Below are 72,089 nucleotides of genomic sequence, written 5' to 3'. Positions count from 1 at the left end.
CCTCTCCTGGGGTTGAGTGAGAAGTGCAAAGAAGGGAGGAAAGTGCTGTGGTTGTTTTCTCATCAATGCCATACATAGTGCATGAGTTCTCTAAGACCTGGGGATGGAAGATGTTCTCTTTCTCGCAGACAGTTAAAGCAAAGACAGAGACGATCAGATGTACCTCATAAAGAAAAAAAAAAGGTGAATTATTCACTTTGTGACTACAGTTTCCCTAAAATTGTTCGACGCCTGCAGCATATAATGTTTTTTTAAGATAAATCTACAAAGTAGCCGCTGTCTACAATAAATAAATCAAAGCACAAATTAACACAGCTGATATAAATCCATCCATCCATTTTCTGTTCACCCTTTGTCCATAATGGGGTCGGGAGGGTTGCCTGCTATCTCCAGCTACGTTCCAGGCGAGAGGCGGGGTTCACCCTGGACAGGTCGCCAGTCTGTCGCAGGGCAACACAGAGACATACAGGACAAACAACCATGCACACACACACCTAGGGAGAATTTAGAGAAACCAATTGACCTGACAGTCATGTTTTTGGACTGTGGGAGGAAGCCGGAGTACCCGGAGAGAACCCACGCATGCACAGGGAGAACATGCAAACTCCATGCAGAAAGACCCCAGCCGGGGGTTGCTGCAAGGCAACAGTGCTACCAACTGCGCCACTGTGCATATATGTACAGTATATACTATAAATGTTAGTCTTTATAAAATTTCACACAAAAAATAACTTTTAATGACAACAGTCATTACACCTTTTTATGACGAGCATCTTTAGCAAAACAATTTCAAACGTGATTCAGAGCTGGTATTGGGTGTATAGTGAGGTTTGTCGTCTACAGTGGCCTTAATAAAGTTTTTAATCAGGTATTACAACTATTATGATCCCTCTATTATGTTACAACCTGGAGTAGCTGCTTAGCGTCTCAAAAACTTGAATAATACCTGAACTACGACCCAGACGAGTTTAAAAGGAGGCTTCACAGTAGGGGTGGCCATTTATTGTATTGTTTGTTATATATCTTAAAATAATGTCTTATAGGAATTTAAATTTACCATTGTCATGATGAATTTCAGTTACTGATGAATAAAAAACAAAACTGACAGAATGATCAGAAATGTTACTTTTACTATTTTTTCCACTCTGTTCCACGAGAGCATCAATAAGTATCAGAAAATTTGGAAATATGATTAAATGCAGTTACTGTGTGGCTTAATAACAAAAATCCAACTTCTTTCATTAAGCAGCGTCCTGATAAAGAGAAAGACCCAAGACAAGGCATTAAATTACAAAGTCTAATTTATTTTGTATAATTTGATGTATACCAAAATGTTTGTAAGAACTGAAGGTAACATAGTTACTTTATTGTGCTATAAAATAATTCTTTGTGACTTTAAAACATAATACCGCTCCTTTAAATTTGCAGGCGACGCTTCCAGCTGCATTTCTTGGAACATTCACAACCTTTGCTGTATCATCTTGTGTTTTCTTCTCTGAAGCTTTTTGACAATTGTCTGACTGAAATGTTTAACAGACAATAAAATGTCACCGTCGACAGTTCGAGGTGTTTCAGTCACAGTTCAGACATATGAATGTAATTTTTCTGAAGAGCGCACGTTTATAAATCAGCTATAAACAGTCATTGAAGTAAAATTTAGTGTTGAATTTGGAGGACATTTTTGTAATTTGACTTTCATTCAACTAGTCGAACTGTTCTCGTGTAATTTATTCATCAGAACCATCTGAGAAATTAAGAACTTTTGCCAGTAAAATTAATTTGCAATTGCAAAAGGTCTGGGTTGGGGGGGTTGAAAGCCTTAAGTGCAAACCTGAAATGGAAGGAGTTGAAGTTTCAGATCTTGGAGAACAAAATCCGATCAATCGGCAGATTAAGGCGAGTGAAAAACCCCCCACGACCTCGTTTACGGAGAAGCGAACCTCGACGCGTCGGGATTATATAGCCGCATCTCTCCTCGGGGGCTCGATTCTCTCCAATAAACAGCCATAAACCCCGGCTACTGCCGAGCACTCAGAGAAAATTAAAAAAAAAAAAAAAGCTAAATTGCCTTCATAAATATTAATCTGTGGGAGGCAGAGGTTGTGCCCTTCACAATGATTCAGGCTCTCAGGAGCACATTTGTCAAGAGTAAACAGTATCCTCCTGTTTATCTAATGCTCAACATTTGCCAGGTGAGTGGGTATAATTGATGCCCTCATATTCCATTCTCCAGGATGTAATTAAACATGGCCTGCTATAGAAAACATTCATCTCTCCCCCACTCTGCCTTCTCCTGCCACACACACACACACACACCCCACGGGCTGAACGTAGTGGCGCGCACGCTTCTGCTCCGTTGCCCCTCTCATCCATTCCTGGATTTCGCTCGGCGTTGAAGGTGGAGAGCGAGTTAATTTCACAGCTTTTTGGCACGTTATCAACAACCCTGCACCTGTAGGCTCGCCGGAGATGACCTCTGCTTTGTTTCTTTGGGGGTGTAATGCACGGTTAACCCTTCGCTTAGCTGCACCGGAGTCATTAGCAGGCAGAAAATAAGATTTTTGTATTTTATTTTCCCTTTTTATGCCTTTTGTTGTCCATGCTGTTATCAATGAACTATAAATCATTATTCCATCATTTGTTGTTCATATCCAGATAGTTCTTTCTACCTGCAGTACAAGTGACGTTCTTGCTTCTAGAAGAGCAGTTTTCAAATGACAATTTGATTTATCAAGGAAAAAGAATCTATCCTGACCCTTTCATGAAAGGCAACATAACTGATTGTGCTAACCTTGACAAGAAGAACGGCTACAAATAAAGTTTTTCTGTGAAGGAATTTTTTCAGAATCGCTTTAACTCGACCGCATTTAGTTCTTACGAAGCATGTCTGGTGACGTGAGGAAAAAACGATACTTGTGGCCATGACTTCATTTATTTCAAGGGAACGACTTAATTAGAACAAGTTCTAGCCACAAATTATACAAGTCGTCCTGAGATAGTATGTCATTCCTATGAAATAAGTCATAGCCATGAAATATTAAGTCGTGGACACAAGGTTTTTCTTTTCTTCTCCCATGTCACTGGTCGAGCTCTGCAGGTTTTGGAGTATGAATATTCTGTTCAAAATGATTCCACATCATCTCAATTTGATAGATTAAATTCAAATCCACAAAAAAAAAAGACTTGGTAAACTCTTCTACCAAAAAGTCTGAATCCTGATATCGAATCAAAAGGAGCTTAAGCAAAATAGAATGTGTACTTTTATTGAACCAAGGTATTGCAGCATATTTACTGATGTATTTATTTGTTTTTCCAGTTTAATTGTTCAGGATAAGTTTATTTGCATATCACATGTCAGCAGTAACACAGTTCAAAATGCTTTACAACACAAAAACATAAGCGACTCATTATGAAACAAGCTATAAACGTCCTTCTACCTTTCGTTCAAAAATTTTTTTAAATTTTGAATCAAAAATTTAACACAAACATTACATTTTGTCAAACGCCATCATCAAAAATACTCGGGCAAATAAACACCAGATACATTTATGAATTTTCCAATTATTAATGAAAGGCAACTCTAACCTGGAGTTTTTAGCCTTGATTTAAAGGAGCTCAGTGTTTGCAGTTTTCTGGAAATTTAGTTCATAAAGCATAAAACTTTAAGGCTTACTGGGATAGATGTTTATAAGTGGAAAAAGTTCCAAAGTTATTTCTTTTGTTCTCGGTTTTACATCACTATTACCTCTAAATTTTAAAAAGACGCGCTCACTTTTGAGAGCTACTTTAAGTAGCTTTATCCGTGTCTTTAATTTCAGCGGCCATCTTTTGAAACGCTTTTCTGCTAAGTCTAAAAACAAAAGGTGTTTTTTTTTTTGTTGTTTTTTTTTTGCCCGACGACCAAGGAATGTGTCTTTCATTTCTGCCCCTCCTATAAAGTAGCCGGCGCGTACGCATTTATAAGGAAGTCGTAATGGATAAATGTAACACAGCGACTGTTAATAGGGCTGCCATAAATGCTGCAATAAATTCCTGCATCTGCATTTTACGCTCGACTGTATTCCCAACACACAGCCTTTCCTGGCGGAATATTCCAGAGCAGCAAAGACAACCTTGCCCACTTTGAGCACCAAGCTCTTACTGCCAAATAGCTGAGTGCAAATATAGTGCATCTCATAGCGCTGTAAGCTGTACATCCTCTCTTGGCGTGCTGTGGTGGCGCAGCGGGTTAGCACGCCCCACATTTGGAGGCCTTAGACCCGCGGACGTTGCGGGTTCGACTCCCGGTCCCGACGACCTCTGCCGCATGTCCTCCTTCAAAAGATGGCGCCGGCTCAGCTGGCTGCCTGCAGACACAGCTCCTGTTGTGTGCTGTAACTGTGAAATAATTTCCCTGCTGGGATGAATAAAGTAAAAATTATTATTATTATTAATATAATCTCAGCATGGGTTCGGGTTTGTCTTCGAGACATCCTTTTTTTTCTTTATCTGTTTTTAGTCCACTTGTCAAATCAAAACGACACCGAGCTCTTGGCCTTTTTGCCTGGAATCGGCTCAGGGAAGTTGAGCTGGACTCTGGGGACCTGCTGGTATACCTGTGGACAGTCAGATCCTATCCAAACAATCGTATAGTCAGAAAGGAGAAAATCTGTTGAATACCAAACACCGGAGGAACAAGACCGGGTCGACGAAGCCACTGGAACACGGACTGGGAAGGATTTTTTGGAAAGATACGAGGAATAATCTGAGAGGAACAAGAGCACTAGAAAATTTTCTACCGGAGGATAAAGGGCTGTGACCTTTTGGATGTTGTCTGCAGAAGTTCAACTTAAATAATAAAAAAAGAACTTTAGTAAATCAATACAAGCCTGCTGAGAATACATCAGGAAAATTGACACGATCTTATACAGAGCAGTTTTTTAAGAGTTCCTGAAATTCACGGTGATGCATCTATAATGCATTTTAAAGAGAGTTTTGGATTTTTCTGATTAAAGTAAAGGAGTTCTCAAATATTTCAAATTATTACTCAACTTATGTTAATTATAAATCACTTTTTAAAATACGCACAAATTGCAATTTATATGGTCAATGGAAGTGCAGCTAAGGATAAGTTTGATAAAGTCATAAACTACGCCACAAAGGGCTACAACAATTTGCTGTTGAGGCTGGAAAATTATGAGTCTGTTTACCCAAATCCTGAAATCAAATATTAATGTCATCTAAAACGAATATATATACGAAGAGAAGATAGACGTACTGATGGTAGAAATGTCAATCTGCAAGTTTTAGTGCTTAGAAGATCAAACTTTTTGGTTTGAATTTGTCTCAATTAAATTCAAGATCCTGCACTTTCAAACCCAGACAGAGAAACTAAAATTAGCGAGACATCTGTTAGCCGGAGAAGGGAACCTGAATGTGAACTGCTTCTCTTCCTGCCAACACAGCTGGCGTCAATAAGGCCCGTTTGTTCCTCAGGAGCTCCCAAATCTGAACACGTACAACCATGCAAGTAAGAATCTGATGTCATCTGGAGAGAGGTAAGTCGGCGCAGCAGAAAAACCTGGGCTGGGCAAATAAATATTTGAAAAGCACCGTGGTTGATATTCGAACGTGTCAGTCAATTAGGGTTTCACCCAGACTACGTTTGGATCTCAGCCTGCCGAGGAGCTTCACGCAGGCTCTGGTGTAGTCAAAACACTGAAAGCAATTTTAGGTGATTTACAGTATAATTCTCGACTAATAGCTGGCTTAAACGCTAATCGTGCATTCTAATTCCTGGCTTAGCGTGCCTATGGATTAGAAGACCATGTAATGTACAGTTAATCCCACATACACTGCGCTGAAAATCCGCCTGAAAACGTTTCTCATCATCAAGAAAGTTTGCCTCTAATTACGTCTCTGGAGAGAGGCTCAGCTCCCTCTGGAGGTGAGTCGGTCCAGATCCCGGGTCGGCACGCTCACAGAATACAGAGCGGGCGCGTTTGATCAAAATCCAAAGTATTACAGTTCTGTTTTGATTCCGCTCCATGAATTCTCCGTTGCATTTTTATGCAGCTGGTAATATGATTTGAGTCAATTGAAGACAAGAATACTAATGTTGAAATGTGCACACAACTTGGAATGGTTCATTCTTTATCACATTACAACCACAGACTTCATCTGAAATTTCATTGGGATTTTTAAGGATAGAAAAAGGTTGTGCATTAGTGAAGTAGGGATAAAAGTAGTATCCAAAAATCCGAGGTGTGTTTGTACTGCAATAGTACTTTTTTTTTTTGCCGCATTCAGAAGTCATGAAATTAATAGAATGAGTTTAATGAGTACACTAGAGAACAAACTGTTTCATAAAGAAAAAGAAACAAAATTACCACCAAAATAAAAAGCCACAACTAGTTCTGTTTGTCCCGACCCACAAAGGGGACACAGCAAACCTTTGACCACAATATCTTCACCTACATAAAACCAAATTTGAACTTTTTGGCCCGTATGCAAAAGTACAACACCATATTGGTTCCATTGTGGTTAAAAAAATAGTACATTTCTATTAACAATCAAAGGAATCTAGAAATTAATCTCAGAAATTTGTTATAAAGAACTTGGAAATTTCAGAGTTTGAAAACTCAAATTTTCTGAGAATTATTTCCGTAATTCTAAGTTGCACAACTTCAAGGTCAATGGAAACGCAGCTCTTAACAAGACAGAATGTGACGAAGTTTAAAATATATGAGTACTTTTGTCAGGCACTACATACATTTCCTCTCATATCTTTAATACAAAGCTCTGACTATGAGACCGCAGAGTCCTTACAGTTCAGCTGATTCAGTCAAGTAAAAACGAAAATCAAATGGGACAAGTGTATCTTGTTTTTTATCAGGAAAAATGTGTTGAAGACAAAAGGGGATTGATACCACACACGCACACACACATCTAAAAGCTTTCAAAGAGACTCTAAAGTACGAGGCTGGATTTAGCCTCGTACTCCCCCAAATCTGCGGATCCTCCTCAGAGAACCCCGATTGTTCTCCCTTTTCTTTTTTTCTCTTCCAAATCATCTGCCTGTGGTCTCATTTCTGACTATCCCTCTATGATCAGATCTACACGCTAAGCCGTCCGTTTTCTTGCCTGTATTATCTATTGTGAAGTGAGAAGTTAAGAAAGTTCCCTGCGAAGCGGCACTTTGGCTCTTGTCGAGTTAAAAAGCTGTCATTGGACTCCCTTAGCTTCAGGACGCGATTGCTTTTGCATGCATGAATGAAGTAATGAGTTGTACAACCCAAATGCTTCACACATTCTGACAGAGTGACATCAAGGACAGCAGTTTATTTGGCGAATTAGGCCAGCGGTTCAGGAGTGAGAATATCTCAAACTCACATGGGTATGATATTCTCTTGCCATGTCACAATTTGCAGGTGCCCAGAAACTCTAGTAGTCTCTGCACACCGTGCACTTCTTGGTTGCCATGCATTTCCTCTAAGGTGTTGAAATATTACTTTTCCTACTGGGAAAATAAATCTTTCCCTTCAGGTGCGGTTTTAATGGGGCACCCATCCATTTGGAGATGGCATGCTTGAAAGTAGAAATGTTCAGGGGGAAAAGCCCAAAAACGTCACTTTGGTGATACATGGAACTGGGAAAGTTTTTTTATGTTGTGGGTAAGCTAGGGAATTATGCTTTTTGACAACGGTGGGATTTCATTTCATGGAGACTCCTTTGTGGCGTGGCATATACTTTTTCAGGTTGAGTTTTGCTTCAGACAGACATTTGTTTGCTTCAAATAAAGCAAACAGGCCAAGACTAATTTAATGTTGTTTTTTTCACAGCTTAATGTCTCACAAACTTGAGAAATAAACATAGATTTGGAAAAAATTTAAATCAACTTTTATTAAATCAAAATGTCATTTTAAGAGGTTAAATGTTAGTGTTGCAGTATTTTTATATGCAAGATAAACTCACACTGATTGATTTTGTTAGTAATTCCTATGCAATTCCGCTTGATTCTCATTTCTCTTGCGTGCTCCGTCTGGGGTTTCTCCCATTGAGCTCGATTTCCCCAGCAGAAATTCAACCTGGCAAATCAGGGAACAGGAGGAGGAGTTGTGAACGATGACATAGATTTTCTGCACTGTTTTGCTTGTAGTTGTAGTTTGGCAATGGGAGTGGAGGATGTGGACGAAACCACCAAGTCCATGTTGGCCACGCTTCCAAATACTGAGCAAATAAATTTGGGTTTTGTGCTCCAGAGAATGGGAATGTGTATTGGTCCTACATGTACCTGTTAACTCCAGAACACCCCGTTTTCACCCAGGGTGAGGCTGGAAAAAAGACCGTCATTATCCATAGTGAAACAAGTGGGATGAAAGGCTGTTCAGAGAGGAAGAAGCCGTTACTCTGAAAGCAACATACAGATTACAGTTTGCAAATACATTCAGAGACAATGGCCACTGGGTCTTCCAAATGGACAATGACTGAGTAAAGGGCCCAGCATAGTCGGGATTAAATTTCTAAATTGGCCTTTATTGTCACAGTGACAAAAATCACATCATTTTGTTCTCGGCCTCTTGTTGCCCATCCCTTCTTGTCACAACCCGTCTGGCAAACCTTTCGCTTCTTCTCTGTATGCGAAGCTATTGTGTGCTTAGTCAGAATTTGGTGGGTGTGTTTGTTTATGCCGTAAAGCACTCGGACCTCGGACACAATAGAAGATACGGTGGATATTCCCTGTTAATAACTAACAGCAACATCAGTTTGTGAGCTCTTCTAGTTAACAGAGTGTGACTGCTAACCTCTCCAGTACAAGAACTGTCATGCTGTGTGTTGGCATGTAAGACGAACGAGGTGATCTAATGAACAAGACTGTCAAAATGGGCGACAGTCATCCGAAAGTAGATGACATTCATCTCATTATCCATCTGCCGGATCTTTTGGACCAAACCACTGAACTCCCCTTGTTCGATTCTGCTCTGCCACATGATCGCGCATCGACTTCTGCCCAATCTTGCTGGGTCCTTGAGTCTACTCAAACCCCCAGTTGGTCGTGGCTGCTTTTATACCTGAAGCAATCACTACATCAGCATCTTGAAGACGACCGCTGACAAATACACCACAAAGTTAAAGGGGAGGTTTCCTCTCCACTGTTGCTACGTGCTAGCTCATCAATATGAAGGGATTTGTGCAAAGTCAATGACTCAATGCAATCAACAGCCCACTGTTGTTACAAGCTCATCCAGCGGGAGAGATTGTTGCACCCAATACAATCTGCTAACATTTTCAACCAATTCAAATAATAAACTAAACATGACTGCATTGTTTAATAACTAGAATCAATTGAAATGTATGTACTTGACTGGAAACTGTTTGTCTGACTGGGCTGAAAATGCCTTTGGAAGACATTTGGCACAATATAAGTGAAGTTAATAGAATTAATCCTAAATTGACTAACGTTTAGACTAACTTGATATCAAACCGTAGGTAGATTTCATAACTTCTGTAAATATGTGCTTTTGTATGAGTAAGAGATACAATACACCTCCTAAATAATTTAATTTGGCCAATCCTTGTATATCATCTGTCCAGTGTTCACTGATTTATATTCCCGTTGCTGCTTTAAAACCCAATGATGTCTTCAGTGCCCTGTCCCTCCCTTGTATTCCCAGAAGTCAATATTTGAGGGTCAGTGAAGAATATATTGACTTCATCACTAATGCATATGCATTTCCTGACATTTCATAGTGGCTCTGAATTGTCCCCGGACTGCCAGACCCCATCGTGAGTCGGATCTGTTTATCCTTCCTCTTGCTCCTCCTCACACTCATTTGTTACCATGTCTCTGATCCAGATTGAGAATAAGCACATGCAAATTGCCACATTAGATCAGTTACATCACAGAAAAAAATATTCCATTTGATTTTTATTATGTCAACTCTGGCCTTGATATAGCATGTATATGAAAAGGGACTCTATCAAAGATTCTCTTAGAGAGACGTTGCTCTTAATCTCCTTGCTTTGCCTCTTGTCTCTGAAGCCATTAATGGGTGGAACAGAATACCTTCTCCACAGGATATTGCTGCTTGTGGCACTAATCAGTTTAGAAATAATGGCTGTACGGCCTGAGTCTGTGGGTATGAGTGCGTGGGGGTAATTTCAGAGGATATGCCTGTTCAGCAGCCCCTGTCTCCTCTCCACATTCTGTTAACCTCCTTCTTTCCTCAAGTTGAAGATGGATCTGCACTTCAGTGTAGTAAAAAAAGGTGCACATGTCTAAATGTTCTTTCTCAAGTAGGACCGGCCTTTTTTGGACACTAACGTAAGATGTACATAATCCTGTTTTTTAGTCTATGGTGCCATTTTAAGATCTCACAATCCCTTTAATGTATTTACCTCCCACCAAATACTGCAGTTTTTAAGCAGAACCACTTTTGTTTAGTCCTCCTGTGAACTGATAGTCATTTATTTTGTTTTCATTTAATATATGTTGCCCTCCCCCCCCCCAAAAAAAAGAAAACATACACAACCCCAGCGCTCACTATATATGCACAAAAAGAGAAGAAAAATTAAGTTTACATGTCACAGTGTTTGGTCCAATGTAGGAAAGGGAAACCAAATATCTTTAAAGTCTTCAAGCTTTCCTTTTGTTATATAAGTCAGTTTTTTCCATTCCCAGTTTGATCCATTCATTTATCTTTGGTCTTTCTGTGTTCCTCCACTTCAGAGCAATCAAATGTTTAGCCTGCAAAAGGCAAAAACTCACAAGCTTCTTTCTCTTTGTTGGTCCTTTAAATCCATCTGGAAAAATGTGCAGTAGTTAACCCAAATTTACTGTCCATTGGCACATCCTGTTCAATCAAGCGAGACATGAACATGATAACCTCCTTCCAGAACGTTTGAAGCTCTATACATTGCCACGTACAATGGAAAAGAGCACACATTTAACACAAACATCAGGAATATTTTAATTGAAATGGTGAAGATTTACAGGAGTGATATACCATTATAATAGTCTAAACTTTGTGCTGGTAGTTTGCGTTTGTGCCAATAGACATGAGTTATTCCATTCATCCTCAGGGATGTCTGTTTGCAGATCAGTTTTCCATGCTTGTAAATATGAGAGACTTTTTTTCTTTCAAGGCTAAAAGTAGAATATTGTAAAATTTTGAAAGTAGGCCTCTACTCCGATGATGGTGAACGGCTACATCCTCTATGGTAGAAAGCGGAGGCTCAGCAGTAGATTTCAGTGAGGCAGTAACAAAGCTTCTAATCTGTAAATACTTAAAAAATGCTTTTGGGGCAGACTGTATTTGTTTACCAGTTGTTCAAAAGACAGCAAAACTCCTTCACTATAAAGGTCCCCTATTTTATTTAAGCCTTTATTCATTCATATTCTAAACCCTCTGTCTTCCTGGTTTGAATCTGTTATTTCCCCAAATAGGTGACAGACATGAGATCTTAATCTAAAACCGTATGGGAGTGGTGCCAAACTGATATTGTGTTTTTGAGAAAAGGATTTTTGGTGTTTTTCATTAGATATTTAAGTTCAGATGAGTAAAGATAGAATGTCAAAGGTAATGTTAATGAGTTCTCTATTTGTACCCAAGAGGGTATGTCACTGGTGGAAAAATAACAAGTAGCAGCACAAAGCTGCGCTGCACAATAGCACAGCTTAATGTTCGCCACTCTAAGCCCACCTCGATCATAGGGCAGATAAAGAAGAGAGAGGTGCCCCACCAGCCCTGTTTAGCCTGCTTTGATCAAACTCTAGTTTGTTTGTCTAAAAAGATTGATTCATTTGAGGAGGTGTGAATGTGCAATCAAACTCTGATGATGACCAAAACTGTAAAACTCTGGTCCGCCTAAATCCCAGGTCTCGGTTTGGTTGAAGTGCACACTAGCCCAGTTTGAATGCAAATGTGAACACCAAGCAGACCACGGACCGCTCCAAAAACAGGAAGCGGGACTGTAGCACAAGTCTAACATTAACGGGGGAACATGCTTTATGGTCTCTTGTCAAAGGCAAAAAACCCCTCCAAAATCTGACGCCACTCAATTTTTGTTAACATTTTGTGGAGAAGGAAGTTGCACTCAGTGTCTTCTTAAGACATTTTTGAGTCGTTTATTTCAATGGGTCTTGGTGCAGTGGACCATTGAACCAACCACAAGAACCAAGAACCACAAGAACCGACCTGTTCCCTCCCCCGGAGGGAACAGTTGCTCAAAGGGTTTGATTTATTTGACACAGTGCAAAAGAGAAAAGAACCATAGCAGCTGAAAATTTAACAAATGTTGCCATTTTGGTCCCCAATCGTATTGAGTATAAGATGTGGAAACACCCTAAGATATCAGTGTGACTCCTTGTCCCAAAATGATCTCCGTCCACCAGTTGGAGTTCTGTCTCTGTGGCAATCAATTGTATTGGAATGCAGGAGTTTCTTAAAGAGACAGAGGCCCAAATTCAATGTGCTAAGATATGACGTCATATTTGATATGTTCAGCACTTCTGTAACAACTTCAGTTGTTACAGACTTCAGTTCAACCGTACAGACTACGGTTGAATTGCTATAAAATGGATCTTGAAAGACAGTAAAGTTAAAAGACTTGCAATATAAAAAGAGTCAAAATGTGATCATTGGCCTGTGACTTTAAAAAGTGCGGTGCATAACAGAAGGCTCGTTGAAAAGGTGTCTTCGTGAAAGACTATTTTTCATTAAATATGTCAGAATAACTGTCATTTTAAGGTGTCGCTTATTGATTATTTTGAAGCCCATTTTGGCTCAGATCTATTTTTTAGCATCTCATGCACACATAAGAAACATTGGTTGAAATGCAGCTAATGTCTGCATTTTCCGCCTTATGGTCCCTTCTATTCAAGAAAGCCGTTTGATTAACTGAGGATGTAAAATGGTAATTTGCCAAGAAGGCACACAGTGAGGCTGTTTTACAGGGTTTTTTAGCCTGTAATTATCAAGTAAATAGATCTGGGCAATAACATCTCAGTGTCCCAGAATTTGTCCATTTACAACAAAACTACTGTTTACATAGTCATTAATCGTGGGAGTGAATATTCAAGAGATGTGTTTGTAGTGCACTTAGCAGTATAGCTGAAAGGTAAAATGAGGCCGTAAAGGGAAGATTTAAATGTTTCGCGAATAGAAGTTATTCAGGAATAGATGACCCACTGGGGACAAAACAGCTAGGCGTGCAACTTCATAGATTGAAAGAACTGACTGATATATTCATTTGAATATATCATATATATACGCGCTGTGGGGCCGGGGTCTTACGTTCGTTATGTCGCACTGGAATGTGTCTGTACATGTACAATAATATAAAATTCAATCAATGGTTACTGTAGATCAAGCATCTTGAAATGGTCCACGTTCCGGCAGATTTCCACAGAGCGGCGGCCTTGATGTTGAGACAATTTACTGTCACTCACAACACGTCCAGATCCTCCATCCTCTCACCCCACGGAAAATCTGCCCTTTTTGTTTACCCCCAGGCCTGAGTTATATCAACCAATCATTCGTCACAGGACGGAGTGTCCTGCCTTTCCCTTTCATCTCCCCCTCCAGTTTGGCCTTGAAGTTCCTGAATATGATGAACACACACACTCCAGGGACCAAACTCACAATGAACAGCCTCTTACTTTAATCCAGTCTACCTCAGAAGATGCAGAGCATAAACATTCACTTATGCATTTTTTGTTTGGCTTAGTATGCATGAAAGGCGAAAGGCGGGAGGCTTTGGTCGCCATCCTCCTAGAGTCAGGAACTAATCATTGGAGGATGATTGTTTCCGCTCACCTTTTCGGCAGCCCAACTTAAGAGTGCTGAATCAAGTGCCAATGCAAAATTCAGAGGAGATAATAGGATTTTTTTGGTTGTTGTTTCACTTAATCCCTTGTTTTTCTCTTTGCTCAAAACCAGAGGACAGTTTAGCTAATGTGCAACGCCCCCTAATGCGGACATAATGGGACGGCAGAGCTAATGTTGCCACGACGACGGTGGAAATGTCACAGTTGACACAGTCAGGCTTTAGCGGAACCGCAATTAGGCTAAACACAGGAGGACCACGCGCCGGAGGACGGACGTAAAGCCCGAGCCAGAGTGTGTGTATGTGTGAAACCAAACGACACGGTGACGGATTTGTGCCGAGACTATCTGCTGCTGCTCTAATGCAAATGCGGCGCACGGTCTTTTGTCAATCAGAGGCTGCGGACAAAAGATGACTCATCAATTTGCCACACCAAATTACCCCCTGCTTTCCTCTAACCTCTCTCTACCACTCATTCCACATTAACCTAAATTGTCTCTGCTTTGCGGTTCAACAATAGCTAAATGACGAGCGGCTCTTTGCCTCTTTTTCAGACTCATTTCACATTCAGCCATGGAAATTAAATCAGGACAGGGTTTTTTTTTTTTTCTTTATTCTGCACTGCTAATAAAAGTAGCAATTAGGTGGTGAAGATTAATATAGAAAGGCAGGGGAAAGAAAAGAGGGGCCTCCAGTTTAAAGAGCTGGCAGCAGGATTGTGGCTGTGATGGCATTCAGACTTGGCTGGCTGCTATGAGGGATGTCACCACAAGGGTGTGCTCTTTAACACGCTCTTCAGCGCGCACTCGGGCAGAGGCGGATGAGTAACACTGATTGATGTGCAAAGGTCTGGCGCTCTCTCAGCTGCTGCCGCTGGTAATTGCTTCCATCCTCCTCCCCGATGCTGAGAAGTCGGAGTCAGAGAACAAGATTCCGGCAGTATAGCGTCCCCAAACTCCTCCCGCAAAACCTTCACACACATGCTCCTTAGCCGTTTGGGCTGCAGCTACGGTGTTTGTGCCGAATCCTGAAAGGAAATGAAGAGCAAAGTCACTCAATGAGTGAATTCCCCATTTTATTGCCCCAGTTCTGGTGGGTTCCCCAGCCCTGGATCTGGAGGTTGTTTTGGATGTGAAGGTTTTTCAAGGCGGGTGTCAGACTTAATCTTTTTCAGCTCCAATCTTAATGAGTTCTTGTGTTCCTCGCTGATCGTAATGAGCCTGAGAGGGTCAGGAATCAAAGCTGGAGGAAAGCATGTTTGCCATAAATCTGTGAATAGAAATCCTTTCTGTCATTAAGGGGGTCGATTCAGGTTAGAAATCCGAATTCCTGCAAAATATGTTAAAAAGGTTTAAGCCAGAAGAAGGACTTTGTAGGGCCGTTTGCTTTTCTTGTCAGGTTTACCTTTTTGCTTCTCGTTATTAGCTCTTTTCTACAACAGCGCATAGTTGTATAGAAACAAAAGGAAGAGTACATTTCTGCCAAAAAACTCAAATATTTTGAGATTAATCTCAGAAAGTTTGTAGAAAAACAAGGGAATTTCTGAGTTTCAAATGTTGAACATTTTTGACTTGGAAATTTTCAAAATTTGAAAAGTCAAAAATGTTAAACTTTTGAAACCGAGATATTTTCTTGTCTTTTCTAGGAAATTTCTTAGATTCATTTCAAAATTTGAGTTTTGTCCTGGCACATTTTCCACTTTTCAAACTCAGAAATGTACATGTTTCTTTCTAAAAAAAATTCTGAGATTAAACATTTTTGAAATATTTCCAACAAATTTTTTTTACTTTTGGAGCTCAAAAAATTCCTTGTTTTCTTCTACAGTTTCGAGGGATTTTGGATGGAAATTTACTGTTTGTTTTCTTCTCTGTCTACAGTTGCTCTAATACGCCATCATCTGTAATCACTGTAAATGATGATCCAGGACCAGGGATTTACTTCAAATTGCTATCATTAAGGCAGGGACAAGTTGACACTGTCTTGACAAAATGTCTGATGGACACCAGGCAATTTCCCTACCCAGTTAAATCTAATCTTACCAAAACTGCAGTATTTTGAGATGACTTTTTTCCCCTTTACAGCACTGTGTTATAGCATACCAAAACACAGAGGGACGGATTTAGGGTTTAACTTCTTTAAAAGAGTCCAAGAACGACATCTTGCGGGGGATGTCAACACGCTTTTAAAGGGATAGTCCAAGATTTGTTCCATTATGGTCTGTTATAGATCCAGTTAACAGACCAGGAGGTATTGCTCTTTAGTTATACTTTAAATCAACATTATTTGGGCCTGGAGGCTGAAACTAGAGGCTAGTCAATGAGGTGCGAACACCAAATTTGACTCCACCCAAAAAAAACAAATCCACCAATCTCAAAGACGTCCTAATAGTTGTTGAAAATGATTTTTGATTCATCTTTGAACCAGAAATCCTGTTCACAGGGGAGGGTTATTTCACAACAAATGGAGATAGGAGGTGGGAAACCACCAATCAAGATATAGGAATAATTTACTCTCCAGACCTTGATGCCAATTGTCCAAGGAGTAGTCCTAACAAATTTGACCAGTAAAGTTTCACAATAATAATTTGTGGATTATTATTCATCAGTTTTTTTTTCTTCTTCTTTTTCTTAGTATAAGGCTGGTAAGTCTCGCTCTTCAAACATCAGCTTGGACAATGTTTGAAGTTTAGCTTTGTCTTATCAGGAAGTGTGTAATTACATTTCTGCCAATATCTCTGAGTCCCAGTAGTGTCCATAGAAAGTATCCCTTCCCTGTTGTTTTTCTAGGGAAATATTCATATGGCATAATGGAAACCCCGAGCCATGAATAATTAAGGGTGTAACCTCTAACCACTATGTAATCCTCTAATGCTAACCATGTATTTTGCATCAGACAAACTTTTACCACATATTTACCATGTAATTCAAAATCTATTTCTCACCCCAACCAATCCTGAGGGAGAATGATGTCAGCAGTAAAAAAAGGAAGCAGAAAAAATAATAATAATGTGGGACAGAGTTGGAACTTATGGTCTCCTTTATGGAGGTCTGACTGCTTCTCCCACCTGATTAACTGTGTCACATACTACCAGGACTTACACGAAAGACTTGATGCTAGACATCACAGGAAGTCCAGCGTTTATCTTGCGTTAGGTCCTAAGGACTGTCGTAAGTTTTTTTTTTGAAGTTTCACGGTGATTCCAGACCAATCTGGTCTGGAAACAAGTATGAAAAAAATGTTTCTTTAAGTATATGATGTTCCAAGTGTCTGATAAACTTCAATATATCATTTGGCCTCCAGCTAAACCAATGTCAACAGTCTTTCTTATTTCCACTCTCTGATTGGGATACAGCCAATCAGCTCCAAGAAAATGAATGACACTCCTGGATTGGCGGATTTGCTGACACCAGGCAATAGCATGCCAAGCAGTATTGCTCATAGTTATCTAAGATTCTCATTTTCTTTTGACTATTTTAGATGTGCTTCAGGAAAAAAACATCTGTGAACAAGTAATGAGTGGGGGTTCCACTTAGTCTGCACCACTCTGGGCTTAAAATTTAAGGAAAAATACAGTTATTTTTGTAAATGTATAAAAAGCACATGGTGTTTAAGTCATGGCAAAAACAGCAGAAAATGATGAAAAGAGGTACAACAATCATCGTATTTTAAAGTTGCTTAAGCTCATGTATATCAGTATATATGAATTAAATATATACTGGAAAAAAAATCTTGATAACTTTGAACCTGACATTTTTCAGGTAGGGATTCACTACATATTGACCCACAATACAACGTTTTCAAATAGCAAAGGCATACATTTGCAATTGCTTTCTACCAATTTCCACACTGCAGTGTGTTTGCATTCAGTCACTAAACAGCTGGAACTTTCCTCACCCTTGTCTGTATTTATCATTAGATATGATATGGATTTACTTTGACATGGAGGTTTTGATTGGCATTGCATTGTCGTTGGGTTTGTTGGTATAATCATTAACGGCTTTCATCCGGAGCATAACCACTGCCGGAGACCTAAAAGGAAAATTATAGCAGCAAAATACTCTGCCTTGCCAATCCACTTAACAAGTTACTGGCTAGATAAGACTCGTGCTGTGGTTGGGGCTGTTTGTGATTGAGGAACTGGAAGCAGGAGAACGCCTGGCATGGAAAACAGTTAGACACATAAAAAAAACAGGATTTTAGGAGTGGAAGAAAACTGCATGACATCAGAGTCTTTGTTTTGCGAAATGCAAACACTCTCCTGAAACTCACTTAGAGAAGTTGAGATTAGGGATTTTGTTGCCAGAGGATGTTTTGAATAAAGTTTGCTAATCATTTGAACCAAAACCTACTTACAGGGGCAACTAAGAAGTTTGAAAAGTTGGTGAGCATGTTCACATTGTTGGTTTATGGGAAATTTGCAAAACCTGGCCAGAATGACATACTTTACACCGATCGGCCACATAATGCAGCTTTTTGTGGCTGAGCAGCGTACAAAGGAAGGGGTCACTCAAAGCTGGAGGACGCCTTAAATCAACAGCTCACCAGTCACCTGGCACGCCGTTTTATTAACAGATGACGCTTTTACAGCCCCACATCTATCGTCGTTGCACTGGAGCAGGGTGCAGATATGAGTGCCCAGTGACTACATGTGCACTTCCAGAAAAAAGCAGCTTCAGTAGTCCACACAGACCCTACAGTCTGAAACAGAAGCAGAGGGACAGCAGCCAGTCAGACATGGGAGGGAGGAAGGACATCCAGCGTTTTTCTCTTTGGATGAAGGTTTAAGACAAACGTAGGGGCGTACAGCCAACAAATCCTAACACTGTACACCACCGACTTCAACATTGTCTGAGCCTGCCCAATAATGATACATCAAACTCCAAAAACATCTAAATGTCCCATTTTAAAGGGGAAGTATTATACATTTTCCAGGCATACTGTGCCATTTTATAGAACAGTCAAGTAACTATGTCTCCTTCAGTTGTTATAGAAAGGCTGTATGTATCAAATACGACATAAAATAAATTTGACTTCGCCATTTAACGCCTTGAAATTACCTGAGTGAAGTTGCCACCCACCCACCTTCTTCAAAATCTAACAAAATTGGTGCTGTAGAATAAAAATGTCAGTTTCTGCCGCTATCTCTTTAAAGATATTAATTATAAGGTTTTCAGAAGTCATCACCAAGATCTTCAAACCAAAAGCAGCACCAACAATTGACCTCTGATATTCATCAGAGGTCAATCACCCTCTGATTGACCTCTGAGGGTGGGTCAATCACCCACCCTCATCAGAGGTCAATTGATGAATTGACCTTCATCAGAGGTCAATTGGTTAGAGTTGGTCAGAGGTTATTCAGGTCTTGAAATTGGGACTCTGTCTCTTTAAGAAACTCCTGCTCTTTCTGAAACTCCACCTTCAGGAAGTCATCACAACATGGCTCCTCTGCTATCCTTTTAGCAACGTTTCTGCCAGTCAAGTTGTGCATAGTGGAGTTGCTAGATGCTAGTGGAAAAGGGTCAAAAGTCAACTGTTGTTAAGAACTAAGTCCTACAGGAAACGTCCTGGCTCCTCTCCTCTATGTAGAGAACAGATCATAGAGGAACCAGAACTCTGGATTATCTGAAGAAATTTTGCGAGGAGGAATGGTCCATAGTTTCTGCTCTCTATAAGCGCCGATGTTGGCAAATGTTAGAAAACAAGAAGCTGTCAATGAAAAGAGGTTAAATGTAGTATCGACAGTAGGTGTGGAACTATGGATTTTATGATGGGTATTTCTTCTACTCCAAGAAAAGGTAGGAGTTTTCTAAAGTTTTCAGTTTACACCCTCTATTTTTCAGGTTTTTACTGGTACAAGGATACCAGCAAATACAGAAACGTGAGTAAATAAAGACCCTTACAGCTACAACAGATGACATCTTAAATATGTACATACCTTTATAAACATTGTAAAATGTTGGAGAATAAAAAAGTGATTCATATGCCGAGAATTGTTACAGTTCATTGACCCGACTGCATTAGATGGGAAATAACTGCCTCGAGACGTTTCCAACAACCCTAACACCGAGAGTATGTAAAGGGTACATTATTTATCCGATGTTTTAAATATTTTCGCATCTGTCTCTGTGTGTATGACTAGCTATTGAAATGCAAATGTTCCCATTAAATCTGGTTGACTTCACAAACACACAAACACGAGTCTTTTATCTGCGAGAAATGGGGGGGGGACAAATCATGAAAATCAATAGCCGACTCTGGTAATGTCACTTTGCTCTCTGTTGTCAGCTGTAGCATTGTGAGCGTGGCCCTTAATGAGTGTCCTGTGGGTTTTTAGGCAGTTCATGTACACTCCAGACAGTTGTTAACACCACAACAATATTCTCTGAATACATTTAGTTGGTATTCAGTCTGTTGGTGAACACGAAGCTGCATGCTGGGAGTTATTCTCCAAAGTTGTTCTGTATATAGTTTAGCGGGGGAGAACAACAGTAAGTACTGGACAGCTGTGAAGTAAAAGGAAAACGACGATTCACAATTTAAACTGCATGCAGATTTTGTTGCTAAACCTTTTTTGGTAAATAAAACGGTCCAGCTATTCTCAGTCAATACTTTTGAACTTTATTTGAACTCTGGTTTGTTTGCCTAGAAAGTTGGGGAGGTGTGAACACGTAATCGAACTCTGATGCAGACCAAAGCAATCGAGCTCTGGTCTCGGTTCAGTTAAAGGTAACTCTAGTAGAATGCATATGTGAACACCAAGCAGACAGGATACCGCTCCGAAAGCATGACCACAGACCAGGGCATTCTGGGTAAAATACAAGTAAGCAAATGCAAGAGTCTGGTACTAATGGGAGAAATGGCTTGTGGACAAAAGAGAAATCCTACAACCACTAAAATCTGACACCACTTCATTTTTGATGAGCTTTGGTGAAAGAAAGTTGCACTCAGTCTCTTCTTTAGAGGTTTTCATGTCATTTCTGTCAGTGGTTCTTGATGCAGCGCCACCACAGGCGAGGAATGGAAAAGGTTTTCCAAAGACTTTGGTTTGTTTGACACAGTGCAGAGTGAAACACAACCAAATGTCACAATTTTGCTCTCCAATCAAATTGAGTCTACCGCACTATCAGGTTTCGAAACATCCTTAATGTATGTCCCAAAACTCCTGAACCATTAAAGCTAAAATATTTGGTTCTTCTTTTAAAAATAGTGCCAGGTCAGCCAGAGGTGATGTAGAGTCTCTAATTCAAGTCTTGTAGCCAGAGATTCTAATTTTTTATTAGATCTAGACTTATCACAGTTTCAGGTTGTTTTCTTGCAGTATTCCCCTGTATTTAGCTCCATCCGTTATTGTTTCCAGTGAGGTGAGTAAACCCAAAACAGGTCATCAGCCCATCACAGTGCAATACACATGACAAATAACCATGCATACAAGGACACTCATCAAATCCTAAGGGCAATTTAGAGAGACTAGTTAACCTAAAAGTTGTGTTTTTGGACTGTAGGAGGAAGTCAAAATACCCCGAAAGAATGCGAAGAACATGCAAACTCCATCCAGAAAGACTCCAGGCTGGTACTCAAACTCAGGACTTTTTGCTGCTAGGCAACAATGATACCAATTTTGTTACTGCGCCACCCAAAAGTTGTATTACCACCCTGGGTTATGTTTGTATAACCTTGATTCAAATGTCTCCTTACCTTTATTCCTGTGATTAAATTGCTAACCCTGATAAAGTTTATAATTCCTTAGCTTACTCTTCACGATCCAACGGAACCAGGTGCAAAAGGTTTATACACCCTGAGAAGTCAGCACTCACTGATTTAACAAGAATCTCCAGCCTGTAAAATGCTTTTTACAGCGTCCGAGTCTGCTTTAAGTTTTTATTCATGCTTTCTGACAATAAAGGGGGAAAAAGGCAGAAAGAGAGATGCTTTTGGTATCTTCAGAGATTTTTGGTGATGATGGGGGTCTTAGAGGAGCTGGCGGGACCCCGATTAAGCCCCGGGCTAAAGCCTCTGGATGTAGCCTATTGTGGATTTTCAGTTGATTTTAGGATCATTATCCAGCTGTTGAGCCAATCCTCTTTTCATCCTCAGCATATTTATGGACAGTGTGCAGTTCACTCGCCCAATTCGCAGCCATTCCTTTTGAACCCACTCTCCCCCAACGAGTGAAATGTTTCCCATGTCATCCCTTGCAACATAAGCCCATAGCTTGATTTATACACTGACATGCTTAGCAGGTGAAGATGGGGCGGCGGGGAGGTTTTCATGAAATTCAGTACCCGTCTACCTCCGAGTGTACATTTGTTCGTTGCAGCCGGATGGTTTTTCTTTTCTGTTTTGCGGTGAGGATGCAGGAAGGGGTTTCTTCTGATGACTTTCCCATGACTGTCATATTTGTACAGGTGTCACTGCGTATTAGAGCCGCACTGTTTCTCTCCAGAGTCTGGAACTCCTCCTGGAGGTCTTTTACAGCCGGCCAGGGACTTTGCTCTGGTTTCTATAATGCTTCATGCAGACTTCTCTGAAGGCATTCCTGCACTTATGGGCTACCTCCTCAGTTTACTGCCTACAGCCTCGTTATTACATTAGCAACTGAGGAAACACAGACTCCCCCTCCCAAAAAAAAAACATGCTTTCTATCTTCATAAGCCTTTCTCTTCCTTTGTGGAGTTCAGTAATGTTGATTTTCACTACGCTTCAGATCCCTAAAGACACATTTTCTATTTTCTCTTCTTTTTTGTCTATTGCCCATGTGCTGAAAGCAAACAAAAGTCTGGTAGTTTTGTTTAAAGTGTTCAAAGTTTAAAGTTCATATGCTTCTTCTAGAACATTCTGCTGTTTAATAAGGAATTTTTGAGCTTGGTCTTTCATTTTTATACTTTTTGGCAACCAAAAGTAGTAGGTAGAAATCCTCAATCTGCTAATTACAGAATACATATGACACAGACACCATCCTTTGGTTTAGATCAGACATTAAATGTTCTTACCAATGGCTAACTGTGGTAGGAAGTTTTCCATTGGTAAGCTAACTTTATACCAATTGGTAGGAAGTTAGCTAAGTTAGCTGTGAAGTCTGCTTTGAAACCGATCTTCTACGATGCACATTTTGAAGTATTATTACTTTAAAGTTTTTATGCTCGCTTGAGGCGGCTTTTGGCTTTTCCAAAAGAGTTAATACGCCAAAGGGAAAAAGGAAACACCTCTGCCAAATAAATTCTGACATAGTGAACATTTCACTGCTGTTTCCAGTGTTGGCAAACATTAATATTGCTTTTGCATCGCCAGTGCTAGTTGATGTTCAAACAGATGGTAATGCATTCCTGTAAACCTCTCTCCATTTTTGAGATGTGTGTTTTATGCCAGTAGCAACCTCTACTTAATGTTTATTACAGCCATACGTAACATCAACATTGGATGAAATAAATTAAACATACCTCATTTGTATTTTCTTCCTTTTCTTTATTTTGCGCAGTTTTAGAAATTTGCTCAAAATGCGCACAACAATTAGATGGAAACATAACTATTGTTTTAGACATAACAACCTCATTTCAATTGATTTGTTTTGAAATGTATATGATAAACCACCATGTAGTAGCCTTTTATTGTGTACGAAAGGTGGAAGAAAAATTGGACTAAATTAGGTTTTGATTTTCTTAACAAATAGAAATTGGAACAGTGTTGTGTGCAATTTATTCAAGCTACATAAGGTAACATGTTGAACGACTTGGAGTCATATTTGTACATCTAAAGCTGAAATCTGAGCCCATCACAAGCTACTGGTTGACAAAATAGGTACAAAAAAACCCAGAGAACCGAACACACAGACCTGCGGAGCACCTGGATTGATTAAGTGAAACACAAAATGCCATTGAAAAGAAATTACAGAGGGCTTGCAATTATTTACATTTTATGAACTCCACATTTTAAGGGAATTGCGGACTTGTTAAACTGATGTGATGATCGATTTTAAACTGTAATTTATAACTATCCAAATGCGTCGGGTTGAAAGAAGCTTCGGGCTGTTAGATATGCTTCCATCTTGTCTATTTTTCTTCTCCCCCGCACCGCCCTCCGCTCCACTCTGACTCTAAACTGTGTTCCTGGGTAACAACATAATCCTGTAACGTGATCACAGGCAGCTCATTTCTAATTACAACAGGGGGTTCTGCTTTGAGCCATGACATCATCTCTCTTCAAAGTGAAGGACCGAAGCCGGGTCTCCCCAAAATAGCAAAACAATAATCCTCAGAAAGGATTAGATGACACAGAAGCGGCAATCGGGGGGTGATCAAGTGAATGTCATCAACGGCTCACCGCCTGAGACGCTGCGCCGGATAGTTAAAAAAAAAAAAAAAGGAAAAGAAATTATTTTCAACCCAGACGCCGAGAGGAAACTTGGCCTTGTGGAAAGCTATGCGACGGGAAGCAGTCGATCACAGACCTTTCTTTGATCCTCCGTCTCTTCTTTTCTTCTTTCCTCCAAATAAACAACGACGGTAGGGTAATGAGGCCCCTGGGTGTTCTGAGGACATGAGATGAGAGGGGGACCTGGCCACACAGAACACATAAAATAAGAAGACACGAGGAAAAGTGAGGGCCCAGTCCCCTCATTAGGGAACTATGAACGATGGTGGCAACTATTCATTTCCTCTAACGACTGACCGCCCTGCACACGTACTCACCCCCCCCCCCCCCCCCCCCCCCCACACACACACACACACACACACACACACACACTCACACACCCACCCAGTAACTCATAAAAACAGTCACACGTATGGCGTGAGCCTAGTGATCCCTTACAAACATGTCAAACCACAGAGGACACATTGAAGCACAGTAGGATGCTAGTAAAGATCATGATTCTTTTTTAATGGTTGGCAGCTACAGCGAGGCGCACACACACAAAGAAAGAGAAAAGGAAGAAGAAGAAGGCAAGCAGTGCCTGGGGGCGCACGCTGTCCCAGAGTATTCTTTGTACGCTCTATTCAAAGGAGAGGAATGAAAGAGCGTCAAATAACTTTACAGATGGTAAAAATCCTGCACCCAAAACAAATCATTTTAAACTCACAGTCTGAAGATGAGAGAAAAAAGTGCAAGTGTGGTTTCAATTAATAAATCCCAGAAATGTAAACGTTTTGGCAGGGAAGAGATGGTACGAGCTAGTTTTGTTTTTCTTTTCTTTTTTCTAATGACATGTCAAGAGCGATGAAGACAGCTCAAAATACTGAGAAACTATTTTATCTTTTTAGGATAACTTGTTCGCATGCAGTTTCATACTGTAACTTAATTTCGAGTTTCCTGATTTTCACATCCATTGATTTGGTGAAATCAGTGGGTTTGTCCAAATTCAGAGGCTGCTTCTTCTGAAGGACCTGGCAACCGTAATGGTGCTTAAAACAAGCTTAAAATCTTTTTTAGTATTTTTTTCAATTTCTTATATAATGGTTTTTAATTAAGGAAATTAATATGTTAAGGAGAGGTAAGGAGAAATATTACCTAATTCCAGGCAGTAAAAAAAAAAAAAACAACTTCCCTTTTTACAGAGTGTGTAAACAGTTGGTTTCAGCTGAATGGAGACAAGTGTGTGTTTATGTCTTGTAAACACTGCTGGAAATAAGGGCTCTATTCGAAGGCAGCGACTCTCCACACAAACGATCACCTTGCAGAGTCCAGAGTCATCCATCAAACTGAAACCGGTTCGCTCGGATCACGCGGCCGGAAACAGATGCTCTCCGGTCTTGTTTGCCTACAGTCTCGCATGGACGCCTAAAAACACTTCTGCAAACACCCAGACACGCCCCTGCGCCCCACACACTGTTTGAACAGACAGGATTAGCCCCAGCAAACAGGACCGCGCATCCATCAAGAGGCAGTTCCCGTTTCCGGGGGAGGTCGGTGCGAGCGACGCCATTTCACCCGTCTTTAATCCCCACCTGCTCTTCTCAGGCTCCTCCATCTTTGTTATTTTTGTTCCCCTCACCCTTCCTCTCCAAACGTCGCCTACCCCCTACCCCACTGCCCCCAATTCAATCATCGATCTTCTTTTACCTCAATCCACCTCTCAGTTCCCGTTCTTTTCCATATTGATCCACTCCTCTTACCCTCAGGAAGGCAAACACTCCACAGGTTGGACTCCCCCTCTCCTCCCCAGAGACGGTGGGTTTGCTCAGGGATTAGGTTGGGCTTTGTGCCACCGAGGAAGGAAGGAACTAATCAGACTCTTATTTGTCGTTGCATTCTGTATCTTATTGTGAGAAGGGAACCTGACCCACATACTCGCTGATGTACACACGGTAAGCGGGCCGAGCTGGGTTGCCAGGTCTGCCAGACAGCTTCCAGCACAAAAACTATGTAAAAACCCACCCAACTCCAGAAAAACCAGCCCAAATCTCAACCTCTAATAAAATTCATGTTAATGGTGCCAGATATAGTCATTAGCTGCTCATCATCTATCAATCATCAGAGGAGACGGCGGCGTTTTATTCAGGCGTTGGAGCAACAAGCCCCGCCTACTTGGGAGCGGCCACGCTCCCTAATTGGTAAGAATTACTGAAGATACTATTTTGTAACTCTCTTTACAGAAGAGTTATGGATTCAACATTTTACATGAACTGTGTGATGATGTGAGAGCTCTGGTGGAGCCAGCTGCCCATTGTCTGAAAAACAAAAACAAACCATCATCCTCTACCACTGCCTGTAGTCTTCTTTGTTGTTTCTGCCAGTAGTAATCACATGAGTCCTGTGATGTGCCACTACATCTAATTTGAAAAACTGCCTCATCTTGGTGCAAAAACCTTTTTTGAAATTTTTGTAATTCCAATTTGGGCAGTTTTATGGTTTCTGCCACACATTTGCAACTATTTTTAAAGAGTCTTCTACGAAACCCTTCCAAAACCCTGCCAAATGTTGCAAGAAAGCAGCCCAAATCATAATAACCCACTCAAAACTGTCTTTTTACAGCCAAACGTGCTCAAAAGCAACCCAACTGGGGGGAAACCAGCCTAACCTGGCAACACTGGGGCCGAGCTGAATGAGAGCTGAGAAATAGCTGCTTCACATTCCCCCGCGCCCCCTGAATCCTCCGCGTGCGAAGCTGAAGGTGTGCAGCGTGGGCGTGCGTTCACCGCTCGGCCCTTTCGCAGTTCTCCCGCGCATGCCTGCGAGTGTTCAACGCCGCCCCACTGCTCTGTTTCTGCCTTTATTCCCAGGGCAGTTCTGTTTTTCTTTTTGAATTGCTGGCTGATGTATTGGATATGGATCTTTGTTTTTCCTCATCAGCAGCGGCTCTGATTTGACAAATTCTGTTTTCCCTGCTGTCGGCGGGGTCGCCACGACGACGGCAGGCAGCTGCGCAAGGTGGTGCGTGTGCGTGTGAGCGTCTGTTTGCTCTGCGGCCGCAGTGTTTCCAGGCATTAACGCAGTGTTATGTGCCGCACTGCACACATTCTCTACTTTAGCTGATCAACAGGCTGATTTGTCATAACCCTCTTAGTTTTGTCTCTGGGAAAACTAAATGAGTTGTGACAGGACTCAAATTTTCTGCTGCTCTTGTTTTGTTTGACTCATTATCTAACCGAAACTCCAAGCAACAGTTCAATTTAAAAATGCTTCATTTATCCAAAATTAAATGTTGATGAACTAATATAATTTAAGAATCTTTATTCATGTTTGAGAAATCCTTTAATCTCCCTCGGCAACCGTTCAGCTATGCAAAAAAACGCCAGGGTGGACCTAGCTCCGCCTTCGAGGACGAAGCTCCTCCTCCGAGTCGCAGTTTCCAAGCTTCCGAAGTTTAGCCTCACAGAGCAGCTCCTTCAGACTAGCCAGGAGCAATTAGCAAACACCCACTGAGCTAATTAGACGAGCCACTTCTCATTGCATCGCTGGTAAAAACATTTAACAGGTTAATAGAGAAGCCACGTTGTGATGACTTCCTGATGTCAGAGGAGCTTCGTAAAGAGACAGAGGCTCAATTTCAAGGCGCTAAATAAAGTAAAATTTCATTTGTCATTTTTGACAGAAGCATTGTTTATAACATGTTAACTTGATTGTGTTATAAAATACATCTCATTGCCCCTTTACATGTTATATTGAATCAGCATTTTCTTACGTTAAAATCATTCTACATAATTAGCTTAAAATTTAGGCAGCAGAGTGAAAATTTTCAGTGTTTTCACATGATCATGTTGTCATGGGAACACCATTACATAACAATGTTCTCATGACATCTTCATCAGACCTGATGAAAACCACAAAGTTTGCATCTGATTCCAGCGTCGGCTTGTTTTTCCAGAGAATGTAATTTTTCTTAAGCCAACTTTAAGTGATTTGTCTTTCCATTAGGTGTCTGCACATTTTACTTGGACTATGCCAAATTATGACTACGGTGAACTAGAGCTGCCAACATAAAATATCGGTTTTCTCCTATTTGGAGAGCAACGACCACATAGACAGGCAGCAGATGTTTGTGTCACACATCATAAGTAAGAAGAAGCATTATAACTGAGTCTCATTTGACCAGTCTTTGTGACAAGGTATTAAGCAGGTGTGTCTGAATTTGGCTGTAATATTCATAATCAATAAACTATCTGTTTTTTCAATAATTATCAACTTACAACCAAAATTGGGACTAAAAATTGCCCAAATGTATTCAGAACTTCAAGAAGTGAGACCTAAGTTTCCCACAAGTGAAGACAAAAAAACCCGACAGAAAACACCCTGGATTGTTGGGAGTAATTCGTGTGTATTTTTTAAACCAACTTGAAATGGAACAGGAAAAGCTCTTCTGAGTTATTAATCATATTTTCTCTGATTCTTCCCACAGCCTTTTGTGCACATCTGGAGTCCAGGTGAGGAATGAAAGGAGCCAACTTTAAAATGTTTAAACCTTCAGCAGCACAGTTTGGGAATAACATAAAAAATAAAGAAGAAATGGAAAGTAAACTATTGGGGGTGCTTGACGGGGAGAGGTGATGACGGACGCGGTTATGTTTCATCTTTTTTCATATCGAGCAACTGCTGCCAAATACAGCAATCCCAGAACTGTACAATATCTCCTCTTGATGAATGATTAGTTTTTACAACTTTAATTTTTACAGGATGGTGGATTACTGGAAATCGGACTTGGAACCAGTAGCGTTGGACACAGAAAACTTGTTTTCACCTGATCTTGATCATCCAATCAGGTGTGCTCAAAGATATTGTAAAAATACGGACATTCACTGGACTTTTCCATGTTTTATAGCCATAAACGTCAATATAATTTCTTGCGACTTTATATGAAGTGGATGAAAAAATCCTAAATAAAATCCAGTGAAACCAGCTGCTTTCACCACTCCTTTTATTAGTAGATTAATCAGAGAAAGTCAATATTATGTTGATAGGACAACTGTTAGTTGTTCATGCCATACATCTGGAAGAATGGCAAGAAGTATGCAACAGTTAAATTTAGACAATTTCTGTTTCTAGGGTTTTTTTTATACCTGATAATCCAGGAGACTCAGTTAGTTTGGGGACCAAAGTTGAAATGTTTGTTACATTTTTAGCTAGCATAGTTCTCAAACGAACCGAACGCTTTGAAAAACCTGTTCCCCTCCCTGCCTGTGGGGGCGCTGCATCAAAAACTACTGAAGGAAATGACACAAAAATGTTTGAGGAAGAAACAACTTTCTTCTTCAGGAAGTGTAAACAAAAATGGCATCATATTTTAGCAATTGTAGGATTACATTTTTGTCATTGTGAAGAGATACAATGACAAACTTCCACTGGTGTTTGTCTTGCGCATTTGTTTCGGTTGTATTTACCCAGAATGCCCTGCGTTATAGTTAACTTCATGCGTTTGGAGCGGTGTCCGGTCCACTTCCCGTTCACATATGCATTCAAACTGCACCAGAGTTCAATTCAACCAAACCGAGTCCTAGGTTTGTAGGCAAACCAAAGTCCATTATTTTGGTCCACTGGTGCATCCACATGTCCCTAAATGCACCGGACTTTCTAGGCAAACGAACCAGAGTTTGATTAAAGTGGACTAAACAGGACTGGTGTGAATGCACCCTAAATGTGGAAATTGTCGTGGAAAAAATACTATTTCCAAGCACTGTTCAGGTAAAATCACTCAATCAGGTTTATTCATATATTGTGCACAATACAGAGAGCTTGTAGGACAATCAGTAATGAAGCAGGTCTGGATGAGAAGCTCTGTCATGCAGAGACAACATATGAGTTTTATACCAAGGATAAAGAATTAACAACAAAGGGACGAGACAGCCTGGTTCTGATGCAGCTGTAGAAAACAACTTCCAACCTTCTACATGTAGAACCAAATAGTTCTTTTGGTGAGAGTTCACAAGCATTTCATATAACATGACTAGCAGATGTGACCTTATTGTAATTTTTCCATCACAAAAGCAAAGTGAATTTCTACAAATTGACTGAAGGGGGAAAACGTATTTCTCACTTTTCAGATTTTTATTGTACACGTTATACATAGTTGCATGTGCATGCAGTAAACTAAGATGTATTGTTGTTTTTTTGTCCCCCGCTCCCCTTCAAAATCTTAATGGGATTCAAACCAAGCAAAACAAACTTTCCAGTTACTTTATCTTAAACTTTGGATCTAAAATCCTGCAACAAGTGACAATGTACCTTGATATTTATTATACAGAATTTGTGTTTCTTAATGACCCTTTACAGATCACTACAATAAAAAACAATTCAAGTGTCACAAATAAAAGTTTCATACCACCACCTTCCTAAAACAGTATCAGTCATTTTTTGACAAAAGGGATTTTGTCAAAAAATCACCACCTTTTCTTTCCAAAACATGTTTTAGACAAAAAAATAAATAAATCAAAAATCACATTTGGCAAAAAATGACGTACGCCAATATTTGCTTTTCTTGTTAATCACCACGATGGATTCTCACTTTACCTTCAAGCCGCTCCTGTTGTACCATGAAAAGTAGTTTGGGAGACATTTGGTCAAACACGCGGCTCCCATCCCATACTTCTCCCCAACAGCGACGTGCTCAGACTGGAGAGAGCAACTTTGTCACCAGCTGGCTCCTTCTCCAGCACGCTCCCACTATTTCTCATGAAGGGGATTTTTTTGTGTGCGTGGGTGTGTGTGTGTGTGTGTGTGTGTGTGTGTCTTGGATGGAGTGATGCTGAGCTGGCCCGCGGTGCTCATAACGACACCAAAACTCCCTGGGCCGCTGCCACCCAACTGGACCCGGAGAGGCATCAGGCGGCTCAACACGGACCTACACACACACACAGACACACACATATCTCCGTGCATACATCTGTTTGTTTATCCTGGCAATCACGTCGCTCATATTGCTGCAATTTTTTTTTCTTTCCTCAGAAATGATTAATTAGCTTCAGATCTAATCATGTGGAGCAATGTGACCAGACTGCCTTCGTTAATTATCACTGCGAGCACATGCTGAGCTAGGCTCACTCTGGCTGAATGAAGGAACTCCGTAGCACAGCTTTATTAAATCTAATACATGCTGTCTGGTTAATTTATTGCTGGATGCCTGCTTTATTTACACACTGGAGAGAAAAAAAAAAAGGCAGACGTATCGATTTAGTCAAAAGAGTGTTTGACGCACGCATGCCCTTGGGGGAAGAAGCTTTTGGAAACAATAAAAATGTTTCCCAAATTGTTCCGGGCTTTAAAGTTTGCATTTAATATGTGCAGTTATATAACATAATCAGTATTATATTGGAGTTATATATGACGCTAGAAGCACAGGTGAAGCTGTGAAAAATTATGCTAACAATCTAATCAGTGCCCAGCTTTATACAGAGACAATTGATTGGATTAGATATCTGCAGCTCCTCCAGAGTAACACAGACTTTCATGAATGTCTTGGCTGTGTCTGATTACCGTGTTTCCAGCCACACTGAATCATCTTGTAGCATAATCAATTCACTATGTTACCATCAGTTGTTATGAAAATGCTATATATATATATACATATATCTAATATTACTTAAATTTGACCTTCAGTGACTTGAAATTGGGCCTCTGTCTCTTTAAGAAGCTCCTGCTCTTTCTGAAAGAGGCGGAGCCAGCACCTCGAAGGTGGTGCGAAGTCCACTCAGGCGTTTTGCACAGCTGAATGGTTGCCACGGGAGATAAAAAAAAATATATATCAAGGTGACACTCCAGGTATGTTTTTGATGAGAGAAAAACTTAAAATGATGTAAAGCTAAAAGAAAGTTGATTTTACATGATACTGCCCCTTTGAGGGTATTTCGTTTTTAATTTTGCCTTATAGAAATTCATTACCACTCCAAATATAATGAAAACAATCCAGATTATCTGATTAGTTTGCTATAGGTAATTTTTTTTAAGGGCAACCTTTTGTACTTAGGTAATTCAGTCAAAAGATGCACACCATCAGCTCTTCTTCTGGTTAATGATTCTTCTTCTGCTTTGAGATTCTGTCCATCAACTCCACAAAACAAATCCTTGACAAGAAACAACCCAGAGAAACACACCTTTATTAATCGAAATGACAAACACGTTAAAGATATGAACTCTTGCATCCAGACGTCCTAAATCCAACCCTGTTTCCAATCAATGTCAGCAACCACTTTGTGGGAAAACGTTGATGTTTCGTTGCCAAACTGTTCTTGCCAGCCTTTGATAATGTAAAGCTTGGATTTCAAGTGACAGCTAAACCCTTGCCAAATATCTCACGCGTCTACTCGTTACACATCGGAGCATTAGCATGCACTGGCGTGCCTCTGAGGACAGAGAGGTAAAAAAGAAAACAGACAGAAAGGGAAAAAAAACAAAACAAAAAACAATGAGTTCCAACAATATGAGCTGGTAAAGGCATGTTTTAACCCGGAGCTCCTATTCGTGACAGCTATTTCTTCTTGATTTATGACCTAGAGGTGAAACAGAGTTTCCCTGTCCACCTCGGAGAGAGCAAACTAATGAACCAGATGCATTATTTATTATTGAAAAAGGAAAGCCTGGAGAGAAAAAAAATCCGCGGCTTCGCTGAAAAACACTGAAATGTTCCAAATGCAGAGAAAGAATGCTGTTTCTCCCTGCATGTCAAGCTCAGGCCCATGCCAAATGCAATATTAAGTATACTGGTGGTAATGTGAGTAGATGAGAGAAGGTTTCGCTTCTAGGAGATTGTGTGTTGTCCTGATAAGGGTTGAAAAGACATGCAAGCTGTTGTAAAAAATATATCTGGATGGAATTTAAAGCGATATTAAAGGGATGTTTTGATGTGAAGTTCAGGCAGAACTTCACATCAAACTAATGGTTAGTGTGAGCACAGCCAAAAACAAAGCAAACTTTTACCTACTTAAAGCTACTCCGCTGTCAAAAAGGTCACGGCGGTTTATAAAAACCCTATTTTAGAAACCTTTATGCCGACGTCGCATTCAAACCGAAAGGTGGGAGGCAGCGTGCTTCTAGTGACATTCCTACATGTAGCATGTACTGAAAGATATTCAGAAATAAGGCCTGGGACTTTAATCTATGTAATTAATTCCAATTAGTTACATTGATTATAGACATTTTAATGCTACTAATCCTTTTTTTTTGGTTTTTCATACAAAAGTCCCCAGATGGAACTTTTGTATTTGTATGTTCCTGGTACACCCATAACTCTGACGCATAAAGGTAAAGGGAATATTTATTTATATAGCACATTTTCAGCAACAAGGCAAAGTGCTTATCAGTATATCAGCGAAGCTATCCAAGCCTAAGGCAGCATCTCAATGCTAAACATGTTGCAGCAGCGCAGACGCTAACGCTAATGTCAAGATGCACAGTTCCACATTTCGAAAGAAAGTAATTTTCAAACAAGTTCCATGAGTCATCAGGGCTTCATGAAACACTTTAGACATAGATATACCATCACTTTGTACCAATTTGATGGTTGAATAACCAAAATAACAGATTACAACTATTCGTTCAATAATTTAATAGCAACAGGACTTTTAAATTGAAAATGTTCCTTATTGCAATTAAATAATTTGCCAACCCTTCAATTGACTGTATTAAACATTGCCACTACCTCTTTTATGCAGATAGATCATACTTGGACTTATTTTATGTTTATGATGCTCACCACGTTTCAGACAGGAAGATCACTGGTGGTGCACCGCCTCCAACGTTTATTTTTCATGGATTCTCTGTAACTGTTTTATTTAAATTAATTCTAAACTACTTACATCAGTTTTGAAGTGTAACAAAAAGATATATTTAAGAGGCCGTTGTAATATTTGTTTAGATTATAGTTGTAGAAATCAGGTTTAGTTTTAGCTTCCTGTCGGTCCAACCTGCAAAGTTATCATCGACATCTAAGATCACTTTATTTTTTTTTTACAAGAGTTAATAAATTTCTTAGCCAAAACTACACATCAAAGGTTCTGAACTTCTACCAACTCCTGCATGTTTAATGTTTTTTTAATATATATAACATTGCCATTTCCAAGCTAAGATAGGCTCTTTCCATGGGTAAATTTTTCTTGTGCTGTTCTGAAGGATGCAGAAAGCTTCCTTTTTTAAATTTATAATTTATTTTTTCTCTATCTGGTCAGTGTTCTTGTGGTTTTTATGGCTGGGGGCCAGTAAGCCACTGGTTTGCTGCTTTGTACATCAAACTCTTCAAATAGTTTTGAGGGGGGAAAAAAATGCTTTTTTTTTTTTTTTTATAGAACTAGGGGTGAAATTCTGGGAAATACTGCTTTTTTGCTTCCACAATGATTTACTGTAAGCACATTCGAGATTTGTTAGACGTGACAGAAGGGAAAGCCCTTTAGGATGTAAAAACAAACCTAAATTAAACCTAATGCTTCACTTTTATTAAGATCCATGTTTTAGCAAACACAGGAAATAAGTTATGGGCAGCTGCAGCCAGCGGGGCTCACCCTTTGCTATTACTGTTTATCTCTGTTTTTCGTCCACGTGATAAGTCAGTACTCTGGCCCAAAAGCTTTGTTGGTTTTAACCATAATGTCATCAATCATGGCAGCGTTTAGCAATTCCTTCACATTAACAACATGCTTACAAAAAAAATCCTTATTGGCTTGACTGCAGTAAGTGAAATATGTTCAAGTAGTCTGGATGTGACGCTAGAGAAGTTTTATTTGTGCTCTACAAAATAAAAAAAGAGAAATAACAACGTGCCTAACCTAAAAGATTCTATCAATTATTATTATTTTTGGTGGGATGTGTCACCGGCTGGTTGCTTTGTAACTGGCAACTGATGGCTTAAAGTCACTTTTCTCATAATCTGCTGTGAGGAAGTGGGATTTTGTGATAAAATGCATATTCAGCAGTTTCTCAGTTTGTCATGCTTCATTGGAATCAGCAAAAGGGGATCAGAAGCCAAATAAATGGCAGAAGGCTGTTCAGTCATGTTTTCAGAAAATGTTACAGAATTCAGTTATCAGCAGTAGAAGCAAGAATAAGCTGTTACACGTTGATTTAAGTGCAGGATTACAAAATATTTTGTTTGCATAAATGGTAGAAGGAGGGAAAAAATTATTATCTGTGTTTATTTTATGAGGGTATTAACTGGCAAAGTGGCGACTTGACCCAGAGTATTTAGTTTCTGACTGGCAAAAAAAAAAACCCAATAACTAAATGTTGCATTCAAAGATTCTAGTCTTAAAGCACAGAAAAAAAACATAATCATGTGATTATTTAGGCTTCCATACTGGAGTACATATTTAGCCATAACTAATTTGTGATGTGCCCATTTTCGCAGTGCGTGCCACTAGCTGCGTTTCCGTTACAAATATGTGTCAAACTTTATCTGTACTCGGCTAATGTCGAAACAAAACTACAGGTTTTTCCAATTGCGACGTTTCTGTTAAAGAAGAAATGCAATTCAAATAATTCTTGAATAAGTTTGCTCATGCAACAAGTCACTAAACAATCCATGCCGTCGTCCTCCTTCTACTTCCCATCATCTTCTTTGTCATTTCCGTCAGTAGTAACTTCCGGTTGTTGATCTTGTGTAAAGCATTTCTATTACAGTTTTTGAGAAACTGCTCTAAAAAAACCACCTCATCCTAGTGCTAAAACTTTTTATCAAAATTTGAGTTTTTTCTTCTTTTTTTCAAAATCACCATGTTGCCATTAAACCAATACATTTTAATAATCCCAATTTGTGCATTTCTAACGTCGACGGAAACACGGCTACAATTTATAAAGATTATTTCTCACATTTTATAACCTGAGCAATGCAATCATCTGTCTGTCACTTTAGATTGTGGTGAACGGCAACGACATTTTGCTGAAACTACATCTCTTTATTCCTACCCAGATGGCATCATTTATCGCACAAGCAAACAGGAAATACCGCGCGCGTCCCAGTCATTTGGAATGACGACAACAGGAATCCAGACTCTGGCTTGTGGCTTTGATGGGGAGAAATCTGGCCGTTCACGGTGGCTCGAAATGCTGTCAGCGGCGAGGCGGCTCATCTTCTCGGATGACGAGAAGATGAGCCGCGTGTGCAGTATTTTATTTTATGTTTCTCTCATCGACACTTGGTTAACTTTGAGCCACAAGATAAGACGGCTATTTCTCTGACTGCTAGTCTGCCTAATCTGCATTGACAGCTGTGTGATGACACCAGGAATTAGTCGTTGCTCATGCAAATAGAGCGCATATGCTAATACTGGAGCTAATTGTTCTTTAGAGAGGGTAGGAGGGGGATGTTGGGCGGCTTGTCATATGGAAGTTTGTTGGATGAAGACGTGAGCCTGCTTTGTGTTCCGCCACCTGAAAGTTTTCCAGCAGCCCTCATTACAAACATAGAGGAGACTGAGCTCTGAAACAACAACATTCAGTTCGGATTTTGACAGATGGCAAATTTGTGGAATATTTACCTTGCTCCAAATTTGAGCTGAGCAGAAATTTGGTCGCTGAGTGTGAAAAGTACATTCACAGTTGTCAAATGGCAATTGTGTATTTAAATTTATGAGAGAACTAGAGGTGTGCAGTGATCAATATTTTGGTATCGATCCGGTGCGAACTAAATACCAAGTAAATACAGTAAATAAAGTATCGGTATCTGTGACATGACCCCGTATCGCCTATACCGATGCTTTTTAATCACCTTCAGGTGTTTTTGTGTTTTGTTTCCTTTGAATTGTTTTGCTCAAACCTAGGACAGAATTTGGATAAAATCAATAGGTATCAGCAAAATATCTTAATTTCATATTAGCACGATTTGCAGGCATATTTCTTCAATAATAAAAAAATTATCATTCAAAATCAAAATTTTCTTTGAGGTAGAGTTGGGAAACTACAATGCAAAAATAAAATAGAATGTCAAGATGAAATCAGAAACTAGAGTATTGATCTTACCAAGATAGCATCGATCCGATACCGATATCGACTTGGTGTCGATATTATCGATGTTTTGGATCGACCCCCCCACCTTGAGAGCAGACATCATCCATTAGGGGACAGTCCAGACAATTTTATTAATACTATTCAACATGTACAGTACTTTACAAAACTATTCATTTACTTAGAAATTCTTCACATCAAGCTTGTTTCAGTCCGTCATCTCATGGAAAATAGAACGACACCTAACAGGTCATGGCTGTCTAAAGCTCAGAAGCTTAGCAGAGAACCGGCCAACAGGTTTTACTTTAACTCTTTCAAAAAAAAAAGTTGCACTGCCAGAAAACTGCAAAACAGCTGAAACACTGAAGCTAAAATCCCTCCGTCAAGAGCTGCTTTTAACCCATAATCACTGGAACTTTGACCAACATATTCAAAGTGTATTGATAATATTGATGTTGGCACTTCACGTTATTAGTTTTTCAATTGGTGACCATATGACGTCTTTAAGACTTTGCGTTTTTTATGATGGAAAGCACTTTGAACTCCTTTGTTGCTGAAATGTTCTATACAAATAAACTTGATTGATTGATAGGATAGAAAAGCTTTTGACAGAACATTATTTTCCATGAAATCCACAGATGTGACCTTTGTGGAAGAGTTACAAGAATAAAACCGGCGGTTAAATGTAGAATTAAAAAGACCTACTTGCCACATTCTGGGTAGGAGACACAACAAATATGCAAAAGAAGAAGAAGAGGCTCTCAGCAGGCACATGGAACTTTTTGGCCAACATGAATCCGATAATGATTGCATCCAGCCAAACCAGACACCAACTCATGTAAAGTAACAGTCCAGGTATAACCCAGTTGGTCCAATCTCTAAAAATCATGTCAGAAAACACAACAGAGCTTGTTGGAAAGTGTTCAATCATCATATTGAAATGGATTCATGATGACTGCCACTATCGGTACCAAAACAATTATGACTAAACTCTTTTAACGGTCGTGATGAAGCACTTTGCAACTAATCCTAGCAGAAACTAACAAAAGTAGCAACCTTGGTAAAAGAAAAAGCTCTGTGAAACATCACATTTTCAGTTCTGTAACATTCATTAAATCACCGCCTTTCAGATTTTTTTTTTTTTCACCATCCTTAGGAATTCAGGGTCTCGGGTAACATTTACCGAGGCCTTGATTGTCTTTTGAATGTTGCAGGAAGTTCATTACCACTTGATGCAAATTTAACGCCTTCTCAAATGCCCCGACTCCCCAGACCTTTCCTCAACAATCTAAGGGCATCGGGCTCCCGCAGCTGTCCGGCACTCTCAAAGTTTTGAATAATTGATGCCCGCGGAGGCGGTTGGGAGGGGAGGGGAGGAGAGCGCTTTCGGTTTGCGGTGTAATTAAGAAATGGCTGGAGCGGCTGAGGTCGGCATGAGGTATCAAACAGCTTTCAGGGAGAAATCTCAAGGAAAACTACTCATGGGATTGTTACTGAAAAAATCAGAATCATCCTATGCTGACTACAGAGAGATTGTCAGGGTCCTGGCTAATTACTGGGACTGCATTGAGTTTCAGGAGAGTACAACAAAAGAAAATTCCTATACTGATTTATATTGCTTTTTCATATGATCATATTGGTTTGGATAGCTTTCAACTCTTATACTTGCCATACTTATAAGTATTTTTTTTTTTTTAAAGAAGTGAGCATGGCACCTTTCCACTTGAAAAGCAAAAGCAATAATTGCATACATTTAATATTTATCTGACTGTATTTTGAACTATTGTAAACCAGATTTCCGATTTAATGCTTAACACCTTGTGTAACTCTTGTCCAAAGCATCTGAGCTGTATTTTGTCCAGTCTTACCAATATGGTTGAACCTTGCTGTAGATTAGTAAAGTCACATAAATTGCCTTTTTTTTTTGCCAAATATTTGCTATTTATTTCTCTATTTGAGTTTCTTGAACAAATTAAGTCTCAGCTTTGTGGTTACAGTCTACATATTGAGTCCGGTTTCTTTCTTTCCCGCTAACTAAAAAAAGCCCATTTCCTATTATAATCTCCTTATTGTGCTAATTTTTCAAATCAGGCCATGACAGTGAAGCCCATTGGACCTGCTGTACTGTACCGCAGACCACCGCCGCTCTGCTGGCGGTCCGATCAAAGGACAGGCCTTCTTGGCCCCGCCTGGCTTCCTGGGTTCACATTTCCAGTTAACTACATATAATTTGGATTTCTGCCACGGGGTAAATAGAACACAGGCAAGCCCTGGGAAGGCAAAAAAAAAAAAAAGTCTATAATCCCGGCTGGAGGTAAATTTGCACTTGTTCGCACGAGCATATAGAAGCGCACCAGTGCATGCGTTCTACTTTTTTTTGATTTCCTCTCACTGATTCAGTTGAGCACACACACATACACACACGCAAGATCAATGACCCTCTGGGTTACCGATGTCTCTGCCCCGACCACCCAGCGGGACATCCCAGTCTTGTTTGTCTGGGTGGCCGCGGAGCACCTTTGGGGGGTCAGAGTTTAAGCTGGAACAGTATTCCTGGCAGCTGAGGCGGTGCTGAGCGGTAAGACGGAAACAACAATAGGCCGGGCTCCAACTTGGACCCCGGAGGGACTGTCCGGTTAAAGGAATACAGCTAGTCTGGCTCCATTAGACATCAATAAATCCAGCCTGGTTTGTCTGAGCAAACATACACAAAAAACACAAACGAGTCGACAAGAAAGTCACAAGCGCCAAAATATGGAAGCCGCAATTCATCATCTGGAACGCAAAAGATTAGCATGACGTGTAATTATGCATTACTCCTCTGGTCGCACAGGAATTTAGAATAGTTCAACCCAATGTCTTAGTAAATCTCCTTATCCTGCTCCTAATGGTTAGATATATCATCCACTCACCATATAACCACGATATTTTTCTCTTGCCACAAGTAATTTTTCTCTGTTTTGCATTTTTGACTTCTGTACTTCATCAATTCTTTTGTCATAGCTAAAAAGATGACAGGGCTTGAAAGCAGCAAAACAGAAGCAAAGGTAGGAGGACACCTTGTGGTACGCCAAAGGTCAGATGAGCCATTACTTTGGTAATGTCACTCTAGATAACAGATATGTTATTGTAATCTGGATGTTTCAGGATGTAAAAAAAATATATTTTTCTTCCATACTTTTCTAATTTCCAGGGTTAAAACACACAACTAGTTCATGAAACGATGCCACTATTATTTTCTATTAAACCTGAGTCAGGCCTGAATGGCACGCTGACCAATGAATGACGCCCATCGTTTCTTTGAACTAGAATAGATAGAAGTTCAAACCCAAACATATATTTTAACACCATCAACCTTTTTTTTCCCCCCATGTAGAAACACTGTCTGGTGAGAAGGACTTTGACTCCACCGAGTTTATTGAGTTTATTTCCACAATTATCTTTCAAGGAACTTTTGATTGTCACATTTTAAAGAACGTCTCGCCTCTGTCACCTTCACTATTTTCTTTTTTTCCAGAGTGTTTGATGGAGAGGATTTAAAGTTCCTCTCAAATAAAGAAACTTTTCCAGTGAGGCAGTAAATGTACGGAAGCAAAAAGTGAGCAGCCGAGGTGTTGCTTTATCATTCAGCCTTCTGTCAAGTCTAAATGGAGCTAATGAGATTTGTCTTTACTGTAATGATTGCGTAGAAAATTTGAGAATTAAATTAAAGACACATTTATCTTTAAAGAATCTGTGTTCTTTAAAGATAATAATCTGAACTGTCCAGGACTTTGAGATAGGCAGCGTACACCAAGATGTATTACAACTGAGAATTTTACGAGTTATTTTAGTCAGCCAATTTATACATCACTTTAAATAAACAGGTTGTTAATGTAGTTATCACAACAATATTTTATTGCACTTTTTTAGGCTGTTGCTGGAGAAAAATCTTAGGGTCCAGCTTTCATCATAGGTCATATTTCATCAACATCAGTTGATCTAAACAGATCAGAGTCACTGGGGCTACTAACAGAAATAAACAGATATTTAACCCTTGGGGCATTTAATGCTTTATTTGTGGGTATGGAGACGAAGCCTTTGCATTACACAACAAACCTCTGAATGAGATGGTACCATTTTGAATGTCTTGGAACATACCTTGTTTGATATTGGGTTGTTTTAGTTTGACTAGTTCTACCAAAAAAAAAAAAATTATAGATGTATTGGGTTGCACTTATTTCAATATAACTGTTTTTTTCCCTTTTTTTGGGATATCACTCCTCCTAGTCCACTAGGGGGCTCTACGGTTCATTTACCTTGGTTTAAGTGACTTGACGGCGAACCGAAGTTAACTTGACTGCGAACCGGAAGTGGTCTAATTTCGCCGTGGGCTGAAGCAAGAAAGCTAAATTAACCTTAAAACTGCTTCTTACTTGCGTTGTTGAGTATTGCCCTACATGGTGAGTTGATGTTGAATGCTGTAAGCTATTGAGAGATACGTCTTTTGTTCTACATGTGGGTTTGGTAAATTAGCTTCAGGCTAATGAAAATGGTAGTGGTTAACAGTTAACTAGCACAGCTAGCTCTCTTATTGCACAGTGGGGTTTCATTTTGATGTTTATTGTACTGTATAGTGTTCAGAGAATGAACTACTTGCTTCATAATTTGTTGGTTAAATCAAAATGAGTGATGATGTGCTCACATGGTTTATGCTAAAGGTTTAAATCGGAGTTATTTGAATATTATGCAATACTAAGTAGAGTATACCTGGCATGTCTGCATAATGCTCCAGGCAATAAAATAACAATAACGACTAACTTATGTTCTTAGTAACATTGATAATCTAAAGTAATTTGAAAATTGCTTCATAAAAAATGGATGTTTCTCATCTTGAATTACACAGCTTTTTCATGCATTTTAATAAATAAACCAAGAATAATTATGAAACTGTAAATCCCGCCGGGTAAGAAAAAGCATCACACTTCCAGAACCCGACTATGTTATGTAAATATTTCACAGATTAAAGTGGTGACAGAGTTTCCTTTAAGCAGCGCAATTAACAAATCCAGCTGAAAATATCTTCACACATTGTGTTTTTTTTTTTTTCTTTAGTAGAACATATATCCGGTTGGAAGTCCAGTCCATATCCGGTTGGAAGTCCAGTCCATATCCAGATGAGTTCATTAGATTCCCAGTCACGCACATGCTGTAGGTTATCACAAGCAGTTGTGAACCTACAGATGGAAATCTCGTTACCGTGGTGCGTTTTCTCGTTTGCATCCATCTTCCCGTGCTGCCGCAGGAATCACGGGACGAGCCCTGATCATGTAAATCGCAGAGTGTTTTTAGTATGTACATATTTTACCATGTTAATCTATCTGACAGACCCAAACATAATGCTGACAAGGCCTTCTCCCCTCGGTGCTCCGTAGGCCAAGCTTCATAGCGCGTGCGCGCACATACTCTCTTCGCTTCTGTCTAAGATAAAACATAAATAAATCATCGTATTCATCAATATTCATACATGACCGTGTCTTTTCTTCATGCAACGTTGTGAAAAAGCACTTTCTTTCAGTGCTTTTTCACTTCCAGCCTCTGAGAGGAAAAGAGAGAGCTAAGGGGAAGCGCTCCATCTGCACCGGTTGTCAGGTAACTGTGCCGACACATCTGCGTCTGGTTTGGGAGCGCTGCAGCTGTGACCTCTGGTTTGATGTGCAAAAAGAAAACATCTAATATGGCATACACCATCTGCAGCTGAGTGGAGAGCAGGGGGAGGAGGAAGAGGGCGGGATGGGGGGAGATGGAGCATTTTAGAAATCCCTATTTGTTCTCCCTGTCACTCGCTGCAATGGGAATGAAAACACTGCATTTGTTTTGCGCTCATGCGTTGGCTGCCTCCGCTTTCTCTTTATTGGATTTGAAGGTTAGACAAGATGAACAAACAAAATAAAAAAGAGCAAAAATCCAGAGGCCGTGTCGCCGAAGTTGAGTGACAGACCTCCGATCTGTTAGATTTTTTTATTATTATTATTATTATTGGAGGCCGTCTAATCTGCAGCTGTTGCGTCTGAAATTTAACGGTCTACGGTATGTGAATCGACATGCCGGGTCGGTTGGGTTTCGTTTCATTGCGACTGAGGGACTCGAGCTCGTTTCACGCTCCCTAGATAAAACAATAGATGACATTTCTGCTCGTCTGCATCGCGGCGACGTTTTTATTGCCTACATTATGCGGAAGATGTCCTGCAAACAGAAAATAAAGCGCGTCAGCAGGGCGTCAAGTTGTTTCAGATGTTCTCTGCTGGCTGGAAGTTTGAGTCTAGCACAGCGACTTCCAGAAAGCATTCACAGTGCTTGAAAATTGTTACATTTTGCTACTTTGCAGCCCTAGAAAGTTTAGTATATCCTATTGGGATCATATATAATAGGACAACTCAAGGTGGTACATAATGGGTAATAGAGTTCTCTAATTCTCTCATCTAAGGGTCTTATTATTTGCAGTATATAAAATCCTGTGCCTTCAAATCCAGCTGCGTTTTGAAGTTAAAACGGGGGCGGAGCTACAGAGGTAGAGTCTGATTGGATACCTCAAGTGCTGCACTTCAAAAACACAAAATCTTACCAAGTGTTTTGGGTCTAGTTTCTAGTGCAAATATCTTAGTATTTGCACTAGAAATACTAGTAAACAATAAAATAATTTTGTTTTATTAGTACAAATAAAACAAAACTAACTTACTTATTTCACTTAAAACGTTTTCCCATGTTAAAAGTGAAATAATCTGCCAGTGGAATTAGTATGTTTTCATCAATATTAAGGAATTATTGACCTAAAAGAAGCTGCAAAGTTACTTGTAAGTTTGTCTTATTTCAAGTATTCCATGATATTAGCACTAGAAACTAGTCCAAAAAAACTTGATAAGATTTTGTGTTTTTGCAGTCCACCCAGCTCTTGAAAGATGCACGATTACAGTAAAAGACAAAGACACATGATATATGATTAGTCTGCATGGCGACATTATATGATACATTATATACACACATTTGCTGAGCTAGTTTGCCAAAAGACATGGGGGGGAGGAGTCCAGGTATTTAAAGCTGGTAAAGACATACCACAAGTTTTGACTCCGCACCGAATGAAAATGCATTTTTAGATTTTTACTATTAAAGCAACACAAAAATCATGCATCGCTTGTCGGGTTGGGCATTTATCGTTTTTCTCTTATTGTGATAAATTTCTTACCATGATGAAAATTTTGATGTATTGTTGCCTCGATAAATTCCAATTAATGGTGTTTTTAGCTCCTCAAAATAGACGCACTTTTCTGTCTTCTCCACTATTTTTTTAACAAGAGGATCAATAGATATCAATAAATGTGATTGAATGCAGTTTAGTGGCACAAATCACATTTTTTATGTGACCGGTCTCCTAAAGAAGGGTATTACAAATAGATATGTTTTTTTTTTTTTAGTGTGGTTATGATTTTTGTGCCATTAAGTCATAGCTGCACAGATACCTAAAAAAGACGTGATCATTCTTATCACTTTTATCGTTGTCGCAATAGTACCAAAAATAAATCACAGTAAAGCTTTAAGTTCATATTACCCACCGCTAATTGCTTATTTTAACGATTTTGCACCACTTTGTGTATGTCTAGCTCAAAGAAACCTTGCATAGCACACTGAAATATGTGATTATAACATGATACAATGATTAAGGGGTATGAAAACTTTTGCCAGGGAAGGTATACGCTTTTGTTTTGGATTCTGCTGCCATCCAAAAGCAGAGACAGGCTCTCAGCCATGAGACTTTGGGATGATTTTACTCCCCACTGGGCTGCATGTGTTTGCATGTACCCGCTAGAGAATTGATCCTGTGGGGGTTGACAGGTGGGCTGATGGGAGTTTCTGCGGTACCGCTGCCTTGTGCATAGCAATAGGATTAATGCTTTTGGAGGAAATATCTGTCTGCTGGCTGCTTTCTGTGTCTGTGTTTTAGAGAGGAGAGGGGGACAGAGGTTGGAGAGTCGAGACCAGGAACCCTGTGGTGCTAGGCGTCAGGCAAGCTAGCATACCCTTATTAGGAGATTTTATTGACCATCTTCCGCCAAACTCTATACCCTGAACCGTAACCACATCATTCCTGATCCCAGCCGGTATCTAAACTCAATTTACACCTTTCCCCCCTAACCCCAACCGCAACCCTAGAAATAATACCAACCTCCTTTGGTCTGCGCGCAAGTCCGTGTTATGGGCCCAAACAACCTTGGTATTTTATTGTATTTTCCCTGAATGGAGAGCACTGTGGCGGCACAAACGAGGAAACGCAGACACACACGCCCACTCAAAAGTGAAAATTAAATACCAGCCCAACTCGTTATCTCTCCCCCAGCATTGGTCAACAGCAGACCGCTTTGGATTGAGTCTCCACATGTTTCCGTGTAAATTCGCAGAGGAACACACATCCAGATTTCAAGGGACTCCGGTGAAAGCTCATTTGTCCAAACCACAATTTTTTTAACCTGGGCGAGCTGACGCGCAACTAAATTGCTTTTGCAGATGTGCAAAAATAATATTGTATCAACAAGCGTATGTTGGAAAGCCCTTATATTTCAACCCCAAATCAGTTTGCAGGACTGCTTTTATATTGGCTGTGCCTGTGCTGTACATTAAGAACGAGTTCTGCTCCTTGTGGTTTCTGAGGTTAACTGTTTACCCTGTTGGAGTGAATTTATAATTAGGTTAAGCTTCTCAGATGCCAGGTAGTTGTTGCTTGACTTGTCACGGTTCGAGATTTCTGTTTTCTTTTTTTACACATTTCAGAAGTTCATTTCATCTCATAATAGACTACTGAGGTAAAACTAGCCTTCAGTTCTTTACAGAGGAGCCTGTAATCCAAAGCAAAACTCTTCAATTCCTGCAACACAGGTTCATTATAAAAAGAACATTACCCTTAAAGAACATTAAGTTATGGATGAAAAGTGAAAGTGATGGGAATCCTACATTGGCCTATTGTGGTTAAAAGGTAGTTTGGTTGACTGAAAAAATCTGACTTAACATATTTGTTTAGCTTGAATAGGACTTACTAACTAGCATTTTTTTTAAAACAATTTTCGCAATGTTTTTGTGGAAATGATACAATAACTCTCTAATCTTCTATAGCCATTTAAACACGTCTATGAGCTTAAAGCATTCAGAAGGAATAAAGATTTTTGTGAAGATCTGGTTATTCCTTCAAAGAGTTACCACACTTTTAATGCAGCCCTGTTCTGAATAGTGCGTGTGTAATGGAGTCAGTCGTGTGAAACTTGCAAAATTCTGCTCCAAGAAGATGGGGTGCGTTACTTTTCTGCACTGCCACCATCTTGCTTATTTAGGATCAGCTGTCCTTCTAGGAATGAAACGCTAATGCTGTATGAGTGCCCCAAGTGGTCAAAAAGATGCATCACTTTTGGTCTCAACTATGATATAGTTTTGTTTTTTTGCAGAGCCGGACATGCAATAGTGTGTTAGGGTGCTACCATTTGCAGCAGAGAGTTGGGTATTGCTAAAAGTTGTTGTCTGGCTACACTCAATATATGAAATAAATCTAACTTGCAAATGAGCCTTGACTTAAAAATTCTTTAATCTGGGTCACATGTCTTTTTGAAATCTCAGTGTTGCCTGTGTAACTAAGGCAAAGTGAGATGAAGTTAGCTTGCAAAATTTCCTTGTTGAGGTGCCAATGTAGCATTTGTCGGGCTGAAAACCTTAGCTTAGTGAAGTTTGGCACAAGCACAACTCTTTTATCATCAAAGGCACCTACTCCCTGAATTCAGAATGGTAGCGTTGCTTTTGAAAGCACGTCATAGTACGACAACGTCGGCTCAAGCGTTTTCAAAGGGGATTGTTTTGGCAGCCACATTGTGGAGACATATTGAAGAAAATCCTGTAAAATGAAGTACACTATGAAGAAGTTTTTAAATTGTCTTATTGAAAAACATCATCACTACACAGTCCTGGTTGTCTACATGGTGTGTGTGCGCGGGCGTGCTTGCGTTCATCTTGTAGTGACAATGCAATGCTCAAAAGGTCGAGCATTGAGTTTGTTGAGGTGAGTCAGTCTTACATCAGTTCAGACAGTTTCTGGGTAAACTAGCATGAGACTAAATAATGTTAACTTCTGGATAGAAAGGTGCTGAAGAGGTATTTATTTTAAACGACAGGTTTTCATAAATGAAAGGCAGTACACAATGTTGTTATAAAGGTACAAGTGATTGAAAAGTCAAGGCTATGAATCACATCAGCAGTGAATTCAAATGACCATGCAATGTCAAGGATTTGAAATGACTGGACGTTCAACTTAACTAAAAGATAAAGCAGTTAGTCTATATAGGCAACCGCATTAAATAGCAATCTACAGCTGGTTAGCCATTAGGCAGAAGAAATTTCACCTCTATTTGAATCTTGTTTTAAAGTTTTTGGGTGAATGTTCAAACCATTATTGTACCTTAGACAAAGCCAGTTTATCAATTTCACTAAGCTTTAGTTAATTTAACTTAGAAGCAATTTCTGCCTTCATGACAATTACAGAGAATGTTGATTAAACGACTTAATTCACTGAAAGAATAAATTGAACTTTCATTATGTAGATATGGTTTTAAAATTAAACTAGATACCTGGGTACAGCTAAAAAAATGGCAAAAATAAGACTTCTTTTTGTTGTTATAGTGTTGTTTATTTGATTACTAACAGCAAAAGACAATCAATATGCTGTAGGTCCAATGAAATCCCTTAAAACAAACCGACTTGCTACATTTCATTCCACTGTAAGAAAAAACCAGGGATTAAGAATAGATCTAAGCTATGGCGTAAGGTGCCACAAGACTTCTCCTTGAAGTAAAATCTGTCTTAGAACGTGCTATCCACTTGATCTCAGCATGACTTCATGTGATGAAATAAGTGTAAGAAAATGAAGCAAGTGTCAGCTATTATGGGTGTTTGCTTGACAGCTTGTATCTCTGTTTTGGACTCTTGCATGGAAGGAAGAAAGGTTTTTCTCAGGTTGCCCTGTCAACTGAAATGCCTACCTTAGCTTTTGGATCCACATTTTTTAATCTATGTATGTTTTGTAATACGTAGTATTTATTAAAACAAACAAAACATAGGATAAAGAGGGTCTTAACAATTTGACATCGCTGTCACAACTGGCTGTTTGCTGCTAGCAACACTTTGGTTAGCATCGGCTAAAAATCTTACAATCTGTGCTTAAAAAAGAGGCAATTTCACAGTTTGAATAAATCTGGATGGCTTTGAAACATCCTTATGACATCAAGGTTTAATTTGTTTAATTTTATGATAAACACTCATGCTTTAAACTTTGAGATTTATGAAGCCTCAATGTTTCATAATAATGTCACATATGTGACATTATACCCTGTCAAATATGTGAAAGAGAATAATGTGAATAGTTTCAATGTTCTTTAGGCATTAGGAGCACATTTGAATTAGACAATCTTAAAAATAACCATCTACAGAAAAAAGGTAGATGGTAGAAAAAAAAGTAGAACCTGCACATGCTGCACCACAAATCAAAATCTGGAAATAACCACAATATGGAGCCGTATCAATATGGAGTTCTACGAACGCTAAACAGTTCAAATCCACTGCAAGGAAACTGTTTCTCTTTCCTGTGTGTCTGGCTCTTGGTACTGTTCCCAGTTGAGCAATTGTGTGACAGTTTGTGTGGGTGTTGACATTAGGAAATGAAACTCTGTGACTCTGCATTAAATATTCAGCACAAACAGACGGACAGAAATGAGGCAAACTGAACGTAGGAAAATCTGATGAGCGCGTGTGAGTGAGTCATGGCGACTCGGCCTGTGGCAGCCCGGTTGGGAGGAGGAGGGGTTGGGGTGTGGGCAGACTGTGGGGGCTGGATGTGAGAACGACGTGACGGTTTGATTTATCTGATCCGTTCTGATGCATTCTTTTGTCATTCTCCTCTGACCTCTAATCAGGGATTCATTTTCACAGGGCCGATGCTCAGCGAATCTAAATTAGCAACATTGTCCGACCAGTAATCAGAATATCCTAAGAGGTACTTTGATTGCAGATTTCCTTACAAATAGCAAGTAGCTCATCGGCGTTTTAATTGTTTGAAGAAGTTGGCGTGTTTTTATCCACAAAGACATTACATGTGTTGATACCCGGGGAAGCCTACATAAATGGGGAAAAAAAGTGTAGTTAGTGAAACTGGATCCAGCCATGGTGCGTTGTGAAGTCACAGTTGGCTTTCGTCCACTGGTGACGGACAGTAGCAGGCTTCTGACTACTCTACGGTCTTGGATCAGAATTAAAAGAAACCCCCCACTGAGGAAGTTCGGCTGAGCCAAAACCTCCTGGCTTCCAGCGAAGGGCAGAACATTGAAGACGCTGCTGCTTCGAGGACAACGTGGTTAATTAACAAAACCCAACTAAACTCCAGGTTTTCTTCCCCTGGAGTGAGACCCCGCCGCTCGCTCCTTTGCCTGCGGGTTTAATTGAGAGTGACGGCTGAAAGTGGATGCGAATTGGTGAGGTCACACTGTGAAAGGGGCGAGGTGAAATGAACATCCTCTCACCACTTTGGCAGCGAACAGCGGGAAACTTTGTACACAGCGGTAGCTTCTTCTTGTCTTGTTAACACTCTTGCTCCCGATGGCCGTGACCTTACAGGCTGACCCAATTATTCATTCATTCTATCTACCCTATTAATTATTTTCAAGATCAGAAGTGGCCTCATTTACGAGCTGAAAAATGCAGAGTAAAAGAATGGCGCCATGGCAACAGATCCATAGAGAGACACGGTCCTTCTGATCTAATTTACACTGTCCGTGCTGACTGGCTGTCAGGAGACTTGGGTAAAAAGTTATAAAACGGAGTTCATGTGGGATTTGGAGAAACACCTGTTTTACAGAAAATACACTTGCCAAGGGCATAGTCAAAGTGTACAACAACCAGAGCTGAGTTGTCAAACATAATTCTGCTTTAGACCGGTAAAAGGTTTAAAACTTAAGCAAAAATCTGCCATTTCTTCTTCAAATTAGGTAAAGCATTAAATGGTTTGAACCATGAAACGATGTGTAGGATGGATGATAAGTGGGGTTGCATGAGCTTGTGCCTACTTATAAGCTGTTCCGCATTCTTGAAGGCAAGAAGTGAAGCAAACTCATGTACCTTTCAATAGATATCCAGACTTTCATCCAATAACTTGTAGAATGTTTTCATGTATTAAAACTGTAGTAGCTGTAATCTTTGATTTTTTTATTTTTTAAAAGACACTTTCTGGCAAATCTTTGCTTTTGGCTGTCTTGGTCTGCCTGACCTCAGATAGTCTTGTTACATAGTACAGCCAAGGCCAGATCTGCCTTCTACATCTGTAAGGTTGGACCAGTGGAGCTGTTTGCAGTTTCTCAAGTCTTATCTTGCAGTAGACCAACAGGACCTTCTATCACTGTCAGATTGTACCATCATGGTAATCAAGGCTTGTAGTTTCTTCTTCCGAGTTTCTACATTACTTATTCTTTGTGATAGGGTCCACACTTTGAAAACCCTAACCCCATGGTTTTCCTCACCTGGCAGTCTTCCCATTGCCCACACATCTCTTGGAAATCACATATACCGAAAAAGAAAATCTGGACCCCAACCCTCACCAGCCATGTTTCTCTCAATGTTTTTTTAAAATTTTTTATGTATCTTACTAGAAACGGCTGACCGAAATGGCAAAGTTAGAAATAACTTCTCAATTTTGCAAAAACATTTTTACTGCTTGACGTTTTTGGTTTTTCAGATAAAGAGCTACTGCGCAAAAGGGGAGCCAAAAACACATTTGTCGTATAACTTCTGACATTGCAAACTTTCCTGTCCACTGGTGGGTCTGTGCCTTACCAGAGGCCAGACTTCATAGTCTCAATATTTTGCAACCATGCGTAGCGTCAACGCCTGACGAAGTTACTCTTTGCGTAGCCTGGTAAATTCGCTCCAACCCAGCAGATGGACACACACCTAATTCGCCTTTTTCTTTTTTGTGACACCACAATACATTAAAGATCTGCTGTTGTTGTATCAACCTTTGTTGATTCTGTTGCATGACTTTGTGTTTTTGGTTTGTTATGATGTAAAGCACTTTGAAATGCCTTGCTGCTGAAATGTGCTTGACAAATAAAATTTGATTGATTGATTGATATTCCATGCACTACATTGAAACCTTTTCCTGTTGGCAAACCTTTTGAAAGACACCAAGTTACAGATAATCCGTGTCCAGTGTCTGACGCCCTTATTGACACAATTATTGTAGGAATATAGAGAGCTGTCCTGCTAAAAAAAACAAAACCCTAAAAAATAACAACCAAAAAGCCTTAAAAAAACACTTTTGTGGATTATGTTATGAGGTTACAATTTACTGTGCTGTAATAGTAGGAGTCCTGTCTGGTGAGCCAGATAAACCTTTTTTGATGGATTAGGAACCATGTCGTCCATTGCTGCTCCAGGGGAGGAAAGCTTACACCCGACAAGGTTCTAACTCAGTGGATTGCTCTGGAATGAAGGGAGAGATTAGTGGTGAACATAATAAAATGATGCAGGAGATAGGTGTGCTTTTTGGTTTCAGTCCATTTGGCATTGGTGTTGTTCAAACCCCACACACTTCACATTGGAGTGCAAATTAAAGCAGAAAGGACTTTTATAGGTTTCTACAAAAATGCAAAAAAAGGGGAGGTTGTTGGAAAAATAAATACACTTATTTCAATCAAAGTTTGTTTTGTTAAAGTTCTGGACTAAAGGCTTAGCTTGAGATTTTACAGGTAAAAATAAAACCCATTTACTTGAAAAGTTTGAAGTAAAATCTTCCAGCAGTAGTAGACAAAAAGTTTGATTTTTTTTTCCAGAGGCGTTCAGCAATGTTGAAGCTATCCAACCGTAGATGCGCTTCCAATGACCATATAACTGCAAAAATTTAAATTGCGAAAGTGAATCGTTTAATGGAAATGCGGCAATTTTGAAAATGCTCACGTTTTTTCGCTAAAGTTTTTGCGCTCGGGTGAGGTGGTTTTTATGGCTGCTTCAAAATAAGCGTACTTCACAAAACTGCAATAAAACTTTTTTATCATCTCTGGAGTTGAGCTGTAGCGATACACTAATCTCACGATACAATACGATACATGAGATTCTCCTCACTATACGATTTATATTGACATTCAGCAAACGATACGATTTAAATGTTAATTGTGTCTCTTTGTGTATTTGGTTATGCAGAAAATGTACCTTTTTTGTTTTATTCACTTATATAATGTAATTTATCTATTTCATTGTTTAATTAGTTGTAACTGGTTGTTTCATTACATGTCATTTTTAATGTACATGTGCAACTGGGTATAAAATGTTGTGTGATGTTATTTAATTCACGTGGATTTTGACATGAAACTAAAAGTAGGATTAATGTATCAATGAGCAGATGAAAAATTTATACTTTGAGGGGGAAAAAAAGATAAATATTGTAGAATCGATAAAATTACACAGCCCTGGCAGAAAAGACGAAGAAGACAACAGGAAGTTCTGTACGTTCTCTACTTTATAGAAATGCTGCAATCTCAAAAGTGTTTTTTTTTTTCTTTTTTTACATTAGTGGAATATTAAAGTTTTGCACACATTTATGGTGTAATAACAGTCTTTCCATTGTATTTCTATTGTGGACAATAATGAAAACTATTCATATTCAAATTCACACTGTTAGAGTTACTTTTCCCTCCACAAACTTGGTTAAAAAAAAGAGAAAAGAACAGAAAAATTAATCAGAATGAATTTATTGGTTTACTATTTTTTCCCCATGTTCTCCTTTCCGTAAGCCGAGCTGAAAGGAGTCCCTTTACGTAAGCTGACCTCCGCTGTCACATCTGCTTTATTTCTGCCATCTGGTTTTATGCTCTGGTATATTGTGTTGAGTTCTCATTTTAAGAGCTGTTTAAGATTGCAGGGCCCTGCCTGCACAGTGGGACATGCAGTGTAGCTCCACAGGCTTCATGGATCAGCTTCATTCTTGGGGATCTCAGTCTAGCTTCTGGTTTTAGTGGATCTGCGTGGGTGGAATATGACTTCCACCAATTTATTAAACTATTTAACCCAATCATTTATGGCTCGACTGTCATTTAACACAATGTCTTTCACTTTTTAGGGTAATTGAAGAGTGATTTTTTGCTTTAGATTCAGTTTTGAAGCAAAAATAGTCGGTCTACCAAAGCAATTTTACCACTTTTTTTTCATGAGCAAAAAATGTAATTGAGTTAAATTCTGTCACGGTCAGGTCTTGATGTAATTGGGGTTGGTTCAGACTTGATTTTGAATTACTGAAATCTTGTGTTTGTCACATGCAAGGCAGGTGTGTATGCTCCTGCCTCCTCCTGATTACAGCGTGTGACTGGCAGGTGTGCTTTGTTCAGCAGTGCTTAAGCTGTCCTACAGTAGCAGTGTTTCCAGTGACCTCTATGGTGTTGCGAAAATTATGCGAATTGAAATTACAAAAACAAAATTGATAATGAAAACAAGCTATTTTGAAAAACCAAATTTTTTTTATATGTTTTTGTGCTAAGATGAGGTGGGTCTTTTTGCTTTTACAAGAGTAGTGTGTTTCGTATAGCTGCAATGGAGACATTTTTTTTTTGCATCGTACGAGTAACAAGATGAACAACCAGATGCTGCTACTGGCGGAAAAGACGAAGAAGATGACAGGAAGTGGTTGGAGGTTGATGTGCGCAGCATGTTTTTAATGACTTATTGTGTGAACAAACGTATTCGCATGTGATTTTGATTGCGTTTCGTTTGTAAACGACGCACTTGCAAAATCGAGTTTTTTCGACACTAGTGGAACTTTGCCAAAAGTTTTGTAATGGAAATGCAGCTAAAGACTCAATGCAATCTCCTGGGATTAATTAGATAGAAAACTTTTGAACCAAGAACTTTGCTGCTTGTTTGATAACTAGGATCAACTGATTGTACTGAACTGACTTTTTTTTGTAAAGTGCCTTCAGATGACTGAATTGCTTTTACAAATCTGGCAGTAATGCAACTTGGGTGTGGTTAGTAAAACCAAATTGATTAAAACCAAACACGTAAACTTAAGGGGGTGAAATTGCTTTTGTTGTTAAATGAAATGCTTTTTGTATTGACTCCAAATAGCTTTGTTTGATGTGAAAAAGTGGTTATGATTGTAAGCATTTAATTGAGAAGTAATAAAAAAGGAAAAAGAAAGAAGAAACCACGTAGTAACTGTTTCTCTTGCTTTTAAAAGAAAACCGCTTTTTATAAACTCTTGAATCTTGCTCTTTGGAGTTCTCTCCCACAGCGACGAGATGATCCGTCTTCACAAGGTTCGGGTTTGTCACCTTTTGAATATTTTTCTGGTAGAAACGTCTCCCCTGCTGGATGATTAGACCAGTGCATGAACACCGCTGTGAGGCCCCACTGAGACTTTTCTCCACTGTCAGTGTAGCAGGAGTGCCATTTGAAGCACGGGGAATTATGCATCAGCGTGTCTCCTCCAAAAAAGAAGGGGAAGAAAAAAAAAGAGAGTTCTCTTTGTTGTGAGTTGCGGCCTCATTTTCTTTGAATTCGAGTTGTGAAAGTTTAAGACTGTCATCACCTTTTAAAACAGAGAAATTCAAACAGCAGATACTTCAAAACTGAGGATATTATTAGTATCAGCCTACAGGAAGAAGAAAAGCAGCAACGTTGCCAGTAAGGTGACAAACTTGAAGGGGTGGTCACTTATTCAAATTCAGCTCCGTCACTGAGGAAGATCATTTGAAGATTTTTTATATACATTTGATCTCTTTTCAGCTTTCTCATGAAGGTGTAAAGCCAAGAACTCTTTGGGAAAATATTTATACATATTTTATTCCCTGTAAACTGAACCTTCAAAGTGCTCCTTCAAAGCAGACACAGACGTTTCATGCACTCAAACTAGAGGTAGACGCGTTTAGCGTTTCTTTCTTCTCGTTTTCACGCCGTTTCAGCATCGCCTCGCCTGCTGCCACACGGCCTGCCGGACCCCCACTCGTAATCAGCTCGGCTTGCGGATCCGATTCCAGATATCTGATAAGTCACCTGCGCCGTGGCCGCTCTCTTATCGGATGTCTGTGTCATTGTCTGCTCATTCCTACGTCTGCTCGCTCTAACATCTGTAGACCAGCCACGTGGATCTGAATGATCTGTTGCTTTTCACGTCTGTCACCTTTAAACACAGCTTCGTCGAGTGTAAATTTTCCAAACCCATACTTTCAGCTGCAATTTCTTTGATCCTTGGTGGAATGTTTAAGTGATCATCAATGTAGTAATATCAGGTGCTCATCAGTTTTCAGCATTCATTTTCTGAAAACATTGTTGTGATGTTTCCTGTCATGGAGATATTACTGTCCAAAAATAAAGCAAAAATACATATCAATAGGAAGTACTCCAGGCTAACCTTTAGTGTAATGTATGAAACTCTTTTTGTGTGTGTGTGAAATATATCTGGAGGTTTTGGCCCCAATAATTTACACGGAGCCACTCTTTAGTTGAACCGTAACATTTTTGTACGATCGTTTACATAACACCCGTGATTGGAGTCTCTCACACCGGCATTTTTTGAAACCAAATCTCAGAGCAAAACTTTTCTATAAGGAATATATATGAGAATATACACAAGCACTTTGCTAATGGGAGATGATTTATTGTTTGCTATGAGGTGGAAGCTAAGGGTCAAAAGTGCAACCCATGTATGGAGGCCTCAGTCCTCGAGGCGGGCGTCACAGGTTCGAGTCCCCGGTATGTTGACCTTTACAGCATGTCTTCCCCATTACACACAAACTGCTTTCAAACTACTTTGGTCATTTCCCTTTCACATAAAGGCCAGTGGATACCAATAAATCCTTTAAAAATCAAAAAAGTGCATGCAGGGTTGATGAGATGCTTAAAATCTTCTGAGACACAACTGTTTGTGATTTGCCACTGGACTGTAAACCGATCCCCCATTCAGGATGGGGAGGGACTTTGTGCCACTGCATATGTACTGTAAAGTTTCTCCCTCTTTAGAGATTTTTTTAATATAAAACCACCCAGGACTGTAAGGCAACTAATTTGGGATTAGCACTCTGATTTTTTCATTAGAGGTCATTATCAGGCTCTCGGCTTGGGGCCAGAAATATATGGTCAAGGATCAGCTTATTCACTATTTTTAATATTGCTGTATTCACAGCCGTCCTTGTAATTTTAGAGAGTTCATAAAGGCCTTACAGCTCTAGGGAGTATGTGGCATTTCTTTGCCAACTTGTTTTTATGCAATGTCGCAACGATCTCAGCACTTTATTTCTATTCTGCCACTGACAATAAGTAGCATTTAAGCATGTGACTCATAATAGTGCTACAAATTTAAATCTTGCGTCTAGCCACCATACGAAGGCTGAACAAATGTTTGCCCTTTGATAAGTTGAGCGTCTCAGAAACATTTTTGACCTCTGCTTTTTTTGTGTGGTTCCTGAATTCAGAATCAGGTGGAAGGGAAACTGACTGGAATAGCTGATGAGAGGAACAAAGCCAGATTCCTGGATGTAGAGCATTGCTGGCTTGTTGGAGTGTGAAACCAAAAACTTCAAAAGGGAATAATTTATGAACGTTACATGTTCGTCTTTCCAACAGTTCTATAAAATCCTGTATTTTGGCTCTTATCAGTGGAGGCCCTGTCCTGGAGAGCAACTCTGGGTAAACGGCAAAAATCACCAGTACCAGTGAACTGACAAAAACCCAACAGGAGTAAAAAGCCTTATGAAAAGCACACATGCGTCAACTTCATGGGAAAGAATGATGTTAGCAGAGAGACAGTGATCCTGCAAAACATGTGAAGGAAATAAATGCCATTTTAATAGACCATCCCGCCCTCTCCGTCTTTTACAAGACCTGCGCTCCTGAGGACCATCCGTTCATCATCTGCAGATCCACGGCTGCCAATAAATCCTAGACAAGCCCTTTCCTGCTGTCTGACATGCAGGCGGCGCACAAAGAGAGATGTTTTACAGTAAAACCACAAGCGTGTAAAAGATCCCGCCGACTCCCCTCGGAGATTGGGGGCAGGGGGGGAAAAAGTCCGGAGCGACTCAGAGCCTTTTCTCCGGGGACCGGAAAAGAACATCTTTACGGCACGTGTAGAGGGCGGGTGTCAGAGGTCGTAACATGATTGATTGCACTATGCCAGATTGGAGCCGTGTCTTGACCGGGCCTGAAATCTGGGCGTGGTGTCGGACTCGGTCCTGAAACTTCAGAGACACATAAAGACAGTTGCAAAGTCAGCCTTCTGTCACATGAAGAACATTTCCAGAGTAAGAAATCCATGAAGAGACACAAAAAGGACTCAGAAAAGTAAAATGCTGGCCTCATCTGATTTGTGTGTTTTCTTATGACTTTCCGCTTGCATCATTTTTATGGAAGTCAGATTTCTGGAGAGTACGGTTAATATTTGTCCCTGTGATCCAATTCTTCCATCTGAGTTTTGGATCCATAGTTATAGTGGGCCATATGACTGTTTCTGTACTTAATGCTGTTTTTTTAATCATTTAACACAAACAATTTTCCTTCTGCTTCACAGTTACGCACTACTTTGTGTCTATCACATAAAATCCTTTTGCAAGGCGCTGTAGTTTGGATGGAGCAGCGTTTTGGTGTTTAATAGGACAGAGGCCAGAGGAAAATATCAGAGGGTTTGCGAAACAAGTCGAGGGGCAGGGAGGCTTGAACCACAGCGAGTTTAAAAAGGAACAAGAAAGGGAGCTGACGGTGGAGGATGTGGCAACAGCGTTTTATCCAGGGCCTGCAATGACTTCCGAACAACTCCCGTCTGAGCAGAAGGCAAAAAAAAAGGGAAGGAGTAAGGCGTGGAGGCAGAGGTCAGGGTAGAAGGGAGTGTGTGCTGACTAAGCCGTTCGAAAGGTCTCGTTATGAACTCACTGTTAACCTCTTCATCCTGTGGGGAGGAAGACCGGGGCCTGGGAATCGTGTAGCAGCGCGGAGAGCGCCTCTTATCCAGCCATAACTCAGCAGAGGACAGCTAAATGTCATCACCTTCACATAGCTTCTGGGGGGAAGGCTCCTCCCAACCTTTTAGGCCGTTATTACTCCCTCGCTGATTATATTTAACTTCATAACTCTCCAGATCCCGGTCCGGGTATACCGGGTTGCAAGGGCATGGAAGCGTGGGTCCCAACCGGTCCGAGCCGTTACTGTCAAGGTCATCTTCGGCTCTGTCTATAATATATAGGCACTGTCCAAACGTGTTCTTAACCTTTGAACTTTTTCACATTATCTTATTAGAACCACAAGCGTTGATGCATTTTCTCGGGATTCCACTTGAGAGACCCACACAGAGTGGTGGGTCATTATGAACCCGTAAAGAAAATGAAAGTGCTTTCTTAACACTTACAAATCATCAACTTCCTAAAATAATGGCTTAACTAAACTTAACTAAGCTTTCCAGAAACTCTTAAAAAAAAAAATCACTTTTGGTCAATATTTTAGGAAATGTGTGGACATGTTTTCAGCCCACCTGACTCATCAGTTTGTGGGATCTCTGCTTGGTGTAACTCTGTTGAGGTATGTCTCCAACACGTTTGGACACATAGAGTTCACGAGGTGACCAACAGCTTTTAAAAGTTTGCAAAATACCTCAAGCTTAGTCAGTTTGGATGGAGATGTGTGTGATAATCAAGAATCAATACAGGTTCTACGTCTGGACTTGGACTAGACCTTTCTGAAACATGAGTATGTTTTCATCTAAAGCATTAAATTGTAGTTCTGGTTATGTGTAGCTGGTTTTCTTGTATTTCCCTTTATTCTGACTTTGTCCCTCTTCCAATCAAATATCTCAAGGTTCTCTCTTCCTGATAAGGGAACATCAATCCCACCACGTAGTTTTCTCCACTTTAACAAGCATTTCGCTGCCCAAAGGGTTAAATTGTTGTCTTATTCCAAAGATTAAATTACAAGTTGTTTTTTTTTTTTTTTTACTGATTTGGTAAAAAAATTAAATAAATAGGAGAAACGGGGATTAAATCCAAATATAAGCCACACTATTCAGATTTATATTTTTGTGATATTTTGAAAGATGCTTATTATTCTCAATACACTTGCTTGTGGGATGTTTGCATGGTTGCACAGAAAAACGTTAACAGCAATCATTTTTCAAAATCTTATTTTCACCATGTTACTCATACATTTATAAATGTCATAGTTCCAAACTAATTTTTTAATTTATGAACTGAATATTTAGCGCACAAATTAATTTGATTTAGTTAAGAATCAAAACATTCAATTTGCAACTAAATATGTAGTTCTCAACTAAATAGTTTTCTAGCAAAAAAACCAAACATTTATGCTATCTAAATATTTAACTAGCTTACTAGATGCTTACCTAGCAGTCTGAGCTAAATATTTAGTTTGGAAAATAAATGCTTAGCTTGCAGTTTAAATTAGCTTAGAAGTTAAAAGTTGAATTAACAGCTAAAGGTTTAATTTAGTTGGAAGCTAAGTAGCTGCCAGCTATTATATAACTATTAAATTACTATTTAATAGTTATATAATAATTTAGCTAAATGGCTATTTAGCTACTAAGCTAAATAGCTATCAACTAAATAGCTTTTTAACTAAATATTTAGATTGTTAGCTTAATATTTAGCTTCCTAACTATATGTTTAATTAGCAACCTAAATCTTTAGCAAGCAAGCAAAACTATTTAGAAGTTTAGCTGATGTTTAGAAATATTTAGGCCTGAATTAAATATTTAATTCAGAAAACAAATATTTACTTTGGAAAATGTTCCAAAGTAAATAAAGTTAAACTAATTATTTAAGTTGGACCTGAATGTAAACCAACTATTTAGCTCAGAAGTAAACATTTAGTTGGAAACTAAGTTTGCAAATTATATATTTTAGACTGTGAATTAAAGTTTTAGTTTGAAACTACGGCTTTTATAAATGTACGAATAACATGGTAAAGATGTGACCCATTTTTTTTTTCTCTGACAGGGCTAAATAAACCAAAAATGTTGCCGTTAGCTTCTAATTGTGTGACTTTACAAAAGGCATCCCATGCTGTACAATTACACATGACACTGTAAAATACATCGAACTTTGTTTGTGATGCTAAAAAGCAATCTTAAGGAGTATGAGTACATCTGCAAAGTGCTATAAATAATGACGGCGGTTCAAGACCGACGGTTTTCTTTTGCTAACCAAGCACTCGCCTTATTTCCGCTCCGACGCCAACCGTTGCTTTGCACACTTTCTGTAAACAAAGTGGAGAAGATATTCTGGGCAAGTTAATGCGAGCCCATTCAGTGGGTGAGTGCAGGATTCTCAGAAGTCATCTTGTGAAGAGGCGGACATTGTCACAATATCAGCCCGCAGCAGATGGTGGAGTAGACATCTGCCACCAAGGAACAGAGGAGTGCGTCTGATATTTCCAACTTCAAAAGCGCCTCTTCAGTGCAATTATGTTCGGCTCGCCCAGAGTGACAACTCTTGGAAGGCAGGCGCAGCATTTTCCGCTCGCAAGGTGAACATCAGCTGTATTTAGGTCCTGGTGGAGGCAGTCTTTTGTCATCACCACAGGTGGGCTGTTGTGAAACAAGTGGCGAAGATGTAAAGTCCACAATTTGGTCCTCTGCTGGGGCTTCATATTAGAATACTGTAGTCACAAACAAACGTGCGCTTGAAACATAATTACCAAACAATCTTTTTTTTTTTTTACAAAGTAAGCTGACAGGAAAGGGGGAAGGAGAGGAGGGAAGACATGCGGTAAACGCCGCCGGGTCCGGGAGTCGAACCCACGACAGCTGCGTCGAGGACTTGAGGCCTCCAAATGTGGGTCGCGCTAACCCCTACGCCACCACGGCACGCCCATTACCAAACAATTTATGTTGGCTTTGATTTCAGCTTTTCATTGTTTGACTCGCACAGCAGTTCTGACAAAAGCTACGTAAATAAACCACTAACACTTATGAATCAATGTTGCAACATTCAGGCACGTTGATTTTTAAAATCTATCTCATTTATGCTCATAAAACCCTTCACACCAGTGGCAACGCTGCTGGTTTCACACAAGGTCCTAATTAACTCGGCCGGCTTCTGACTCGTTCGAAGTCCGCCGTGGCAGGACAATTAAGACAAAGAGTCAGCACACATGGTTGTGGTCTGGTAGTGATTTGCACCTGAAATTATTCAACCCTCTCTGTAAATGAGGTTTAAAATAGCACATAGTCAGTTTAAATAGTTGAATAAATGCTTATTATTGGAGGCTTTTACGCCAAATTCTGGGATGTCTGCGAAAGCCGAGACTCCAGAGCCGACGACGGTCACATACACGGATTAATTGTTTGAAAAGTTTATTTGATGAAATGATTCAAAGAAAGCAGACGTGGGAAAAGGTGGGGGAGCGTGAGTTCAGGAGGAGGTGAGAACGCTGTCAGTATATTATCTTCAGTTGTTATAAAATGCAATATATCAGCTAACAAGCTAGAAATTAAGCTTTTTAGCTGAATATTTAGCTTACTAGCTAAATAGTAAGCAAACAAAATAAATAGTTAGCTTGCGAGCAAAATATTAAGTTGGCTAGCTAAGTATTTAGCATGGTAGTGCAATATTTAGTGAGCTAGTTAAATAATTAGCTTGCTGCCTAAATAGTAAGCCAGCAAAATAAATATTTAACTTGCTAGATAAATATAAATAAATATAAATATTTACTTTGGAAACTAAAGCTTTGACAACATTAGTATTCAAAACTCGACAATAATCACAAGTACCTCAAAGTTGTCCAGTGCTTGGTTTCTGAAGCTGTCTTATATAAAATGAGTTTGACTATCTAAAACATGTCAAAAAAAAAAAAAAAAGCCAAAAGTAGCATGTTTGTATAACACTTCATCTCAAAGTTAGCTTTGGACACCTGACACAGTTAGCCTCATAATGACCACCCAAGAGAAGAAGAAAAAATCCTGGTTTTAAGAAAATATCTTCATATTTCTTATCTGTACATTTGTTACCTCTCCCCTACATCCCAGAGTGATAAATGATACGACTGAGCGTCCACTCCCCTCCTGTTTTACTTTCAGTCTCCACCTGAGTTCCTTACCTCCCTACTTTTTTATTGTTGCTTATAAATAAAAGGGAGTCATGAGCAAATGATGGAAGACACACACTCACACACCTTTTGACTTTAAAACATGCTATCTAATGCCCCCGCACCATTACTGATTTTGTTTTATCTCTGATATTCGTTGTGCCACATTGGAGGCTCTGCACGCCCACGCACACACACACACACACGCACACACACACACACACACTTTCTAACCGTTCAGCCCTATCTCTGCTCTGTGTAATACAACTTGGTCAGAAAAGTCTGGCAGCTGAGTTCTCATCCAGAGCCTTTGAAAACCGTGATGAAGCGCAGCACATTCCTCAAGCTCATGAGGGGGAGCCTGATAAGAAACACATTTTACCAACAAATCTTAAAACTAAATTTTAAAAAAATGTAAAAAAAAAAAAAGAAAGAAATTCTAGGCCAGAACAGCAGCTCTTTAAATCTACATGATGCAACTCTGCCCTCAGAATTAGAGTGGGGTTGTGGAAATCTTTTTTTTCTTCTTCTTCTTTTTTCCACAGGACAACCTAAAGTGGTGTACTCTAAATAACCGGGCTTCACGGAAGAGAGACAAGAAGAATTAGATTGTTACGAGAAATCCGTAAGAAGCCTCAGTGCTCAGCTGGTGGGCCGAGACTCAGAAGACTGTCCCAGACTCGTCTTAAGTGAATTTGCTCTTGTGTGGGAAAAACAATAAATATAAAAAAATACCCCCCAAAACATCTATTTATTCCCTGTAACAGTACATGTCAACAAATCTCTGCAATGTAGGGTGACACCTGCAGTTTCACACCATATTAAGAAGACATTAGGCTGTCTACGCAAGGGAAAAAATTAAGTACACCACAGGCTATGTAAAATATGCAGAGCTGGATTTACTTGGTTGTGGGTCCCTGAGCTGAAGTCAGTTTTGGTGCCCTCTCCACTAAAAACAAAATCTTTCAACAGTTCATTTGTAGGTAGTCGTATGAATTAATCCGTTGTTCATTTAATGTGTTTTACATTAAAGTAAGTCTTCTAAAATTACTTCCAGCTTCATGATAACTGATTGAAAAACCAATTCTCGCTAAATGAGCTGTTGTCTGTAAAAAACAAAACAAAAAACCCCCAAAACTTTAAACTATGCTGTTTTTGTTTCTCATCCAACTTTGTTTTGTGTTGTTTCACAACCCCTGCAGGTTTCCTTGTGGTTAGGTTGGGAATTTTTAAAATCTTTTTCTGCAACGCTGATTCCAGCAGAGGCCCTCAGGTCTCTCAAACCTTTCACTAAGAATTCTCTGCTCTCCTCGACAGATAGGCCCTATCTTTTTGTTTTGAAGTCTCTATCGCTTGCAGATTGAGTTTCACATCTCACTTTGGTGTGTATTGATATTTTGTTGTAGCCCTGACCCTTTGAGCCAGACTGTAACAATCTATTCTACCATTTCAGGATGAAACTTGACCATCGTTCAATTTAGTACATTTTAAAAGCTTTAAAAAAATTCTAGATTCTTTCAAAACCTTATCAGCAGAGATCCACTGGTTTAGATCAAAAGATACGCATGTGCTGCAATGGTCCAGTCAAAGTCCAGACATAAAATCAATTGAGATTCAAGGAACGAACATTAAAAGAAGAAGAAGAATTACTTTATTCATCCCAGCAGGGAAATTATTTCGCAGTTACAGCAAGAATTTGTTTATACACAGATTAACACACACACAACGGGAGCTGCGTCTGCAGGCAGCCAGCGCCATTTTTGAAAGAGGACATGCGGCAAAGGTCGTCGGGACCGGGAGTCGAACCCGCGACATCCGCGGTTCTAAGGCCTCCAAATGTGGGGCGTGCTAACCCCCTGCGCCACCACAGCACGCCCCATTCAAAGAAAGGTCATTCAAAGAAAGTTACGCGATCAAAATGCAGTCTGGGTGAAAAACCGACTGCATTGTAACGGAGGTTATTTGGAATACCAAAGCATCGTCCAATCCTGGAAGAAAAGTCTTGAGTTTAGGGCAGAGGTTCATCCCAGCCGGAGCGATAAAGAGATGGTTAGAATTGCCCACGCAAAGTCTAGACTTCAATGTAATTGAGAAGAATAGTGTTCAGACACCCTCAATCTGGTCTGATTGATCCTGAAGCAATTTCGAAAGGAAAATGGACAAAAACGTTCTCCACTAAATCTCTGAAACGGGGAGAGACACGCCCCCAAATGGCTGAATGCTGTAACTGTGAAAAACACCATTTTCCTCCCCGGGTTCCCAAATGTTGTCCTGTCACTTAAAATCCCAATAAAATCTGTTGAATTTTGTGATCGTAATGCGAAAAAGTCCCGGAACTAGAATGTTGCTTTCACTCTTTGATAAGTGAAGACATGTGACTTGAAGCAGCTCATTTCAGGCCATAATGTTTGTGGGGCTTTTTTTGTCCTGAATACTATAAGAATAGAATATCTTCAGCTCTCCATGTATTCATTCCACATCAGCCTTCTTTAATCTATAATTGATTATGTTTCAGAAGCTTTTGTTTGGCTTCATTAAGATGTGAGGCTAGGATCAGATAAAAGTGTTTCTCTTTTTCTTTTGCCTCCTGCTCATGGTGGATGTGTTTACTGCGTCGCTTCCTTCCCCTCCTTCATGCACGAGAGAGAGACTCTTGATCTTTGAGTGCTTTCAGAGTTGACAAAAAAAAAAAAAGGAAAAGCAGAAAAAAGTCCCATTTACATTAGTGTTTTAGAGGTCCTCACTGACCAGGGAGTACGTTTCTCCAGTTTGGGTGAAGTGTTTGCCTCCAAAAGGGTCCTGGCCTCGAGGCTTTGAAATTGTTTACACACTTGCTTAAACTTCTCAGAGTCGGCCGGCTTTTATCGCCCCAGCGTCCTTCACGGGCTTCTGAGGCCATCGCTGCTTTTATCTGAGCCTTTTGTTGGGTGCTACAAACTTTTGCATGATAAATTAGCAGTTAGAGTTCCCAGTGTGCTCCTCATTATAACCGGGTAAAGCGTGAGAGAGTTCGTTTGAGCAACAACGAAACTTCTGGCTGGGTTGTGGCAGTGTGTCTGGGTTCTTGGTGCTGCTTAGGTGGAAAGTGGCATGATTGCTTATAAGCGACCAATGACCTGCGCACACTGGCGTGTATTTGGAATCAGACGTGCGCACTTCTCCATATTGCGCATACAAATGAAAGGATGTGAAAATAGTTGACACAAGTAGCTGTGACAAACATGTCTCATGTATTTTAGCTTGAAGCTTTAGAATAAGATTTATAAGGGAGACATTCTTTCTCTTGTAGCGTTTAAACATCTGGTGGCTTTGCGTCGCATATCAAACCTATTTAAACTTTATCCTCAATATTTGGGCTATTTTTCAGAATTTCGACTTTGTTCCTGAAGTCTTAATTTTGAGGTAACTGTAACAAAAAAAGGGTGAAAGAAACCAACAAAAAAGTCTAACACTCTGTCGTAACAAAATGAAGTAGGAGAAAAAACACACTTTCACTTTTTCCATCAAGATTCTGACTCAGTAGCCTTTAAATTTCTCTCAGCCATGAATTGGAGGTATTTATATATTTACAGTTCAAAGTGAATCCATTTGATGGTCTCCTTTTGGATTAAGTACAAGAAATAGCCATCCAGGACTTACTTTTGACGACTCAGACATCCAATATGCGACACTTTGAGCGTCTTTCTGAATAGCTCCCCGTTGCCGGAGATGAGAAAATTTGGGCCGAGGCTTCGGAATAAGGCGCAGGAGAAAAGAGGGGAGCGTCCATTTGGGGGGAATCTCAATACACGAGGCATTTGAAGTTGAGATCCTAAAATGAGTCCGTAATAGAGGCTGTGACTTTTCCTCCCCAGAATAATGTGAAAGCCCCTGTGAAGATGCTGTTCAGCCAACCAGCCTTTAAAGATGCAGTAATGCTCCTCCTGAAGGTGCTGAAATGGAAACCTGATTGGCATTATGAGGAACTACGTGCCGCTTCTTCGTGGCTTTTAAAGCCACGGGAAGATGACATCGTGGTCTTTGCCCCGTGGGGGCAGAAACCACAAATACAAATTAACGTGATTATGTTGAGCTGGTAAATGGAGCTGACATTTTCTTCAAGAAAAAACAAAAACAGTGAGAGAGAGAGAGGAGGTGTCTTGTCTTTGGATTGAGACTCAGGTTTTAATGGATGTGAGCTGCAGCCAGTAAGAAATGTCACAGAAACTTTTAATTAAGTCTAGCCTGTAATTAAAAAGGAAAAAAAGGGCGGGTCGGTGGGTTGGTGTGGAGGGGAAGAGGCGCAGAGCGCTGGCAGCTGGAAGCCTGTCTGCCTCTGCGCCGGGGTCACTCTCTGCCCACTTGATTATTGCTCAGGCTCCAGCCCACGCCGGGTGTCTCTCAGCTTGTCGTTTACCATTAATCAACATGTACTTTGCCGAGAACAAAAGATAAGCGACTCGGTGACACTGAAATTAGCGCTCCTCTTGTTCGCCGCGGTCTTGGCGCGCGCTTTCTGAATCGGCTTGTGATTAAATAAATGCACGTTGCTGGTTGCGCCGTGGCTCTGCAGGTCGAGCTTCGCTGTTTTGCTTCTAGTCAATTTATTAACTCCCGTTTTTTTTAAAATTATTATTGTAGAAGATGTTATTGTCAAAATACTTAGGACTGAAACGCTTTCAAAGTTCTACTTATTACATGTGCCAACTTCAATTCTGTAGATGAAAACAGTCGAATGTTTTAATATGGAATGGACACAAGGAAGAAAGGGAGGATGGCAGGGTGAAAGCACACGATTAAAGAAAAGGAAATAACCAAGTGAGAGAGGGAGGAAGGAAGCAAGTATGCAAGGAAGAAAAGAAGAAACTGAGGGAAGAAGAAAGCACAGGGATGAAGCATGCAAAGAATAAATGAAGAAAGAAAGTGAAGAAAGGAAGGCTGGACACAAAGAAGAAAGAAAAATGGATGAACGCAAAGAAGGAGGAAAGGCAGGAGAAAAGAAAGTTAGGAATGCAAAACAGAAAGTTCAGAAGAAAGGAATAAAGGAAATGAGGAACAAACCGTACAAGGAAAGAAGAGAAGGACAACTGATGAAAGCACATCATTAAAAATTGAAAAGAACCAACCGAGGGAGGAAGGAAGGAAACACACAGGGAGGAAAGGAAGGAAGAATAAAGGAAGAACACAAGGAAAAAAGGACGTAACAGAGGGAGGGAGTGAAGAAAGCGCACGAGGATGGAAGGAGGATCAAGGATCCAAAGAATGAATGAAGTGAGGAATCAGGGTGAGGCACAAGAAATGAAGGAAGGACACAAAGAAGGGAAGATGGTAGGAAGGACGTAACATTTAGACAGTAGTGTAAGAAAATCTGAAAGTACAAATATTTTCCCACATTTTATTTTTTCTTTCATACTCAATCAAGCCTATAAGCTTCCTAGACTCTTTGGGGAAGTGAAGGACACCAGAGAAAAGAAGATCCTACGGGGATTTAAAGTCATTGTTTTTCCCCTTCCACTTCCAGAAAACGGAGGCAAACCCACTCCACTCCGAGGCTCTGCCTGCTTCGACTTGCAATAATGCTGTAAGAAGCTTCAATCTTTGGGCTTAAGAGAGGGCGACTGAAGCTTTGGTGACTTAACAGACGAGTCAGACAGCTGATCGACTGTTCTGCTGGCAGCAAACTGAGAAAAAAACTGTTTTTTAAAATGCTTTTATTTACTATTTATTGAGCTATAAAGCCAAAGGATTATTTGTACTAGTACTGACCAAAGTATACTTACCAGACACTTCACTTTATCCTTTTTGTTTTTCAGAACTTCATCGACATGGCAGCATCACTCAGTATTTGAAGATTTGTTGGCTGCAGATCCATGATTCCACTCCGGTGCAGTCAGAGGACTAAAAGTGAACTCTGTCATGTTCAGCAAACCATTCTGAAATGATCTCATCTCTGTGACATGGGGCATTTTTTTTCCTGCAGCAGCCGCCAAAAGCTGGGAACTCTGGAGTGACGAAGGGCCGGACATGGTCAGCAAGAATACTCAGGTAGGCTGTGGTGTTTAAGCCACGATGGATCCATTCGTTCATGATTTTTATGTGAACTTAGAAACCCTCTATCTAAATGCTGCATCAGAAATGAAGTCATAGAGTCTTTTCCCCACCTGATAGTCTGGTAGACTCGGTTTGATTGGGGACCAAAGTTGTGACATTTGTTACATTTTCAGCTGCTGTGGTTCTCTTTCACACTGCACTGTGTCGAACCAACCAAACCCTTTGAAAAACTTGTTCCACTCCTCGCCTGTGGTGGCGCTGCACCAAGAACCACTGAAGCAAACAACATGAAAACCTCTGAAGAAGACTGTGAGTTTCTTCCTTCCTTCTTCACAAAATGTAAAGAAAAAAAAGAAGAAAAAAAACATGTGCCGTGAGATTTTAGCGGGTGTAGGATTTCTCCAGCTATTCCTAAAACTCTTGTGTTTGTTGTGGTTGCATTTACCCAGAATGCCCTGCACTGTAATCTACTTCCTGCTTTTGGAGCGGCCTCTGGTCGGCTTGACGTTCGCACCACAGTTCATTTACACCAAACCAAGACCAAGGGTTGTAGTCGACTCAGAGAAAAACCATTTATCCGCCGTCATCAGTAGCTATGCTATCTAGCCTTAGCATTTACGGCAGACTCTGCTGACAAGGAGAAGCTGTAGAGTAGTAGAATGACATAGAAACAGTTTTAACAAATATGTAAAGAAATAGTCTTTTAGATAAAAGTTACGTACTTCAGCTTTAAATCCCTCTGGTGAATTTGCCTTCACTGCGCCTGGATGGCTAAATGCACTCAGTTACTTCAATGTCATTGGCTGATCTGCGTTAATGAACAATTGAACCGGTGTATCTAATAAAATGACCAGTGGGGACAATGTCAAGTGATTTAATGATCACTTAACATATTTTAAATGTGAAAAGCTGAAATGACAAATTTTTAAAAAGGTAGTGAAAGTGAGCAGCTGTTTTAACTCATCCTAAAGTATGTTGATAGCCTCAATGTGATAAAACTCGGAAAGCTGAAACATATTGGGGAAATGTTACCTACAAGAACCTTTACAGCTGTTGGAACGTAAGAATTATACTTTAAAACTCACATAAAGCTCACTAGCTAGAGAAAGCAGCCAAGCTATGTCTCTTAATGCTGCATTATTAATGTAATCCAAAATGGCCCCTAATGCCACAGAGGCGCTACGAGCTATCAATTTCACACGTTTCTGCTTTCTGCCTCCCATCTGAAACCTCCATCAAATCTCACACGTGGCTGGATTTTTCACTGCACAGTCCTTAGTGAACTCCCCGTTCAGTCGCCAACACGTCCAGTACCCAGCAAAATACAGCAGCTCATTAAACCCACAAAAGAGAGAAAGAAAACCCCTGAAACTTTGTTTTTTTAAACGCTGCAGTCCGCAAAAAGACTGTAATTGCATTTAAGGGAATCGCATGAAAAAAAACCCATGAAGCACAACTGAAACACTCGTTAGCACCGACAGAACTTTCACAAAATACATTAAGCTGCTCTGTAAATGTCAAATAAATTTACTTAAGACATTTTCAGTAAACCTTGTGCGTAACACAAGCTGCAACGTTGTCATGTTGTCTGATAATGAGCGCTCATCCCACCGTACAGCCGCTGGCGTAAGTAGACGAGTTTGTCATCGTAGTTTTCTCAGGTGATAAAACAGTTGGTAAATGTTCCTTTCACAGTATATTTCCGCCCCGCTAGAGAACCAAAATCTGATAATGTATGTTTGACTACAAAATGTTGCAATTATCTCTGAAAATGTACTTTTTTTTTTTTTTTGAGCTGATTTTGTCTCCATGTGGGAATGGCAATTATAGACGGTAAGTGCGCACTAACCAGCCACAGAGAGCGGGGAACACATCGAGGAAAGTTTTAACATTCGGTTTCAACTTCTATTATATCACTGAGAAAACTGGCTTTCATTTATTATTATTTAATGTGCTTCTGCTCAGTCACTTATTTGGAAATAAAGGACAAAGGCAAAGAGGCAGACACTGAAAAGGTATCTGAGAAAAAAATTTGTTTGTTCTACTCTGAGAAATAAACTCGTCCTGAAGCTGAGGTCTTAAATTGTGACAATGTCAGAAACGTTTGAGGTCTAAAGGAAAAGTGAAATGATAAATCATTCAGCATGGAGCCCGTTGTGGCTTGCAAAAGTATTCGTACCCATTAAAACACTCCACTTTGTTACAAGCTTCAAACATCTACATTTTTATCCACACAAATTATTAAAACGAGAATGTTTTGCAAATATACATTTTTAAAGAAGTATCCTAAAAATGAGGCTATTGCTTCTGCCTCATTGTTCAGTTGTGACTGAACAATGAGGAAGAAAAACTGGTGCCTGCCGCTTTAAAATAAACTTCCTTTATAAATGACTAATGAATATTTTTAGGTATTAATTAAGCTGTAAATACTTTATAAATAATTAATGTGTTATCATAAATTAAGGGCAATTTCTTGCCAAATAGTGATCCAGATCTGTTCAGCTAGATCTGCTAAGTCAAACATTTGACTAAGTTGCTACAGTATAAGAAAATGAACATTTCTAAATATTTTTTAGCAACAAATATTGTACCTTATCACTCCAATATAGATGTCCACATTAAACACATTAATTAAAAAAAAAAAAAAAATCTCCACTTCCAAAAGTTTGTATCCACAAAAATCCAAACTAATACAACACTGAGCTTAGTTTTAAACGTGCGAAACCAATAGGGGGCAGTGTGCACAAAACTAAGACCTCTGTCAGCCAATGAGAATCGTTTAATACATAAAAACAGCAGCCAGCAGGACAGTCGGGTCCAAGTCTGATCCAAACCCAGCGACATTGAACGACTTTGTACCTCGGTATGAGGAGGGAGAGTTGGTATAAAAACGCTGATGTTGTTTCTCCTTTAGATTTCAACGTATTGGAGCGCCACGGACGCTAAAGCTAATTTCTTTCTCCATTTACACGAGTAATGGTCAGAATTCTCATAAATGATCATTTATAGTGATGTAAAACAGCATTTATGTGTGAATGAAAGGCAAAAATGTATAAAGATATATTAGTTTTCACAAATATCCAGCTACTTGTGTAGCTTAGCAACTCTAGATGACTATATAGGTGAACAGATTTTGTTCACTATTTGGCCAGAAACTGCTCAGTTTTGTCCTTATCTGGCCCTTAGATAATGATTTATAGTGTTTACAGACTAATTAATAACATATCTTTGAACTATTTATTAGCCATTTATAAGGGGAGCCTTTTTGTAAATTCATACTGAAATATTAAAGATTTTTGAAAAGATTTGATCTTGATATTAATCAGCTAATTACAAATTCAATGCCTGGGGTTGAAATAGAAGAGAGGAGAAATGCAGAAGACAATTTGTCAGTTTTCAGGTGACACTTTAGGTTTTCACCTTTCGATTTCCAACTGGATTCGTTGCTGCTGCACAAAAACCGTAACTGAGGTTTTCTAGTTGGTTAGACTGTAAAGTCTCAGAGCACAAATCACTTCTAATTAAATAGTTAAAGGCTTAAAGAAGACATATAACTCTTCATGTTTTCATGTCAAATTTATTACATTACAAAGCTCGGCTTTTGCACCAAATGGTCTTTCACTCCCTAACTGTCTGAAAGGCCTTATTAAAACCTCGTACTTCTTTTCTTTTCTGTTTGTAATATCAAAAGAAAACGTGTTTATGTAATGTTTTCTCATTGGGACACCTCAAAGAAAGCAGAAATGACTGCCTTGTGTTTTTTCCCTTTATGA

The 72,089-nt window shown here is 39.7% G+C and overlaps 2 long non-coding RNA genes across 2 annotated transcripts; one reads left to right on the top strand and one right to left on the bottom strand.

The window, feature by feature from the left end:
- Positions 1 to 14,391: 14,391 nt before the first annotated feature.
- LOC114158845 (uncharacterized) lies at positions 14,392 to 30,849 on the bottom strand. Its single transcript, XR_003598482.1, has 2 exons — positions 30,742 to 30,849; positions 14,392 to 14,833 (listed from the first exon to the last, which is right to left on the bottom strand). It is a non-coding gene; the product is annotated as an uncharacterized LOC114158845 (long non-coding RNA).
- Positions 30,850 to 42,714: 11,865 nt separating this feature from the next.
- Positions 42,715 to 68,315, top strand: LOC114159002 (uncharacterized). The gene is made up of 3 exons (XR_003598522.1): positions 42,715 to 42,789; positions 68,079 to 68,149; positions 68,246 to 68,315. It is a non-coding gene; the product is annotated as an uncharacterized LOC114159002 (long non-coding RNA).
- Positions 68,316 to 72,089: the final 3,774 nt, after the last annotated feature.

The sequence above is a fragment of the Xiphophorus couchianus genome, chromosome 15, assembly GCF_001444195.1.
Source record: "Xiphophorus couchianus chromosome 15, X_couchianus-1.0, whole genome shotgun sequence".
Classification (NCBI taxonomy): domain Eukaryota; kingdom Metazoa; phylum Chordata; class Actinopteri; order Cyprinodontiformes; family Poeciliidae; genus Xiphophorus; species Xiphophorus couchianus.
Note: the sequence above shows the minus strand (reverse complement) of the source record. Positions and strands in the feature narration are given on the sequence as shown.